The sequence below is a fragment of the Echeneis naucrates genome, chromosome 12 (genome assembly GCF_900963305.1).
Source record: "Echeneis naucrates chromosome 12, fEcheNa1.1, whole genome shotgun sequence".
In the NCBI taxonomy this organism is placed as follows: Eukaryota; Metazoa; Chordata; class Actinopteri; order Carangiformes; family Echeneidae; genus Echeneis; species Echeneis naucrates.
The window spans coordinates 16221515-16282462 of NC_042522.1; the positions used below are offsets into that span (position 1 = coordinate 16221515).

Below are 60948 nucleotides of genomic sequence, written 5' to 3' on the forward strand. Positions count from 1 at the left end.
ATCACATTAACCAGCTGGGGCAGTGCATATTCAATGGGCTCTGTATTATTAAGCAGGCTGGATGGTCTGGAAAGGAGCAGGATATGCTACATAGATCTTCCACTGTGGGATTGCCAGACCTCACAGTTCATGTAGACATCAGACATGTTCACGCTCTATTCCCACTTTGGAGTTGTAGTGTAAACCTGTGGCACACGATGGCCTTTACTTTGAAATAGTTCAAAACATGCTGGACTTTTATGGACATTTTTCATGATGTCATACTTTTGGCAGGTTAATTAACACCTTAATAAACTGCATCTTTTATCTGCAGATTTTGCATTTGAAAGGGACCGTTTCAGTCACTGCCTACCTGAGTATGAGCAGATTTTTGCCCACTCAGACATGCTTAAATTTTGTGTGGCCTTGTGTAGAGATCTGCAGCCAAATAAGTATAATTTCAACACAAGTCTCAGTCATGGCTCATTGAAAATACCCAGAATTATCCTAAATTATCATCAGCAGAATCTGCCTGAAACAAATGGTCATGTACATGAAAAAATATAGTCCACTTTGATTTTGACACACTGGTAATTAGTGTTGCAGAATTGATATGGATAATTAATTTTCATACCAAGCATGTGTCATAATGGCTTTCATATCTAGATATGAGTGCATGAGTTCCCCCATTGTGTTAAATGCGTTTCAGCTGTTTCTAATCTGCTTTTTTGTATCCAGGCAATGTGTGTGTTTGCTTTCCATTCAGTTTTATACAGTGTAAATGCTGCACAAATTCTGCATTGCTGATATATACTCAAATAAATTGTCAATTGGTTAGATAGAATAATTTATTAATCACAAAGGCTAACTTTTGCAATAAAAATATGTTCTTTTTAACATGGCTTTTTCTTTGTCTTTTGTTTTTCCATGTCATGCAGCCTGTGGCATCTCAGGAGTGTGGAACTGTGTCACAGTGAACCCTTTAAATATTGCTGCAGGAGTGTGGATGGTGTAAGTCTTTTTACACTTCAACGCACAAATGAGATCTTTCACATTCCCAAAGGGCCGATTCTATGCTGCAGCCACTACAAAGGAGTAAAACAAGAGACACACTATGCAACCTTTTTATTTAGAAAATGGAAGCTACTCTAGTTAATATCAGTGTTCATTCTTTTGTGTTTGGGTCAATATTGACTTCAGAATAGGGATTCACAGTGGGTGTTGTCTGAAGCAAACCGATGACTGTTTAATCTAATGAATTGACATCAAGACATACAAACAATCTTAAACATGAATGGCCCATCAAAGCTCTTAATGTCCAGATGTCCAGCATTTGTACTATATGTGTCAAGCCTCACGCTTGACTTAGTGTTACCTGTTCATTTCCATTCCTTCTTTTAATGGAGAGTATTAGTTTTCATCAATAGCTAACAGTAACCACACCTACAGCAATATCCGAACAACACCTTACCAAAGGCTGCAGGAATTTGTTCTTTAAATTCAAATATGACTTTTTAGAATTGACCATAAAAAAAAAATAGATTGTTTTTCCATACAGCACAGGGACATTGCCATTTTTACTTTCACAGATGCTTTTTACATAATCCAGTGATTTGAACATGATCATCAAATCGACTGAATGAAGAAAGTTAATGTTAGTGTCTTGCCATGAATTGATAATCAAATCAAAAGCAAATAAGACGGTAAATGTTAGAAACTTTCTTACTTTCAGCAAAATGAGCAGTAGCACTACGGCCCGAGTTGTTCCTCTGAGTAATGACAAAAACCGCATTGTGATTCTCTAACTGTCTGCGGTGGTGAAATTCCTCCACATCATTTTTGCCACAGGTGTGCAGTATTTCAGATGGAAGTGCCCAAAACGATTATTCACTCTGTGTCTGTCCTCTCCTCCTGTCTCAAGGTTGACTGCCTTCGTACTGTTCCTGTGCGAAGTCCCGTTCTGTTGCCAGTTTATAGAGTTTGCTAATGCAGTAGCAGCGCGTGCAGACAAACTCAAACCCTGGCAGAAAGCCCTCTTCTACTGCGGGTGAGAAAGACTGTGCATTGCATATAATATTTTGTAGAACTTGGAATTTCTGGTTTATTATCTTTTTTAAAAGCTGTTGGATACCTTTTTGGGAACATAATTGCACGTTCTTTATTTGATTTACTGACTTTTGTTTTTGTCTCTTCTTGGCTTCTCCCTCGGTTGCTAATTTTCAGAATGGCTCTGTTTCCCATATTCTTGAGTTTCTCCTTTACCACCTTGTTTGGAAATGCCATCGCCTTTGCAACAGGAGTTCTGTATGGACTTGCGTCTTTGGGCAAAAAGTAAGATGTCTAGTCGTATTTAGTAACATGCAATGACATATATAAAACCACTTAGAGAACAGCTATTTCATATAATTTATTTCCAGTGTCAATTTGAATAAAAGCTGTGCAGTACTTTCAATGATTAATTTTGTAATTACTCTTATCCTTTGATGTCTCACTCTAAAAACACTCAATTATAACAGGCTTTCATATTAAATGCAGTATGACACATTATAATCAGTTAATAAGATTTTTATTTAATGTGTGGAAGTTCTAACAATTCTAATGAGCCTTTTAATTCATGCTGATTAACTTTTGACAGTTCAGTTAACACGGTCACCCTTTCCTGTTGACACCTGCTTTTTCTGGGTTTGTACTCATCTCTTCCTCCCCATTACTTTTTATTGCCGTCCTCCCCTCGCACCCCGTCTCCCCTTTCTCTCTCTTTCGCTCTCTCTGTCTCTCTCAGGGGTGATGCAGTGACTTACGCCAGATTGCAGCACCAGAAAATGGGAGATGAAGAGAGAATGGCAGGAACGACAAATGGAGCTCCAGAGTGAGGCCTCTGCCGTTCAACCCCCCGCACTTCTCCTCCTCCTCTTCCTCCTCTTTGTTCAGATCCATCCATCCTACCTCTTCCTTCATTCTCTTTCCCTCACTGTAATTTATGTTACTACGTTACAATGGTAATGAATTTATTTATTTATTTGCCTCAATTACTGAATTGTTATCTTGACCTAATATTATCCAAACAGACTGATGCTGGATCAAGTCCATTATTTGGAACCCGGTGTGTAAACACAGCATCTCTTTCCCTTGGCACCTCAGATTTTATGTTTCTCCTGTTCTGTTTTTATTTGTTACTATGGGTTGTATTGATCATTTGTTTCTCCTCACTCTTTGTTGGGTGTGAACCCTTTTTTGACAGGCAAATGAGAAGTATTGTAGCCCAAGAGCCTTTCAGAAAATCTGAACAAAAATTTGAATGATTGTAAAATGTACATAATTGACTTCAGGTTATTGATTATGACTGTGAGAGCATGAGTTATTGGATTTATAGAGAACAGTAGGTTAGGGTTTAGCTTTGAGCTCCTGCTTTTGACAAAACATCCCAAATGATACGGATTAATAGGTTCAGGTACTCCAGTTCGTGTGTGGATTTTTTTGGTTGATACAAGTTCCTTAAAAGGTTTGTAGTTCCCTGGCACTGTTCCTTAGATGGAAACGATCAAACAGAAACAAATTGTCAGTCCTGAGGACCTTTTTAATCCTAATTAATGCAGATTAATAGCATCCCAGTGTGTTTGTAGTTATTCTTTTTGAAATTTTCAGTCTATTACAACACAAAAATGTAAATAACAGACCTAAAGTGCTACCTTAAGTGTTTGTTTCCCTGACAGCCACATACAGTTTCTTTTGATGATGATATCTGTGATAATATCTTTTTTAGGACGTACATCAGAAGGGAACTTTCATGTGAACAATGTCTAAGAGGGACTTCCCTCGATCAAGGCTTTAGTAGAAAAGGCGGCATATCTCACAAAATCAGCATTGGCTGATCTCAGAATTTCTTCCTGCGTTTTAATTATTCTGAGTCACAGTCACACCCACTCTCAAAGCTTCAGCTCACTTTGATCTAAAGAGCAGCGTTGAGCTTCCAGAAAGATCTTTGGAAAACTCCACCCTATGTGCCTGAGGTGCATCATACAAATGACAAGTCTGAAGTAAGGCCGATTTTGGATAATTACACGCACTGCACACATTCAATTCTGAAGTGCAGCCTAAACGAACGTTAGGGTTGTGTTTAACCTTGGGGAATGTATCCAGTATGTTCAAAGATCAAACAGGAGTTTTACTAATTTTGTTTTGTTTTTTACCTTTTGTTTTAAGCTCAGCTAAAGCTCCTGCACTAAACTTTTTTGTAGCATTGATAAAAGGGGGAATTTAATTAAAAGCTTTCAGTGCATGGGTGCGCTTGCTTAGGTACGGTTCTTCCTGTTTGAGCAGCTGGCAGCCAAGTCGGGGCTACAGATCTTTGGATTGTATGTGTATTTTTTATCCTCTCCTTTTTTCTTTCTTTCTTGTCTTTAAGTCAGTTACTGAGTATTTTCAGTGTTTATTATGAGTCTTAATTAGCACATTACTCTACCAAAACCCATTGAATTTTAACGAGTGGACGTGTCTTGTTTCAGGGACTAATTGGCTTGTATTCCACACTATCGTCAGAGCCACTGTGTGCCTTTGTCGCTCCAATGAGGTAGACAGTGGCCAGCAATATACTTTTTGTGTTTGTGTTGTTTTGTTGCCTTGCCTCTGTTGTGTCATCGGTAATGAGGATGCTTTGGGAATAACTGTTTACACATAGCTCTTACAGCTGTTTGTATCTTACATCTGTTACTGGGTGGCTTATTCACACATCACCACCAGCTCTCAGGTATCACACTCATCAATGCACAGTGCACCGATACAGCTAATAAAGGTGTGTATGCATAGATCATCGGTACAGGGCATCTGTTATAGGCATTACTTTATGAAATTACTACACCCGAGCCAGTGGAAAGGTTCATTCTACAAACACTGCACATCCACCAGCAATATGCTAATCTGTCACTAAACTGTTTTACTTGTCCAAACTACTCACCCACCCATGGGTTTTTATTCTATTGCAGCAGTATGCATTCTAAGCTCACGAATCCTTGGTGTCAAGTGTGTCCCCAGCTGTAAGGGTTATCTGTACAAAGAGTGTCGTGATGTGAATCCTGATCCTCCTGTTATGAACTAGTGAATTAAACAAACTTGCTCCTACGACCACAGCGTTGGGCCCCTGTGTTTTGAATATATGAATATGCCAAACATTGTTGTTGTCACCGCTGGACAAATATGTTCCCCGTGTCACTGAGTAGTTTTGGTTCTCAGTCTATAGAGTTTCAGGCAGGAAGCAACACTGCTTATAATATGACATGACAGGTCAATCATGGGTTTAAGGTGAGCACAGAAAAAGAAGATGAGAGGCAGCATCCCTCCTGGAGTCAAACTCTGCATGAGAAAACATTCTGCGCAAACATCAGTAAGCAAAGCACATTTGAATAATCTGGCTGTGGTTTGCTATGTGTTTTGTGTTGCTGTTAAAACACATCAAAGTGATGAGCTCTTTTTATACTTGACAGATTCTCCCTGTTGCTGTTCAGCCTAGTGACCCTCAGTGTTTGTTATTGTGATCAAGCTTCTTCTCAGTGGTGTTCTTTCATATATGCTGCACATGAAACAGTGTCTGTGACATGCACGGCACTTGAGACCAGACATATGATCACAAGAGCTGGATTTCTGTTGCAAAAAACATAATTTTCTTTCTTCTCCACCATGTATGGCTGCCCTGGAACCGTGACAAAAGAAAAAAGGACATGGAAGTAAACTCTACATTATTTTGTGCCTCACTTATGAAATACCTCCTTTTTTTTTCCTGGTGATGCCGGAATTTGGTGTGCTCATTTATTTCTAGGACGGCTTACCTGTGAGTCAGCCCCTTACATATACGATACGTACTGCATGTTGCCGGGAATGAATCACATAAACCGTGCCAGAATTTGAAGTGGAGTGGATCATTTCACAGGTCTGAGTACTTTCACAGTCATCTCACAGAGGATTTTAAAGTCATGAGAAATTACAAATTGTCAGCCTCATCACAGAAATACAGGCTTCAGATATTATTTATTTTTTTGTTATTGATCTTTGATTGAGTTTAAATTTAAAGTTAATGCTTAAAGATAGGAAATGTAGAATATATTGTCACATAGGAAGTCCATAGTTATGCAAATCTATCTGTCATGGTTTTATATATTCAACATTTTAATCACAAATCAACTGATTTTTTATTTTTCTTTTTTTTTAATGCAAATGTCTGAGTCAAGTAACAGTGTCTATTGTAACTCTGTCTGAATATTATCTCCTGTGTCAACACACAGATCCCAGACTTCAGGTGAGAGCCCCAGATATTTTCTCTGTAAATACTGGTGAACTTCCACTCCTCACAGACTGCAGTGTGTCTTGTTTTTCATCATAGCAGCTGTGAACCGTCTGATTTCAGATAAGTGTGCCGTAACACTGATACCACCAAACAGGAATGGCTTGCTCAGCATTGCTAATAGTTAAATGATTTCCTGTCTCTTATCATTAGCTGTATATTCCATGTCTGGCATCACTAGTCAAAGCTGCATTAGAAGTAAACCCTTATTGGTCATCAGTGATTTGGAAACAGAATAAATTAAATCTAAGTCGACACAATACTTAAACTAACTGTACTTACCATTGAAACATGTACATGTACATGTACTTACATCATTTGAAACAGGCAACTGTTGATACATAAAGTATTACCTATGTAAAACAGCAAACTATGGTTTTAAAGTTATGGCATTTGTATGGATTAAAAAAGTAAGACATGCTATTTTAAAAAAGCAGCTCTGGTGTTGGTGAGAAGGAGACTTTGTAACAGTTTGATGGAGGCAGATTAGCGGTGTCCTGTAATATCCTCATGGGAACCTAAACTAAACAGCTGCTTGCATTGGATTTTTATTTAAAGGGTACCCTTCCTACTAACTCTCCCAACAGAAAGCGAATAAGCATATTTCTCATCTTGGTAAACTCTTTTAAAATGTCTTATTAATGCTCAAAACACCCTGTGCTTGAAGAGGAAATATAATCCAGTTGACTAAAAAAAGATCAAATCCTTCATTGAACCCCACGAGGCTTTAAATATGCTATTTAGAAATCCAGAACACCTCCTACTTAAAGAGCATTAATCAAAGAGAGAGCGTGATTCATCTCCATGAAATGTGCTGTAACTGGATAAATACCTTATTCACACAGTTTTTCTATTCTGCTGCTCTTCGTAGTCCATTGATGGTTTTCTTACATATCGTTACACATGCACAGATTATCACATAAATCCCTGAGGTGTCTGCTATTGTACTGTTATATTCAACGCAAGTCAGATAGTCTATTTAAATCACTACAGGCTGTATTGAGCTCGTGTTTGTGTGTTGAGGTTGTTTAATCAGTTAAATTAATAATGGCCACCTCCCACAGTCTGATTAAAAAAATAAAATAAAATGAAATAAAAAACTATTATCTCTCCCAATAAAACATAATTTGTCATTCTTAGCATACACAAAAAGTTTTTAGGATTTCTAGCATGAAACCAACAGGGGGTGCCATGGCCTTATGTCAGTGACATCTTAGTTTGAATCAAGTTTATAACCTTGCATTTTATTTATTGTCTCAGCATTACTGCAACCGCAGTTTTAGCAAGAGGAGGAACTCTGTCTGTGGGTAACAAACCTGAGGTGCTCCACTTATTTCTGGCCTGCCGGTTGTTGTCATGTTAACATCATCAGCTGCATTTGCAGCCAGAATATGACAACAACCTGGCAGGAGGTTACATGAAGGCTGAGCATCAGAGGAGGCGACACGCCACCATCAGCTTTATCACCCACAAACAGCAACTCATTGTCTAAACAGAGACAGAGCTTTCTCATATGAGTAAAACTCCACAGAGCTTTTGTTTTGCTTCACTAACTTTGTCATTATGTTGTGCAAGTAAACACCAAGGATATGTTATATCATGGATCTTAGCCATTTGAATGTCTTGAATTTGTGATGCAGATACAGAGGGTTACAAATCTATATTTAAATGTTTTATATGCTGAGAAATTAAGCAGTTTATCAAAATTATACAGCACCAAACATTCATCTATCTTATTGTAGACATAGATACAATAGGTTGCTGTAGTTCTGCATAAAATAACACTTAAATCGATGGACAAACACAATATATTTAATGTATTAGGAGTACTCATTACACATTGCCATTATGCTATAGATCTAGCTCATTAAGGTAATTTCAACATGCAGTAATTCATTTATTGTAGAAGTCTTACATGTTTTTATATTTGTTACAATAATGGGGTGTTTCATATTTATAGATAAACACCCCATTATTTTAATAGTTAATTCTAATTATATATGCTGTTTTATTTCTCCCTCACAGATAATCCACCCTCAGGTTTCATCTCCAGGGGGACTAACTTGTCTGTTGGCCTTCCTCCCAGCTCCGGGTTGCATCATGCCTGAGAACTTTTGGTCCAATGAGGGACTCGCTTTGTGCTTTGTGGAAAGGGGGGAGTGACATAGAGAGACACAGAGAGGGAAAGAGAGAGAGAGAGGGAAGCGGCTGCAGCGTTTCCACGGACAGGAGTGGAATAAAATCGAAAAGGAGGCAGCATCACCTGCGCAGACGAGACGCCGCGTCTCGGAGAGCCTTGGAGCGTCCGGAGAGCAGGCTTCCTCCACGTTTTCACTGCCTGGGATCATTCATCGTCACCGGGGGAGGAGGAGGGGGGGGGGGGCAGATCTGTCCCCTCTGGAGGACGGGACCTCTGAAGCTCAAAGCAACAACAATGGACTGCGTCTCCTCAGAGGACTCAGTCCTGGAGCCGCCGCTTTGCGCACACGCACCGGGTTGTCGCGTTTCCAGCCCTCCCCGAATCTACCTGTGTACTTGTTGAATTGTTTTTGTTTTGTTTTTGTTTTTGTTTTTATTTTTTTTATTTCCGTGCCCCGGATCCCGCAATGCCTGCCAGGAACAGGTACAACCTGGTGGACGATGTGGCGGACTCGAGGGTGCCGCTGCACAACGAGGAGGCTTATCAACATGGGATTTATTTCCAAGCCAAGGTGAGATGGGAAATACTTTCTCTCCTCATTTATTTCAAACAAACAAAAAAAAAAAATCAAAAGCAGTCCGTCCGGAGTTGTGTTTGTGCTGTTGTGGAGCGGAATGGCAGGTGCACTGGCGCCCATTCAGCTGGGATCCACCATGAAGTTTGAACACATGGTCGTGTGTTCAACCACACACAGACACACACACACACACACACACACACACACGGTTAACTGCAGCTTAATGCAGCAACATATGGAAATATAAAATCCCTTAAAACTGATGTCTGCTGCTCAAAAGTGAGCTGAGTGATTTATTTATTTATTTATTTTGAATAATTTACTTAGAGAAGCAGCTGCAGAGTATCATCTTTTCGGTGCCCTTACTCAGGCTGCTGTTTATAAATGTTATCCTCCTCATCATAATATTGTTTTCCACAGCGGTAAGAAGCACATTAAAATGTATTTTTGGGAACAGCAACCTTGGGTTATTTCACACAAACAAGTAACTGAGCGTCAAGAATAGTTCACTGCTTGCCTTTTTTGTGGCTGGAGTTAGTCTCAGCTCTGACTCACATGCATCAGTGTGCACTTTTATTATGATTCATTCTTTTAGGGATTTGTTTGAAGAATTAGATAAAGTGGTATAAAAGGAGTGTCACCGGTCCAAAGTGCAGCCAGACGGCTGTTTGTATTTCAGATCCTGCAATGCTTCTCGTTTCAGTTTGTTGGTCTTTTGTTAAAAATCCCTACCTGACATATTTTCTTAGAGTGGCTATACAGCACATACCTACAGACCACATAACAACACGTACTTAATACATTTCAAATATATGCAAGCCTCATTCAAAGACTCTCGGTGGTACCTGGGAGCTTAGTGGCTCTCCAGTGAATGCTAAGGAGGCTTCACACTCGCACAGAGAGCTTAGGGAAAGTGGCTGAGGAGTACAAGCAGGAGTGATTGATTTGACTCATGATACTACTGAGTGTGTCACATTTGATTGTTTAAGATTGATTGACCAGCTGTTGCACGTTGGACCATAACAAATTTATGTCTCTGATTGCTGACCGCAGTACGTGGGGAGCCTTGACGTGCCCAGGCCCAACAGCCGGATGGAGATCGTGGCAGCCATGAGGAGAATCAGGGTAAGATGAAAACATAATGTCAGGAACAAACACGCACACACACTGGTATTTGGTCCAGCGGTGATTGTCTCATGATGGAGAAGAGAACGCCTCTTTACAATAACGCAATACACATAAATTTGCTGCTCTCAAATGAGATTTGTGCTGAAAATATAGTGACGCATGTACTGGCTGGACAGCAGATCACGACTTCTGTCGTGGGCAAGAGATGCAGGGAGGCATTTAGCAGAAAGGAATAAAAGCAAAAAAAAAAAAATAAAGGAGAGGTTGGATTGTGTGGCTTTCTTTGCTGAGTACTACATCGCCCTCCCTTTCTAAATGTGTTGAGTTGAAGGGCACATTGTATATGTGCACAATCATTGGCTGCCTTTCACGAAACTCAGTCTGTGGCTGATTATTGCTGTGCTCCGTTCTCCTGACCTCATAGTCAAATGATTTCGATTTCTCAGTTTTGCTTTCACTTCGTTATTCGTATCATAGTCATCCCTGGTGCCCCCCCCGCCCTCCCCCCAACGCTCTATCAGATATGTTTCTATGGGGATCATGCTATCATCCTTCCCTCTCATTGTCCCAGCAGGCCGAGTTTTTCCCTCCTGAAACGAAGACAGAGCCGGATCGCACAACCAGGGTGGTTCTGTAATCCAAGTGTGACTCACAAGACTAGCTTGGTTCAGACATGACAAAGCTCTTATCCCTGGCTGAGTGAAAACGCGGAGAGGAAACGTGTGATTTCATTTTTAGAGCCACTGAAAAGCCATAATGCGCTTTTATCTTCTGAAAAATGCAGGAGGTGTGAGGCACAACATTCAAACCCCCCCCCCCCCCCCCCCCAACACTTCTCACAGGACTCTTCGTTTAGTCTGGCCTCAGTTGTGTTGCAGAGTAGGTTTGTAGGTGAAAGCTATGCAGTTCACTGTGTGTTCAAGAATCTGAGGAACCCCAGGGGTGGAGATATTTTAGATATCTGAAGAAAACTAACCCCACTTGAAGAAGGTTGATAGAGGAAAGCCAGACAGTCTATCTGTCTGTCTGTGTGTGTGAACGCTGGGTGCATCGATAGTGATTCCCGAAATGACAAATCCATGAAGTTATAAACGTGATCAACAGACTGATACCCTGCAGGGCATGAAACAGGAGCTTGTAGAGGCAGGCAAGGGAAGTGCTTTTTATCCCTACAGGAAAAAACACATTATGTCTTTGAGGAAAAAAAAAAAAAAAAACTAAAGAAGAACCCAACAAAAAAAAAAAAAAAAGAACTCCTAGATGACCTAGTTGTTTTTACAGCAAAACCAAATCTAAGAGATTCTTATTTGAAAATATACACAATGCTTATTCGTATTTATGTTATTTGTAAATGTTGATGCGTACATGTCGGGTTCGTGTTTCTCTGTATGTTAAGTTCCCCGGAGGTCCAAAGCAAGCTGTGAGTCAATAATAAATGAGCTAGTCTATTGAAGTTGTACCTCTCAACCCATTGTATTCAATATCCGAGTTTTTGAACAGCTAATGAATAAAGCAGGATGCTGCTTCATAGTCTCCGGGAACAAATGTTGAAAAGAGAGGCTGGCTGCTAGGAAACACCAACACAGGGGGAAAAAAAAAACCCTCCGATTTATTAATTTATCATGTGTGTTGAATGTAATTTATTCCTACAGCGACTACAGAGATGATTGATAGCCTTGTTTTATTAGCATGACCTGTAGATGACTCTGGCTGAGTTTCTGCTGTGGACTTTGGCATCTTGCTGGTGAACCGAAAAGGACTTAAAAGTTTTGTTCTTGCTAAATAGCCAGCCGTCTGTTTACTTGTATCTCTCTTGAAGAAGGATTGCGTGTTCGGCATCAAACTTCTTTCCCTCCAAGCTGTCTTCAGCAGGAAGGTGATGCGAATGTCAACTCTTGACATCTTTCTTCTACTGAACCTAGCCCGCTAACCAGGCAGCACCAGCCTGTGTGATTTGGAGTTACTTTAACCTCCAATCTGCCCTGAAGGATCTAGTGCTGCCCACATGGTGTATCATTAATTCTTGTCTCGTAAGCACAACAATAGCTGATGCTCGAGCGGAAATTAGCACCAACCCGCTCCCGGCAAGGAAGCGCATTTGTGACGGCACAAAAACTCCCTCCAACAAAAAGGCACTTTAGAGCAAGAGAGTTCAGGTTTTGCTGAGCTGTGATCACGGTGAGCATTAGCTGTAAAAACAACAACAAACAAGTGAGCTGCAATAGTAGGTCTGCCCATTACATATTAACCAATACACAAGAGATGGCTTGTTCAGCTTCGGTTAACATTAAGAAAATAAAGAGTCCATCATTCCCACCTTCCCAGGTTTTTTGTTTCCGTTTTATATGGATTATATCTGTGCAGGCTCTATCTTCATCCAATCACAGCTACCTTTACCACTGTTCATATCTGAGTCCTTGTAGCCGTAAAACCACAAGTGGTTTGGACTGCCACTGTGGGGAGTTTTTAATTCATTTCAGAAGCTACATGTTCTTTATTTGAAATTATGCAGCGTTACCAATGGCCCTGCTGTCTCTGGTTTTAAACACGGTGGAAGGTAAAGACTGTTTTTGTGCCAGCTTCTTGGGTCAACCTTCTCACACTGTGTGAATACAAACACGAGTGCCTTAGAGGGCAGACGTGTCTGTTTGGGCCAGGTTGCCAAGTCAAATGTAATTACCTTGAGCAGATGAATATTGACTGGCCTTCCTGACTTCCTCCTCATCTCTTTTCACAAAAGCAAAGGCTTTGTCTTTAATTTAAAAGCACAAGCCTTTAGCAGGGGGACTTTGGGGAATTGAATGTGATTAAAGAGAGCGAGGAAGGAATTGATGGCAGTGGGAGAAAGACTGCAGTAGGAAGAAGTCCTGGAACTGGAGAAGGGTTGCGTTGAAGCTGGCAGAGACGTGGTTGTTTCATCTCCCTCGGCTAATCTCTTTAGTCTCAGTTGAAGTGAGAAAACAGGGGGGAGCGAGCAGAGAGGGCGAGCAGACAACACAGCCTGATCATCTCCGAGCAAACACTGAACCTGGGTTTGACAGAACCAAGGAGCCGTTCAGTCGAGCCGTCGGCTGTCTGACAAACACACACACCTGCCATTCCCACAGTGACGAAGTGAAAAGACACAATTTTGTATCCCGCAGATCTTTTCAGGCTGTTTTTCTTTTTTTGTGTTAAAACTTCTCCCTTTATGGCTGACTGGTCCTACTGTGTTGGTTTTTAAGAATTTGTTTCTTTCAGTTTGACCAGTGGCACAGAAACGTGTGTGCGTGTGCGTGTGCGTGTGTGTGTGTGTGTGTGTGTGTGTGTGCGTGCGTGTGTGTGTGCGAACCTTTTCATTTAACAGTCTCCTCATCGATTAATGGGGCTGAATAACGCAGGCTGGTTCTGCTGCATCCACGTGGAGAGATTTGGTGTAGTCATCTACAGTTCACTGCTTCAGAAAAGGATGTGTCTATTCACTGGAATTTCCTTGGGAAACAAACACGCTCTGTTTACAGGAGGCCACTGTCTCGCCACAAAAGGATACAAGTAGAAGGCTACAGTCTCCTCCTCACCCCTGTCTATGTTTCTGTCATCTCTCTCTCTGTTAATCCCACATTTCCACCACGCTTTACCCCCAATCCCTCCCTCCCTGCCTCCACTGCTGTTTTGTTTCCATCTCCTCACTCTCCTCCAACCAAAATAGACTGTCTCGATTTAGCCCGTGTCTGGCTAAATCTACTCAGCGCTGACAGAAATAATATATATATATATATATATATATATATGTTTTGTTTTTTTTTAGGCTGAGGGCAGGCCATGCATGCTTCTCTTTGAGTTTTGATTGGCTCTAATGGGGTGTTAAGCTTCTCTCAGATGTCCGTCAGGATGCCGCCTCCTCCATCAGACTTGCCAGGAATCTCCCTGGAAATGACATGCCTGCCTTCTCTCTGCATTTGTCCCCGCGTCTGTCTAGAACATCCGTTGAGCAGCTCTATGTCGCATGCCGTGTGAGCGAGAAGCAAACCTTATTCTTCCGTTCATTTTACTATGGGTCCGCTGAGTCTCCTGGGCTTCTGAGAGCTCACTGAACTCAGTCGGCAGCAGATGTTTGGATGTTGAGAGGGATGCAGTGAGATGGCAGGCACTCTGGACCGTTTGAGAGAGTGAGTTTCACTTTGCGTGCTTCTGGGCTGCTTTTATGCTTTCGACTCTATTCTAACTGGAGACTTAGTTTCCGAAGCAATGGGAGTTGCATAATTTTAAGAAAGAGGATACTGGCACAAAAATATTGGCATCACATCTATCAATATATAAAAAAAAAAACAAAAACACCCCAAACATACAAAAAAAACACCCCTGCCAAATCTTCAAGTACAATGAAGGCGGCAATGCTCCAAAGCATGTTTGTTCATTACCAACCATCCTGTTTCTGTTCTCCATGCTCATGTGGCCACCTGTCACTCATTTATACAATGCTGAATTAGACAGCTTCCCTTTGTTATCCATTCTCTATCTGTAGTCAGCTCATTCTTTACAGGCAGACTTTTCATCGACGACAAATTGTTACCCCAGGCCTGAAGATTTCAGTGCACACACAACGCGCAGACACTGACCAATGAAGATGTTATATTCATAACAAACACAGATATATATCTTTTTTTATAATACACACTTCATTTGAAGATTAAAGGCAAAGGGAAGGTAAACACTGGTGCTGATTCATTTTTACAAAATGAATGACCAGGAGACAATTTCTAAATGTCAGCGATTCACTTTTTTTAAACAATTACACATCCTGCATGTCCCAGAAAACCAGAGAAGAAATGAGAGCAAAGCTTAAGTCCAGCATCTATGGCAAAGTGGGGGCGGTTGTTGTTGTGTGCACAGCCCTAACTGAACATGTGTTAATGTGGGATATGCTGTATTTAGGGACACGTAATGGGGGGGTATTGTTTTCATTTTCTATTCATGCTCGCTTAATGGCAGATGTACAAGGGCGCAGTGCGTGACCTATATGTGTACTGGATTAGATGTGATGTCACTTTTGAAAGACTGCAGTCGGCCTTTGTTTATCCAGGCCCCTGAGTGAAACAGGGCTCCCACTTTCCTTGATGAGTACTCATTTCAAAATAAGCCCCGAACCATGATCTGTGTTTGAAAGGACATATCTTCATGGTCTGCTCTGTTAATGCAGGAAAATTCATCCCAAATCAGCTTCTGTGGTCACAGAAGCAAAGACATACAAGCAACAGTGAGTCAGAGTAGCTCCACAAGCACACTTTTTATTCTCTCTCAGGATTGTCCTTTATTTTATTCAAAGACTTTTATTATGGAGGTGAAAAAGGTTGCTGGTGAGCAAGCGAGAATTAGTGGCTCTTACCTTTAGTGTCAGATTAGTTCTTAAACTAAACCAAGAAAACCGTCTCTAAGAATCTGAAACATTTCCACGTGATCTCTAGCTTCCTCCATTTTTATTCGCTACGTTAATTAAAGGAATTTGGAGAATGTCCTGCTTGGACAACAAGGCAGACTACTGCAAACGTTTGACTTTCAGGTGGTGCTTGGGATGGAAAATACCTCATTTTTTCCCAGAGTTAATTTTTTCAAGTGACCTCCCGTCTGTGCGCTTGACTTCATGTCTGACTGTGTGCTGTGTGAGCGGGATAAATGTACTGGAGGGACAGCAGGTCTTTGCTCACATGGCTGGACGGACAGGTGGCGAGCATCATGTCGCACTCATACACAAACACACACCTGCCTTAAGGCTACACAATGTCTTTCAGCACCACAACTACTCAAATTTTGTAAACACACTCACCCAAAGCACCTGAAGCAACCCTCGTCTTAAGAAACAGATATTTTCTAAAGCCATAAACTCAATCCTGCCCAAGAGCTTGAGGGCACATTTTTTTTCCCTGACTGTTTGCTCTCAGCACGCAAATCTGGGATAGATGGAGCTTTTCACTTTCTATATTTACTTGATGGATAAAAATAAAGAGCAGGGTTTTTAGTGTTTTTACCAGATTCAAAAACTGTTGCTCTCTAAAAATGGCACAGACGCAAATTTGATGAAAAGTCAGATAGGGCCTTAAAATTGAAATGCCTTATGTGAGTTGTATTTCTGGTACTGCAGTATGTCAGCAAGTCCGAGCTTATAGCTCTTTTACAGTGCAGACATCCCTGTGGAGCTCATAGCCAGAAAGTCCTAACAGTCTGCCTGCCACCACTGCTGCCCTCCGCAAAGCCGTCTCTCAAGAACAAACACGGCTAAAGTCAACAGACCTCGAACTGGTTATGTGTGTGTGTGTGTGGCAGTACTGGGTGGATATTGTTTGAGAGTTCTGTAGGTTAAAACTTCCAACTTTCCAACTTACTTGGTTTGTTTAATTTACCCGTTCACGATGATATATTTACTCTCTTCGAGCTAATCATACAACTGAAGGAATAGAAATGAGGTCGGGAACAGCGCGGCAGCTATGAATCATGTCATTTGTACAGACATCCATGGTCCAAAGAGGATGAGTCAGACTGATTATTTCCTGTCTTTCCGTTACTTTGGCCACTATGGTGCCGAACCCAACAATGATCAGATTTATCTCAGCTGTACTTTGTTTTTGTGACTTTAAGTGAAAGTGAGCCCGCTACACGCTTAACTAAGGCGACTAACATAAGAAGCCCAAAGCTGAACAGAACTAGAGCTGCGGTATGTCTGTCTGTGCCCTGTTTTTTCTCCTTCTCTTTGCTCTCTGCCGTCTGTAAATTCACAGATTTGCTTTGTTTATCCTAAATGTCCTGACACTGTGATTTGATTTCTTTAGTTGCGTGGTTTTGCCTTGGCTTGTTCTTTGATTAAAATTGTGCCATTGTGCTCTCGCTCCCTCCTGCTATTATTCTGCAGGTCTGAGTTAAACACAAATGTCATGCTGTTCCTCATGTCTCCCTGGAAACTGCTTCTGCCACCGAAACATGTCGGTCTTAACTCATCTTTATGTTTGAAATGGGCTCAAAGTTTGCTATGGATGTAGAAACTTAGTCACAAGACTTCTATTAATATCTACGCAAATTAAATTCTGCATTGTCATCACAAACTCATTCAATATGACTTAGAATAAATGTGTCAGATTTTTCTGCTCCGCCTGAGAGTATTTTTCTCAGCATGAGTTGGCAGATAAACTGGGCCTATTGTATTACGGTATCATTTGTTGGATAATGATTGAGGAAAGCGCTGTAGGCTTCTGAGCTGGCAGATAGGCTGCCCTACTTCTAAATGTGATTCGGAGTCGTGGGTAAGTGCGTGTGTGCGTGCGTGCGTATACGTTTGCTTTCCACTTCTCATCACCTCGCTGCGTAAGAAAGCCTCGAGGTCTTGTTCTCCCGCTCCAGACGTTCAACCTCCACGCATTCCAACTATCTTTTCATTTCACTGCCTTGATGTCTGCGTCGTCGTAGCTATATCTACTCTCCCCAACTTGACTCAGGTCTGTTAGTCAAAACATGGACGAAAAAGTTGAGGTTTAAAATCTTACCTATCGGAACGATTTAATACTGCTCATGTTCAAATATTAAGACGGCAAAAAAGCATGACAGAAAATGAATACTGCCTACAGACCCAGGCTAGAAGCAGGCAACAAGAATGGAAATCAAATTTCAGATGTGGAAGAAAATAGTTTTTTCTGCAATGAATATCAAGTTAGTTCTTCAGTTCAGTGGATTTTTTTATTATTTTTTTTTTTCAGTTGATGTTTCATAATCTAAATTAGTCATTGACTAAGCAAACTAAGACAGATAATGAGTACAACTAACAGCTGCTGTACAGTGTAAAATGAATAAATACGATGAATTACTCACCGTTTTTATAACCTGAGATAGAAATACTGTTTTTAGTATAAGAGAAAAGAAAGCATGCTGTTATGTTTGCTCATTATTACAATTTCTTTTTATAATCTGCTTTCTGTAAATTCCTATGGTGAATACATGAATGTTTCTTTACACTGGGTATGTTTCCACTGCGCATTGTACACCTGCTTTTAGCCATTTTTCCCCCACTGTTGTCAATAATCCGTCATTTTGCTTGCTGAGTGGGACTGATGTGTGCCTCAGAGAAGCTGGCGGGATTGTGCTTGGTGTGGCACTGTGGTTTCTCCTTATTATACTCTAATTGGATAAATGATGTGAGCAAACTGCCGCTGCTCATCCTGACGACTTCAGCGCCGCCGTCCCCGCAGCCAAACATATTCTCTTCCTCCCAGCTGACGGGGCTAATGCGACTGTCAAACCCCGTCCGTTGTCTGTCTGTCACTGTCAGAATATGTTTTTTTTTTTTTTTTTTTTTTAAAGCCGTGTGCTCGGTTATCGATCAAATGGAAAAAGTGCTTCCATGCTGTGTGATTTTTGTGTTGTTTATATAACATGACGCTCTGCAGTGAAAGTTTGAGAAACTGTTTTGCAGCATTCATTGTTATCTCGACTTGCATCAGCCCAACAGGGCAGAAAAACTGAATAGATAATGAGGGAGGAGACGGCCCGAAAAGCATCTAATCATATGCACTGGAGGCATTTGCATGTTTTTGGAGCGAAATCTCACTTTCCCAAAGTTTTTGCTTTTTGATGTTTTCATGAGCTTGCTTTGAATAATTCCATCCCACTTGGATTTCAGTGTTCTTTCTCTCTTAGACTGGTGTCACAATTTCTGTCAGTGTGGGGCTCTGAAGCGCCTCAGATCTCTTTCTTATGTCTTTCTTATTGTCTCGCCTTCATCAAACAAGATGGAGACGGCTCCGTTATCCCAGATAAAAGTTTCTCTGAACTGACCTTCCGTCACAGGTTTTAGTCACAGACAGATCTTATAACGTTGGTTTTATACTGGCCAAATGTATGTGATAAATACAACAAGTCCCGGCCTTTTGTTGCTGTTTTTCCGAACACAGAATAAATAAATTTGACTCCAGCAGGATATTTTGTGGGTTATACCCTACATTTTTAATCATGCTGGCAGCGTGGCTCAAGGGAAGCCAAAGACTTCTGGGTGGTCCAATGTTTTTAGTCCAGACTGAAATATCAGCTTCCATTTAATGGATTGCCATGACAGTTTGATGTCAAGCTGCAAGATATTGAAAAAAGGGACTGTGCAAATATATGCATATATGTAAGGATAAGTTCAAATAGAGGCATTTCCACTCGATGACTTGAATACAAGAAGAATGATTGTATGGGTCAGTCAGCAGCTTTGTATCGGCCTTAAATTGGAGAATACTGTTGAGCACTTTTCACATCCTGCAGTGTAGCTAAAATGACTTCGTGCAGCCAATACAGACAATCAGCGGCAATCTTACTGATGTTTGTGATCCCTTGACTTTTTTTTTTTCTTTGATGCACTGAAATAGCTCAACCTCAGCTCGACGCCTTGGCACACAGGTGATGTATCCTGTTATCTCCTCCAGTTCCACCATGAAGTTTGTTTTTGGAGTTTTGAGTACAACGTCTGTATTGATTACCGTGAAGTTTTGTATTTAATTATCCAGTTTAGCCAAAATAAAGATATTCCCATCAGTCCCATGTTTACTTTGCACCGCTGATTTGCATGTAGCCCACTTTCACAGTGCTGCTAGCATGCCCATAGACTCTTAGTGTCTTGTTTCTGGGCAGTATCATGAAATATTACAGTGATCACTCTGGATACTAAACACTGCTTCTTCTTCAGTTCTGCACAAAAAGACCTTCAGTGTTTTTGAGCCATTTGATTACATCTAATTGGCCCTGCTGCTCTCACGGAGTCTCAATGAGGACCACAGATGATTGATTTGATTAAATGAATCCAGGCCAGGTCTACGCCACTTGATATGCTGCAGATACTGACATTTTGTGAGTCTTTCCATCATTTGAGCAATTCTCTGTGGTGACTCAGGGAAGAGAGAAGCTTCATATCCACAATGTATTTACAAGATGTTTCACAACTAATCACAGCTTCTTGCTTAGTTCATATGAGGAATGCAGCATGCACTGCTATTTATACACGAGCTGCTAAGTGTTTTGATATGAATGTGGAGCTGCTGCTGACCATCTCACTGCAGATTGTCACGCCGCGGGCAAACGGCTTAATATAATAACAGTTTTGCCTTTTAAATGTAAATGGATAAGAGCGGATAAGATCAGTAGATCGCTCACAAGTCGCCCACCTTCTGGTGGTTCACTATGCCCAACGTCCTGTTGTCGGACAGGTTGTCGTAGTCGGAGCTGTCAGACAGGGAATTAAGCTACTCATGATTGAGCTTCATGAAAGCTCTCACACACTCTTAAAGCCTCTTCTGAGGGGGCTTTTTGGGACATGTTTGCATGAAAAGCACAGATGGTGCCCTTGACCCACCCCCCCACACACAAACACACCACCTTAAAACTGCGTTAACGTGGTGGTTAAGCATTCAGCCTCAAACCTGATGATGTTTTTTTTTTTGGTTCCTCAACAACTTGATTGTTGCTGCCTTTGTGTTTTGCTGCTCTCCAGAGTCCCTTCTGTGCACATGGGTGTTTTTCTGTTTACCTTGCCAATATTTGCATAAATTAGACGCTTCAGTCCTAACGGATCCTCAATCTCTCTTTTTGCATTGGACAAATTGAGTAATTCATCTTCTGCTCTTGTTACCCAATTTAAGACATTCTGACAGTGTGATGTTGGAGTAGTGTGCAGTTGTAACAGTGCTCGTTGTTCAATCTGCTGGTTCTGTTCTTTTTTTTTTTTTTATTTTTATTTTTTGTTTTAGTGGGAAATGTCAGACCTTCTTCAACTTCACATTATGTTGACTATATACAGTTTCTACTGTATTTAGTATCCACTATATTCACTGCAGGCTCATGTTTTTGCATAAACCTGCAGCGGATGGAGGTCAGTGTGGGTGTGGATCTGTGCTGGCTGCCCCCCCCCCCATGCACTGTGTGCTAAGGGGATTTAGGACCTATGAACTGACAAAGTTTGTTCCACTAATCCTATTACTCTGACAGCTGCTTTTCCAGACTTCTGCCCCGGAAAGAACCAGAATCAGTGTCTTTATATCACTGTCCCTGCGTTGACCACTTGATGCTCTGATGGCCCGGTGCCCTCGGTCCAGCACCAGCCCGTCTACGTTTAGTATCAAAGGAAGAGTATCTTATGCTAATATTTAAGGAGCTGAAACCATCGTGTGTTTTTACTGAACGAATGGCTTTAACGATTCTTTGATTCCTTGATTGACACCAAACTGGATAAATAATTTTCGCTTTTGATCAGTTGACTAATTCCTGCAGCTCAAGTTAATTGTTTAAACTGACAAACAGTGTTGCTGAACGTAATCAGTGTCGTCTTTCTGACATGTGCTGGTTAAAAATTACAAAATGTATAGAATCAGACTTTGTGATTTACATAATCACCCCACCTTGTGTCAGTGTGAAGAATACGTAATGTACTGGAAGCTCATACATACAAGAGACAAGAAGCTAAATGTCTTTCGGAGCAGAAGCAGACTGGTGCCTGACTCCAGTGGGGCCGTGGCTGCATACTGCAGGATTGTCACACATTCGTGCCGTCCAGAAACCAGTCGCCCTAAACATAGCAATTTGACACCAATCCAAAATCCTTTTACGGTATTTCAGCACCACAAGTGTTCAAATGAACTCTTCTTGCCACAACCTCATCAACATCGACGTGTGAGTCCCATTTGAATTTAAAGGGGACACTGCTGTTGTCTGTTGATGCAGTAAGTTGGAGGATAACGCTGATGATTTCAGACAGTCTGAGGAGTGCAGGTGTGAGTATCGTCTCATCTCCCCAGAAGTCAGACGTGCTTCGATTCAGTCTTTAAAAAAAAAAAAAAAAACTTGCCGAAGCCCATTACAGTTGTTTGGCCAAAATAGAGCTGAGATCATAACTCAGTGTTGCATCATGTTAGATCTGGATATTAAGTCATTAAATAATGTTAAGTCCGGCTTCCTCCTGCTGCCGCCACCCACATGCTATTGAAAAGAAGTGTTGGCATGCTCAGGTTGTTGCTTTTGTATTTTCCCCCATGCGAATAACCTTGAGTAGCGGTCGTCAGCGCTCTGGGACTGGCTGTCCTTTCACTGCGCCTGTCAGCGAGTCACTCAGGCGTGGGCCTGCGCTTGCTGCAGAGGCGAAGATGCGTGAGTGCCAGGGCCTGCACCGGAGGCTTCGCCTTTTTCCTCTGATACGACTGTCATTGACTCCTCTCCAGAGGTACGGGGTTGACTCATCCTGCATCAGGCTCACCGTCGTCATCCGTGGCAGGTATTGTTTTTGACGTTTCTGCTTTCATTATAAGGTGGAAGGACATGATGATCAATCAAGTGCACCACGTGGTTCGCCCTTGTGGCTGCCTAAGAGTTTGATTTGGGAGATTGAATCTTTTCTCCGCTGCGCAGACATGCGATATTAACACGGGCCGCAAATGATCAATTCTGATCTGTCAGCCACTATAAACACACTTGCAGTGTAAGTAATGAAAGCCATTTATCTCGAAAAGTCACAGCTGTAGCTTCCAGATGGAGCTGGTGCAGTGTCGCCGCCAGCTGTGGTTGTTTATCACTGAAATCAGGAATTAAGATGCCGAAAGTGCAACAGACACAGCGAAACAGAAACAAATCAAAATTGTTCCAAACTCTCCTTTTGAAAAACAATGCTTACTTCATGATGAAAGACCCAGTAATTCTACTCCTGTGTGTGTGTGCGCGTGTGTGCGTGTGCGTGTGTGTGCGTCCCTGCTGTCATTGAAGAGCCCCATTTAAAGCGGGAGGTTTCCTGTTAGCACTGTGTCTCCCACAGGGCCAGACTGCTGCTGCTCATCGAAGGCTGCCAAAAGACTAGATCCCCAGAGTCCCATCCATGATCTCTGCACTCAGGCAGAAGCTGCTCACGTGGGCACACACAGGCACCAGCAAGCACACGCCCACACACAATAACAAACACTTTCATTTTAGCTCACTTGACTATGTAACTCCCATATTATTGCTCGTTTTTTTTTTGTTTTTTTCTCCACCAATGCAACAGCACAGTCAGCGTGCACAAACACAAACGCTCGCCCATGTCTAATCTAGGCCAAGGTCGTCGTCTGTGGTGACTGCCGCGGTAATTGCTTCCTCATACACACTCCTGCTGACTAATGATGAGACGTGTTAGTTCACTCCCAAGGTCTGGGCCTCTCCTCTGTAATGGGAGTCACTCGGTCCTCCCGGTTTGGCCGCGAGGCATGTCTGGCTGCTGCTCACAGGCTGGGAGACTAGTTGAGCAACAGTGATTAGAGCGCCATGACTTTGTGGGACTAATGGGACGTTGTTAAATGCAGCCGCTCGGTTGCCAAAATATGCCAGTTCCTTCTCTTCTCTTCCTTTTTTTTTTTTTTTTTTTTTACTAATTTCATCTCATATTGTTTCTGGGGGGGGGCAGGGTTTCCAAGAAGTCCTCCTTTGGCGTGAAATGCCAGACTGTTTGGCAGCTGTTGTGTTTTTCAGCTCAGCTCTGATCCCAACAGTCTTCTCTTTGTATCCCAAAAAATGGTGAAATTCCTCGGTACTCCCCAAATCCTGGGAATTGTAATGAAGCGGTTGCTAGGCTGCAATCTATAGGGCCTATTGTGGACTCCTGTATGGATTCAATGGTACTACAGGGAGCATCAATGACCCACAATGCACCCCACATTCCTCTGCTTTTCAGGATTGTTGAAGTGGATTTAGGTGCGGGGGGTCACCCGTAATTTCTTATTCCCATTTATTCACTCTAAAAATATCCACTGACAGTGAGGGGAGCCTTTTTTCCTTCTTTTTTTTTTTTTTTTTCCCTAACCAAGACAATCTCTAAATTTCCTGTCATTAAAAGGTTTTCTGACACAGGGAGGGAGATTTATTTATTTAAAAAAAGCTGGATCACCATTACTTTCAACAGGATATCTTCATCGCTCCAAATATTGACCTAGGCCCTTTATTTGATCAACTTTTAGACGGTTTCTGTTTTTGGAGCTACGTATTGACAGAATGTATTATGAACTGAATTTAGTTTTATGAGTGATGATTGATTATGAATGAACAGTGATGTCAGTAAATGCTTGCTTTGGGTTAGCAGCAGCTTTACTCCAGCACTGTGAAAATTAAGCCATTTCTATTCTTCTACACTATTTAGTACTTGCATATAAAGATGAATACACTCAGCTCAAAGCAGGTTAATTTTGACGCTGCTACCCTCTGCTCTGGATGACTTTCACTTAATTAAAAAATAATTTTAGTTGGCTTTGTCCATCGTTAGTTATTCATGCCACAAAAAGAAGCTGCTCTGACACAGTCACGGTAAATCCCTTTGTCCTGGCTTACAAAAGTGGATGACCACTTGACTCCTCTGGTTTTTGATCTTGTAATATATTAGTTTCCTTTCAAATTCTGGGATCAAATATTCTACAGAGAGCCGGCTTTCATCTTGTTCATTTTATGCACGGACCAACAGCCATCACTATTCTGCCTGGCGCTTTCATTATAGGTTGCAGAAAGGAACGTTGGCCGAAATTTGCGACACTGTCTGGGAAGACTGATGAGTCTGATCGCTGGATTGCAGAGATTTGCAATAAATGCTGTCAGTCTGTTTACTCGAAGCTTGAAAACTAATGTAGCACTGCAGCACTCGCAGACAACACGAGAGACTTAGTTTTAAGGTTTTAAGACAAATCTTTGAAGAGAGAATCTTAGAATTTAAATCCTGCATCCTTTTGCGCGTCTGTTCAGTCCACATATTAGTCATACAGTTTTCATTACAACTCATGCATTATTCCTTAAGTCTGTTCTCCTAAATTTCTCAAACATAATTCAAAGTCTGTAACAGCAGACTAAAGTAAACTAAGCTCCTCGGCTGGAATTTCTTCATTGCAGCTTGCTGGAAGTTTTCTAACCTGACAAACTCGAGGCTTAGGAGAACTTGTGTCTAGAGCTTTTAATTGTTTGTTCCACGGCTGGTTGCAGAAAACCCCTAACAATGCAAGTGCATTAAAAGCCTGAATATTTCAAAACACTTTGCACTTAAGGAGAGAAAATATAAAAATTTCATACTTTGGATGAAGTTGCAAAATCCCATTTTGCCTCAACAGAACCTGTGAATTATAGAAGAGCTGTGTGTGTTGGTGTTTTGATGCCGAAGAATTAGCAAAGGTAGCTAAAATTGTGACCAAATCACTGGAGATAAATATAGTTTGCATAATTAATGAATTTATAATGTTGATGTCATTCTATGGTCTTTTACTTTGGCAGCTTCGGGTTCATGTCTGACAAGTTGATGACCAGAAATCATTATTCTGCTCCGTTGCCTTCCTTTGAGTCGCCTCATCTCATTATTGGCACCAGATAAAATACTGCATTTTCCAAACGAGTAGATTTGGAGCACCTGGCTTTTGGTTTCACACTCAACAAACACACAGTAATACTTCACTTTGCAACACAAACATTTCTCCGTTGCTCCTCCTGAAACCCTCACTAGCGTTTTTTTTCTGCATCTGTGCGGTGTGTTTCCTCCTCCCCGTCCAAACCTATTCTCTTTTTTAATCAGCTCTCTGGGGATTCACTTCTGTATAATTAGACACCGAAACTTTAATCACCATGTATCCAGGGCAGGGAGAGTGGCAGAATTTCAAATAGACACAAGCAGAAAAAATTAGCATGAAAGAAAGTGTGGAAAACTCATGTGACACACACACACACTTAATTTAAATTGTGACATTTGTTTACTGTCAATGTGTGCACACACTCGTAGACGTATCATGTTCACACGCAGTCCAAATAAGAGGCATGCTAACTCTTAATCATGCCATCGGAAGCCGTGACTTTTTCGTAATGCTCAGCTAATTGTTCCATATCTGGATTCAAAGGTCACATTTCGCAGGAGGTCGTTACACAACAACAGCTGTCTCCTCACCTCCTCTCCTGTCGCCTCTCGTCTGTCTCACCCCTCCTCCCGTCTTACCCTTTCCCTTATCTTCACACTGGCATTCAGTTCGCTCTTAAACACGCCATTTTCACCTCCTCTCCCTTTTCTTAATGTGTGTGTGTGTGTAGATTAAGAAGTGCCAAACCTGTTCCAAATCACATTTTCAACTCAGTCATGTGAGGACAGTAACAACAATACCCGTTCACGATATTCTGATAGTGGAAATTTACAACGATTAAATAATTTCAGGCATTGATGGTGACCAAAAACAAAAGCCCTTAAATTCACTGAGAGGACAGAAACTTGACTCCAACGGAACAATGATGCTCCTGCGTAATATCCACGTGTATATAAGTCAGCCATGACTTGATCATCTGCCTCAAGAGGCCAACAAACAACTCGAACATGGGAAAACATGGTGCGTTTCCTCTGTCTTACCCGAGGAGGCAGATGAGGGGAGAGGTCCTGCTGGATAAGAAGCTGCAGTCACATTGTAGACCCTTGGTAGCAGTTGGCTTACGAGAGCTGAACCCCGTTTCAAGTTTGCAAGTGAGGCTGATGCGGGTGGACGGGTCAGACGTGCTAAGTTCATCAGCAGACAGCTTGGCCAGCTGACGGTGTGGAAACGTGTTTGTCACTCAGTGCAGACGCAGCTGTTGTGAACCACTCAGCCAACACAATGGAGTCCAGTATTGCCCATATGGGGCATTTTCCTCTAATGTTGTTGTTTAAGCTCGCTGGTGTAGTTTATGTTCTGGGCCAGTGAGCTGAGGCAGGGATGATGTTTGGCTGTGGGCTAAAACTATTGTGGAAAACTATTACAATTAAATCAGTCTCCACTGAAATCTCCCGGCATCTATACCCATAATCACAGAGCTGCATAAAACTTTTGATTTTGTTGGCTTCAAATATGTCACAAATGTGATCTGAACTCCTCCTGTGAGCTGCCAGCCATATAAAGACGGCGCTATAGTAAAGTGCACCGCAGATCCCGTTTTAATGCTGACAGATTGTTTCCACTTATGCTCTTTAATTCTGTCGGCGTGCCAACTGTGCTCAGAACAAACGCTCAGGTCAGTCCTACTGCCGTGAGAAGGTAGAAGATGCTGCGTGTGTGTGTGTGTGTTTCTTCACTACTGTGAAGTTAGTATTGTGTGTTTTTGTTCAGTGATGCGTGATCACACGCAACCATTGAAATTTACAGTCTAAAACTTTCACGCTTCGATATGCTGTTCATTGGCTACTTAAGACTGATGCCCAGGGCTTTTTGCTTTTAACCCATTCCTGATGGAAACAGAGAATACCGTTTGTTTTGTGTCTATAATATTTGCAATGTTTTGACCAATCCTTGTATACCCTTTGTTGTAGCTGGCTTAAAGCTCAACCAAATTGACTTGACCAGTCTTCGTATATTAATATTCTGCTTTTTTTTTTTGTTTTCTTAGTATGAATTCAAGGCCAAGAACATCAAGAAGAAGAAAGTCAGCATTGTGGTGTCTGTGGATGGGGTCAAGGTGATGCTGAGGAAGAAGCAGAAGGTATGCCATTAGTGGTCTAATTGAAATATCGCTTTTTTTTTCTCTCGAGTCAGTATTTCGTGAATATTTAACTACTTCGGTATAAGATGCTATATCAGTGTTTAATCATGAACATCTGTTTCATACACAGAGAAAAGAATGGACATGGGACGAGAGCAAGATGCTCATCATGCATGATCCCATATACAGGTCAGTCACATCTGTCGGACTCGCTTCTCAGATAAATGACTCTGTCTGTGCTGAATACAAAGATAACATCTCACAGTTTTTGCAGCTTCCTTTCTGCACCCAGAGGATTCAGTCCAGTCTGGTCTTTGCACTCAGTTTTAAATAGTGAGCGTGCAGATAATGTTACAGTGGAGACTCTGAGAGTTGCCTTATATTTCTAGGCCATGGCGTGTACTTTACCTCACAGAACTTGCATGTACTGTGCATGCCAAATGCAGTGACATTCATAAAATAGCATAATGAATAATCTATATCTTGTGCATGTAGTTGGAAGAGCATATGTATGTATTCTTTGAACTAGTAATTTCTTTTTTGTAGTCATTGTATTCTCAGATAATATTTATATTCTGTGTGCTGAGAGGAAGTGTGCGACAAAGCTTCAGTTGCTGTAACAAATATCGCACTATGCCAGCCCAAAGACTTCTCCATTATTGTTTCATTGGAGCCTGACAAGTCATCATCTACGAGCCAATGAAGCTGTCAGTCACTGCTTAACAACTCACAGCAATTAAACTGTGAAGCAGAAAGATTGTAGCAGTTGTCAGGCATCAAGAGGAGATGGAATAGTGAGTGTGAGCAGATATTAAAGTGCGATTTTGTGGTACAGATAAGTGTGAAATGTATTTTTCTACCATTATCAATGTTAGTGTTAATGTTTTTTTTTTTTTTTTTTTTTTACACTTATCAAGGCAACCTTAATGAAAATAAAAATCTCAGAGATGGGAAGCAGTTGGCAGCTACTTTAAAGTGTCTTAACATTAAACATCTTGGTGTGTGCACTTAGAGATTTCTGTGTGTGTACTTGTAAATTATGTATATATCTCTGGGAGGATCTCCAGCCACACTGCTTGACAGGACTGGAGTGTGTTAAATATAATAATCCGTGCATGTGTATGTATGTGGGGAGGGGGAGAGAAATACGGAGTATAGCTCTTTGTTCACCGTCTGACTTTCAGGTGGAAATGCCAATATGTTTGGCCAGCTAAAGGACAATACTGTATAATTTGTTTTGGACGTTGTATTTGAAGATATTATCGCTGGAGAAAATGGTGAAGTGTGTAATTTAAGAACATGTTGACACACCAAGAACATCTTGAAAACATACTTAAGTTTGTGTTACTCTTGTTCAGTATAGAAATGTGCTTTTTCCAGGATTTTCTACGTGTCTCATGACTCCCAGGACTTAAAGATCTTCAGCTACATCGCAAGAGACGGCTCCAGTAACTCCTTCAGATGTAACGTCTTTAAATCAAAGAAGAAGGTAAATCACACGTCCATCACACCTGCTGACTGTCCAGATGCACAGCTTCAGATTTACACTGACACAACTCAGCCAAGACCGTCAACATTTCACGAAATGCACTTATTTGGTCTCTTAAGGAGATTGTATTTGATTTGATTTGAAGTCAGTGGGGAGGTGGGAGGAAACAGGAATTGGCCCAGGACAGCGCGGTTTGATGTGAATTTATATTTTTAGCGACTTGGGGGGATAACAGAAGGAAGCAGAGTTTGTGCTTACACACACAGTCCCGTTCACGCCCCCCCCTTGACCCTGTAAAGGTATCAAAGTATGGATAGTGGCTGCAGTGCAAACTGTTATCAATGTTCTTATCTAACTCTGTTACTGATGTTAAAGTGGAAAAATCTGTGCTCTCTCTACCGAGTTTGTCGTGCCACATGAATCCCCCGTGACATACACACCGTTCAGATGAAAATCCAGCTACCTGTGACCGAGGGCTTTTTGTATGCTGCGTTTTCTGCTCTTATCTTCTTATTCACCAATTCATTTCCTGAATTTTATCAGCTGAATGAATCGATTTGGACTTTAAAGTTGGTCCTACTCAGATCTGGTGGCTTAGCACTGCAGAGCCACGGCCTGCACTGAATGCCAAGCAGATGCATTTGAAGACAAGTGCATTTGTATAGTCGTATATTTGAGACAAGCATCCTAAGTCCAGGCCAGGCTCATCTTCACTGCTACACTTGTCACAGGTTACTGCCGCCTTGGCTCCGAGGCGGGGTATTATCAGTCAGCTATAATGAGAATTGCCCTGCAGAGGTGTTATTATTAGTCACTGACCCCAAGGGGCATCCAACTGTGTCCCAAAGACGATTGAAAGCGTGAATTTTTATAGTCCATCCAAAGACGGTAGCAGGTGATTCCGCTGGCAGACAGCGGTGAAGTTACTGCATGTTTGGGCTCTTTTTAAACCTTCACTTTCCCTCTCCCTCTCCTGCTTTTACCCGCCAGACACAAGCCATGCGCATCGTGCGGACCGTCGGTCAGGCCTTTGAGGTGTGCCATAAACTCAGTCTGCAGCATGCTGAGCAGGATGCTGACGGACAGGCAGACGGAGAGAGTGACAAATCCACAGAGGAGGCCAGCAGTAGCGGTGAGACCCAACTAAAATGATTTACTGTTTGCTCTGCACAGGTTTGTCTTAAAGAGTTGCAGCTCAACGAATATGCCAGTGAAGAACCGCAAAGGTTTACTGCAGTGTGTTTACAAAAAGCACCGTTGAAAGCTTGCAATGAAATCCTGTGAACTTGTACCAGTGCGCTGATAAATTGAAGTTGTTTACAGCTACATTTGTTGTGTATTACAGTTTAATTTCTGTTAAGCTCGGTGCAAACACCTGCTGCTTGTCTGAGTCTCCCACCTGTTTGGGAATAAACCTCAGCATCCTAGTGTTGCATCAGAGGAAATGCAGCACAACTAAGATTCAATCCTTTGGCTTTAGTCGTTTCTGCATAAGATATCCTTTCCTTTTTCTTTAAGCCTAAGTTTAATTAGGCAATGTCTTAAAATATTCACCACCAGAGTTTAGTGACTCGATGCTGGCATTTGCTAATTACGCCACAAAGTTTAATTAGCATTTGGTCATAAATCAAAAATGGGCAAAGTCAAACCTTGCGACGGGACACCAAGTAAATGAAAGTCTTGAGATACATAGATGTGACGTGATTAATTTCCAACACAATCATGAAATCTATGCTTTGAATAACAAGTTGAATCGTATCAGGATTTTATCTGCCAAACACAAAATACAAGCAAACTTTGTGTTGTGTAAAAAAAAAAAAAGATATAAACTGGATTGTTGTGTTGTGTTTTTCATCAGATTAATAAATTGGAGGAGCAGCTTTTTAAATTTTACCTGCAGCATCTGGTCTAAATGGTGCTATTTTGGAAAACATGGTGTTCGTGAGCTTCAGCTGTTTATGTTCATCACATGAGGACTGTGTTTCTCCTGATTAAGCTTTAAAGTTTGACCTTTCCCACGTTCGCTTTGATTACATGCCCTTTTTACGGCCTTAATGGATCTCTGCAATCTCACCACCTCATTGAATTACCTCTGTGGCATTTGATTACATTGGATTGTTAAATCAAACTACCAGATTTGGTCTTTATATTACAGCAACGAGGACGATTGTCTTGATCACAGCTCTCACATCACTGGACAGCAGGAACGTGTTGCTGCCAGCGTTGGCTGTAATTATTGTAATGATTGTAATTAGCACAGCAAAGCGATTGAACAGTTGTCAGGCACTGAGCTGGAGTTGTGTGACAGGCAGAGAGGATCACAACGGGGTTAAGCTCTGTGTCTCCTCAGTAGCATTAATTCCAGGTTCAGTTATACGAATGAAGGGATCCGTGTTTGTAAGCCTTTTACAGACTCTAAAGACCAAGTTGGATTAAATAGTGTGTTCATAGCTGGTTTTTATGTCATATTTACACCGGTACAACCAAAGTTGAATGTGCAAAGCTTCTGAATATGGTTTATTTATTTCAGAATTATCTGTAAAGTACATTTTTGATAATGATTATAAACACATCTTTCTATCATGACCTGAACTTTGTTTAAAAAATTCAACCTCTTAAATGTCCAGAATCAAATATTCCTCATAGTACTGGCATATTGTGAGCACTTTTAACCAGAAGCATTAGATTGCAAAAGCACAGGATATGTTTGACATTATGGGGAAATGGATTATTCACATTCTTGCCAAGAGTTGTAAGATCAATAGCACTAAATATGAGACCATGGGAGGCTGGTTATTTAGCTTAGCCCTGCTAGCTGCTGGCCGTAGCATCGCAGTGTAGAGATGAGGGAGAAGTAAAACTAAATAAATTGTATAAAATGTTAAACTTTTGAGCCAAAAGTGAACTAAACAAAAACCTGCAGGTGATGAAAATGTTTTACTTCTTGCGGTTGTTGTCGTTCCTTCTACAGGCCGTAAACTGACAGGAGCCGAGCGGGGGGAGTCAGAGGAGGAAGGAAACCTTGGAGGAAGACGAGGAGGAGACGATCTGTCAGCTGGAACTTCACTGTGTGAAAAGGCAGTCAGTGAAATTCTGCAGAGTCTGGCTGAACTGAATGTGGTCAAACCAGGCCAGACCATCATGGTACACGCTTTTCTTTTAAATTTCAAAGCAAGTTCAGATTTATTGGAAACACATACGAGAAATGTTTCGATGCTGGAATTTGACTGACATTTGAACTGCTGGATGCTGTTGCCTGATACAATAGATATTGAATCCACATCACTTTGGATATGTTCAGTGCCTGCACTCAGCCGTCCAGTCACAGTGTGATGACAGTTTGTTTGGCAGTTTCAGGAAAATTGTCAGATGCTTCCCGTACACACAATGCAAGGTGCAGGGGATCTTCTGTCAGATTTTACAATCTCCTTTACTGTTACTGTATTTCTCTCCACGGTCATCGACCAAGCAAAGCCTTATGACAGCAAAATGCATTTTTGGGGAGAGCTGACATTCACAAACTGCCGCAATAACATTGCATACATGTGACGGTTTATTTTCTCTGCAGCTGTGGTAAAGGTTCCTGTTTATTCCTGCCCACAACACTGAGGATCAGCTAGCTGCAACATCACCATAATTACTTCTCTCTTTGCTTTTGTCTGCTTCTGTTTTTGTGGCTGCAGGACATCGGCCGCTCTCTTGATTCATTGCTTTGGCTCGATCGTGTGTTTTGATGCTATTATCTGGGAATAGCCCTGCCAAATGGCTCATTGAGCTATGAAAGTACTGTATAGTGCTTTGTCATCTACTGCAGTAGCTGACCAGATCATTGACTGCAGCGCTCCATGACTAATCATAGCTCCATGTTGGCAGCAGATACTGTAGGTGTGAAATGACCAGGTCACTTTTGCATGTAGGAGATAAAAAAGCTAAAACTTTGTTTCAGTGAGTTTGCGGTTTGCCAGACTCTGAGTCCTTTTTCAGATTGAAGCTGTCTAGTAGTTTGACAGTGACAGGATAAAAGGGGGCCAACGCGTCGGTTTTAGTGTGTCAAGATGGGCTCCTTTGGATTTGTCATTTGCGGTAGTCGTTCCTGTTATCATGCTGTGAAAAGAGAGCGGGATCGGAGAGGGAGGAACCCGAGTACTCCTGCTGGGCTTTAAAAAAAAAAAAAACGGGGTGCACCTAATCCCAAAAAGCTCAGTCTCCTCCCTTTGATTTCTGAGAAACACAGCCATAATCCCATGAGGGGTTGGCGAACATCTGCTCCATGGAGATAAAGAAGGAGTGAGACGAGGATGAGGAGAGAGGAGGGGAGAAAGAGGTAGAGGAAGGAAAAATGGCCAAATTATTACGTGCTACAAAAGATGCTGCTTGTATTAGTGGCTGCCATTATTCAACACGAGGGGAGATAAAATAACAAACACCCCAGACAGCATCTGAGGTCCTGATTGTTTTTTGTTCTTTTTTATTCTTTGCTGCTGGAGACATTAATCATGTTGTCGACAAATAACGCCTCATTCTGCCTATAACTTCATTACAGTGTGCTCTGAATTATACTGTTTAGAAATGCTTATCAGGGAGGATTCAGTTATGTGAAACAGACAGACAGGAAAAGAAATGATTTTCCCATTTTTTTTTTTTTCTGAAGGTAAAATGACTCATGTTTCCCCCTCTGTGATGAATGAACTGTACTTTACAGCGTGCTACTTCACCCTCTAGTGGCTTGCTGAAGGCATCACAGCACGGTTTGTCCTGTTGTACTGAGGAAATCAATTTTGCATAATAACAGCAACAATTTATGCGACTATTGATGCCTGAATTTCATTTGTTAATGTGGCTCATACATTCTGTCCCAGAAAACACACTTACTGTCATAGTAAGGTGATACTAACCTTTACCTCATCCAAACCGTCAGCACCGATGCAAAAAAGGACACTGTCTTCTGACTTCTGTCCTGAGTTGGACAAGCTGTCCCCAAAAGTAGCCTATGACAGACCCACAGATACACGCTTGTGCACATTCACAACCCTAACACTTGTGTTGATATCGCTGGAGGCAGAAAAGCACCACGCTCTACCCTACTGTGAGAGACAGAGAGAGAACAGTGGGGAAAAAAAAATAAGAGCTGCTGAGGGAACGTCCTATTTCTTCAGGACACAGTTGTGCTGCCAAAGATCATCTGGAGAATGATCTGAAAAATCCGCCACAGAGGAAGATCATCTGCGTGAGAGATTATTCCAGTTCTGCTGAGGAGCCACAGTCTCGGATTCAGATCAGCGAGTCGAAGTCCTGGTGTCAGGAACTCAGAGGACTGGGTGGTTTCTACCCTACTATTTGTTTGTTTGTTTGTTTTTGTTTCATTTTTTCTCATGTCCAAGCAAGGCATTTAAAGAAAAAATCTCCTTTCACATTTATTTATACAGTATATATTCTAATGTCGTACTGCAGGTTCCCACAGTGAGATGATGTTTTTACTGCTGTTATCCCTCCATCAGTGTTTTCTGGGCGTGTCTTTCAGGATTTTGATCGACGGTCCCTCTTTACCGTGACGTCCCAAGGCGTTACTCCCAGCAGCCCTTGCTCTCCGTCCCTCACTCCGCTGGCGTCACAGCACTACCTGCAGCTTCTCCAGCAGCAGCTGCAGCAGCAGCAACAGCACACACAGGTGGCCGTCGCACAGGTGAGGAGGAGACACACAACCACACACAGCGCTGCACAATGAACTGAGAAATTATTATGCTTTATATTGAAAATTAGTTTTAGCTGATTTCTCTTTTTGTCTTCCTCAAGCACCTTCTTTTTTTCTTTTATTCTTGTATGACCTTATTAAATAAGGGCAGTGATGAGCCACTCCACATTACTGTGCTCTCATCTGACTAACATGTCTCCTCATCTTGGCCATTTTAGTTTCGAATCAATACTCTCTCCAGAGATGGGATCAACAGGATGAAGCTCAAATAATTAAAAACATGTTAATACACTCTCATGTCTTCAATAAGGGCCTTTTTTTTTTTTTCTCGTTCTTTCTAATTTATCCAGTTTATTTAATTCAATCTATTATGGCAATGTTATTTGTTATATATCACAATCACAACAATCACTGAGCAGCATTTGGCTGGCACAGTCACACGGCTGACATTTTGCTGTTTCACTTGGGAAGCTGGAATTAATGAATCCCCTGGACTTGTAATATTTTCTCCCATCAGTGCCACACACACACACACACACACACACACACAGCTTTTTACAGTTTTGCCACAATACTGATGTTTATTAAATAAATGTATGTCCCCAGAATGCAAAATACCCACAATGCACTTTTACTTTGCTTGAGGCCAACATGCACTCAGGGTCAGTAGGTTAATGCATCATCTTAATTAAGCAGGACAGTAGAGCTGCTCTTTATTTTGGCCAAATGTACACAACAACATGAAGATATAAGTCGGAGGTTCACAACATTCAAACAAGCTGTGAGACTCTTAAGAGCCACACTAGGTGGCAGCACCAACACAGACAGTGGTGCAGGGATGGTTGGTGCAGCATGAGGAAACAAAACATGGGCTGAAATTTAATCTGCAAATGTTTGTTATGGAGGAACTCAAGCAATTCGTCTACTGTCCTCCTATTTGCATTATCCGAGGAACTGCAACAAAGATTCATATTTTCTTTATTATTTCACATCCGACACTGCTGATTTCATCAGCCTCTGTCAGAAATGAACTTGAATATCCATCCTCAGTTAATATAAGAATCATAAGTATGGGCTGGATTATTGAGCTTGATTTAATACGATATTATGAATCAACTCAGTTTTTATAGATAATCCATTTAGGCTCCCGAATCAATTCAGTAATGTTCAAACAAAAATACCTTCCCCTTTGTTTTCCATGGCAGGTGCAGTTGTTGAAGGATCAGATGGCAGCAGAGACCGCTGCCCGGATGGAGGCCCAGGCCCGCGTCCACCAGCTCCTGCTGCAGAACCGGGACTTGCTGCAGCACTTGGCCCTGCTTGTTCGGCAGCTGAAAGAGCTGGAGGCCCGTTCCCCAAAAACAGCTCAACCAGGGCAGCCACAACAGGAACCTCAAGTTAACGGACACAGTAAGTTGCAGGAGACGTGACCATAGTTTGAACTGTGAGATATTCTCAGACAAACCTGCGTTTAGGTCAGGTTCCTCTGGTGCTGCAGTCCTCATTGTACTCTCCCCTGATGGACTGAGGAGGGTGTGGGCATTTACAGCACAAACCTGAAAACACTGAACGCTGAAGGCTTTCCCTTCTTACCCACCTGCACGTTCTTTAGTCCTTTCTTCACCAAGGAGAAAAAAAAAAAGTCCACCTGGTGTGAGCTTCATCATCAAAGGAGAAACACAGGGAGGACAGATGCAAAGCCTCGGTTACTTTTAATGATCATGTGTGTGTGGATGAGAGGAAAATGCAGCGTTAGGGCTTAAATATGGTTTTAGGTCAACTTTGAGATGGCCTTTACATTTCCTTTAAAAAATGACAGCTTTCTGTTTTCATCATGCAAATTTAATTCTTAATATAAACGTGATGGTTTGCCTGCTCTTTTAACTGAGAAACTACAGGAATTTTGGTGAACCTGCAGATGATAAATCCTGTCACCACAGTAAACAAACAAATAAATGTACATAAAAATCTGTTTGCAGCTGCAGTTGTCAGTTATAGAAAGCTGGATTGTTGATCTCACTTTGTAATGTTTATTGAGATTTTACATAAGCTTGAAAATTACTGGTTGAATGCGACTGTGTTATACACTATTACACTACTGAAGACAGGGAAACCCATTGAGAGCAAGCTGTTTGTTCCAGGATGTCGTGATTTATCACACAATAAATACAAAAATGTATAAAATCATAAAAGCCATATAACAAGCAATTAAATGTGTGTGTGACAATACATATCTTTACGAACAATAGCGTCTCTTAGCTAAACTAAGAGCGCATTATATCCTATAATAACAGTGGATTTAAAACCCCATTTTGTCAGCATTATCTCACAGTCACAGACTTTGTTCTCAGCGAGAGTTTTGGTTTTGTGGAGCATGATTTTGGTACACACACTCACAAAGACACAATCTTTGTCCCAAAGAAGGATTTTATGGAGGAGGGATGTATTCACACCAGCTAAAAGAACGGCCTGTCCTGCCAAGAGGATAATGAATAACTGAGCGCGCGCGCGCACACACACACACACACTCACATGGATTGGAGTTGTGTGTGAGTTTATGTACACATCACACAATAAATGTGTTTTTCATACATGCGTGTTTATGTGTTTCATTTTAAAACGATATAATCGCTCATGCCTGATGGTCAAAGAAGTAGCTGCAAGATAATAAGAATCTTTACAAAGACACCAAGTGGTGGCTTCGTTATCTCGTGCTCTGTTCAGAAATTTTATTGGTTTTATTGATCTCTTCCAGGTGGTGAGCAGTCATTCGCTTCCACATTAGCCAAGCCTTTATCACTAAACCTGAAGAACCACTACAGTCAGAGTCTGGACCAGCACCTCACCTCCACGCCTGCGTGGCCACTCCAGAACTCCACCCTCGCCCCCGCCCAGGTGGACTGCGTCGAGTCTTACCTCAACCTGCTCAACCTGGAGAACAGCACCAAGCCAGCCGCGTCAGTGAACGAGGACCCGGACTCTTTCATCAGGGCCAATGAGACCACGGACAACAAGGAAGGGTCCTGCAATGAGATCGTCCCATTTACGTCGAGAAACTCTGCCAGCATGGACGAAAAGTAAGACGGCTGCCCTCATGTTGATTCCAGAGAGAGAAAATCATTTGTTTCAGTGCTGTATTAACACAAAAATCAGAATCAGTCCTCTCACAGTGTGTTGTGTAAGGAGGTCATTTTACACAAGTATAGTAGTTTGACATTTTTAGAAATGAGAAGTTTCTTTTTCTGATTCTGAGTCCAAATACTGTAAATGAAATGATGCTTGTACAACATGAAAATGTTTTTATTAGAGTATTGTGTCAGTCATGCTATTATGTTTGTCTTAATCCTTCTTGTCAGGGTAGCCATGTTTTAAGTTTGGTATTGCATTAACGTCTAACAGCAGATATACCTGCAACAATCACTGGATTCCTGATGCTGATACTGAAGGAAACTTAAAAAACTGGTTGGTCTCAAGCAACTTCTGAAGCTTTAAAGCGGTCTTCAAGCACATTTCTGTATTTATTTATAAGGGACTTTGGAGGTGGTGTGCTTGAAACGCATCAGCCACACATAGTCATAAAAATGCGTGTTAAATTATGTTTGTGTTGAGATTTGGACACAGAAGGTCTGCATGCACCTTTCTGTCTGGCCGTTTAACTCTCCTTCGGTGGTACAACAACAATTTGTGTTGGAGTTTAACTCGACTACACAGTGACACATGCAGCCTGTAGCTTTTAGTGTTACTAGTGGCGAAACAGCTCAACTCAGCAGAAACAGCCTCCAGCTAATGAAAGTGTGACTGTAATCAGGGGGTTATAGGAACGGGGCAGAAAAAGGGCCGGAGTCGGACCAACAAAGAGCGGCTCAGGTTTGACGCTGAAAGAGGGAATGGAAGAATGAGATTAATCATCAGCTCCAACTGTGTTTCTATTCCATGAAATAACTAACTCTAAGAAGCTGTTAAAGCAGACACTGTAAATGGCATTGCTTTCTTTTGAGCACTTTAAAATTAATGTGTTTTGCTTTTCAAAGATGTTTTTTGGAGTTCCTTTTCCTCGCTGTCACACTGATTATGTCAGAGCGTTTTCCACACTGTACTTCTGACTTTATGTGTGAAAGCTCAGTGACACACAAGCAAACCTCACCTTGAATGTGTATATGTTGCCATAGCATGTTATGGCATTTTAATGAGCTTTTAATCTCCTTAAAACCATCACAAAGACTAGCAATGGTAAAACACCACATGTGGGATAAACTCTTTAGTTCTTTGCTTTTTTTTTTTTTATCTCCCTCCTTCCCTCGCTCGTTCTCACACTAAATTTGTCTCTTGTCTTGCTGTTTTCTCTCTCTGAAAAGCTATCCGCAGTCAAATCTCCAAGGAGAGCTGATTTCAAAACAGACAAGGAGAAAAATAAGGAGTTGGAATTGACTTAGTGGTGTAGTGTGTACTTGGTGTGCTTGTATTTTTCGTCTGCTCTGTTTGTGGGGTTTGCCTGTGTGCGCGTGTGTGTGTGTGTGTGTGTGTGTGTGTGTGTGTGTGTGTGTGTGTGTGTGTGTGTGTGTGTGTGTGTGTGTGTGTGTGTGTGTGTGTGTGTGTGTGTGTGTGTGTGTGTGTGTGTGTGTGTGCGTCAGGCTGCATCCCAGCCAGCTTCACATCCTGTGGTTTCCTGCGCCCAGACTCCCAGCCAATCCCAGCTTCAATCTCTTCACAACCTGAAACCCAAACCCAGCTACATATGTTAGAATACAGTTTTTTGTACAGTGGAGGGGTGAGGGGGTTAGAGACGAGAGACAAAAGGGGAACTTCAGATTCCGAAGAGGGACGTCTTGTTGCTGTACATTTCCATTTGAACAATAGTTTTATATGGGAATGTGTCATGTGCCAAACCTGCCACCACCCCCACTTTCCCTTCATTTGTAATTATGTAACAGCCAGCATCTTTTTTCTGTCTCCCACTTTTCCTCCCGAGCTCCTTTGTCCCACAACGTTTTCTATTTTCTATCTCAGTAGCTTAAAAATATAGCAGCAGGAAATTTTACGCCTGGATCTTTCCCCTCCCTGCCATCCGTCTCCTCACTTATTGGCTTTTATTTGCCTCATCTCCTGCCTCATCTCCTGAGTGACATGATCTGTGAATTGTCACTGTTTACGGCTTGATGTCACTGGTGTGAATAAAAAAGAGAGACTGACAGGTCAGGTCATGCTGCACCAAAAATAAACACAGATAATCATCCTCTAGCCGTTTATCAAATGAAAACACCTTGACTGTGTATTGAATTGGTGCTTTATGCTGTATGTGGAACCAACTCAACTACGAAGACTCTTTTAATGGCACTAAAGCAGAGGAAAAAATGTGAGTTGGAGAAGTGGAAACTTCAGCTCCATTGTGTTATTGTGTATGCCTCGTCAGACTTCTTTTCGTTACCTTTGGCACAGTCAGATCCCTGCGCCCACTCTCCCTCCCTCCACCGCATGGCAAATTTTATTGCTTCCATTTGCTTTTTCCTTCTGGATCTCCCTGGCGAATCATTGTTTTTCAACCTGAGTGGCCGTGTTTTATGTCCTGCGAAGGGGCAGACCGATAGCCGACAGCACTGCCATCCCATGTCGCCGTCTCTCGTCATTGTCTTCCCCCATTTTCTTCATCCTGCCTCGACCGGACCCCGACCACCCTCCTTCCCTGCTTCCGCACCAGACTCCATCTGCAGTGCTGGTCATGCAGAGCGATGGAATCCGTTTGCTCCTCGTTATTAGTGCAATTTAAATTTATAGCTTTGCATCACGCAGGCGTTATTGCCCAGTGTGGACCGAAAGCCTGTGCGCTCGCCAGCTGGCCCTCTGACCCCAGCGCCTATATCATTACTACATATGGTGGGTTGGCATGGTACACACATCTAACCGCCTAGTGAGTCACACTTTACACAACGAGCTGGAAAACCAGGAACAAAAGCAGGATGTTATAATACACAAACCTAAACTGAGGCTGAGGCTGATGAGGGTGTCATGATTACGTGATTATAAATCAAAGTATCAGACAAATAGCAATTTTGTCCTGAAGAAGGCGCAAAACCAAAATAAATGTTAATGGCTCACCAAAGATGTCACAGTTACAGAAAAAGGAAAACGTAAGCAAGTCAATTCAATACAGACACGGTGTGATCCTCGTGATGATGCTGGATTAGAAAGTCAGGAATGATTCATTATCCGGGAAAAACTTCCCCCGCGAGTCACTCGGTGGCTGCTGAGATGTTTCATTCGGGCCTACAGTGCCACTCCACCCAGCAGACCAACGGCAGCGTGCCCGCACACAGCAGGAACACAAACACACAGTGGCCAGCTCATATCAACGCCCAACTATGTATTATTACTATAAGTGAGTCATATTCGCCTCAGGCTTGGCGTAGCCTGGACTCTCTGACTCTGACCGTATTGTATCTTGCATAATCACATTTCCTGACCTATCTTGCGATCTTCTCTTCCTCTTTTATCTTCCCCCCCCCCCCCCCCAGCTTCCTCTCCCTCTTCATCATTAACATCAGATTGCACCAGCAGTATTGCCGGCCAGTAATTTGCAGAATTTGTGATGGGACTGTAATGGATGATGTTGCCGAGCGCTCGGGAGGAGCTGGCTATGGCAGCCGGATTTACACACCGTTGCACGCCGTTGTTCAGAGATAGGCGCTGACATTTTTAAGAGGTTTGCTGCAGGATTTATCTGCACTCAGACTCGTATCTGGCTGAATGTGATACCTGGTGCCACGTTTGACTGTCACTCACTGAAAAATGCTTGACAGGCACGGTTGCTCTTTAAAATACAGTTGATTGAATTGACCTGAAGTACTAACCTCTGAAACTTTTTTTTATTGCTTTGGTCTCTGTATCGATTTTCATCTTCACGTTCAATTATCTGAGGAATAAAAAAAAAAACTACAGCCAGGTAATTTAATTTAATATTTTTTGATTCACAATGCGCAACAGACAGAACGGCAGGACGATTTATGATTTAATTCATTACCTTCCTGCCATTTTTATCTACGCAGCCAAAAATTGTCTTTAAGAGCATCCACAGCTGTTGCTCTTCCATGTCAACATAAAAATACTCTATCCTTAATCTTTCAGTTTTTTTGAAGCAAACAGGTCACATGACAAACACCCTTTAGATAGGAGACAGGCAGCGATGGTAGTTACAAAATGGGGAAATAGAATTAAATTATTAGGTAGAAATAAAACCTACAACATTAAGTATTTATCGAGTTTGGAAGATTTAAAGGAAGTCCTCTTACCATAAGCATTTAGATTTCAACATGATAAACTTCTCCTGTTAATGTTGCTGCTGAAAGCAGAGATTAGTGTTTAAAAAAAAAAAAAGGGTTAGGGTTTAATTGGGTGTCTAGCTTTTTTTTTTTTTTTTTTTTTTTTTTTTTGTTTTTTTGTTTTTTTGCAATCTCCAACATTTGAGATTTGAGAATGAGCAGTGAACACGTGTACTTTAATTTGCAACTGCATGTTGTCAGAATTGAAAACCTGGAAGACGAGAAAAACCAAAGCGTTGTTTCATCAGGTAAAGATTCACGTTCCTAGTGAGTCTCCTAAAAGGTTTTTTTTTTTTTTTTTTTTTAAAACCACTGAGATTTTAACACTAACTGGTGTTGCTCTTCTAGTCTAAGATGTGAGCCTTTCCTGTAAGAACCAACCGAATTGGAGATTGAGAGTTTGCAGCTGAGATAGATTTCTGTCTCAGGAGGTTTAGGGTTTCTACAAATAGCTGCCCTAAATGTGGTATATCATTTTAAACCTAACCCTAACCCTTCATGCTGTAGGCTTTGCACAACGGTCAGCAGTTGCCTTAAGAGTACACTTGCAGACTTGGACTCGTCATTAAAGTGAATTTTGTATTTTTGTCATTTTTCTAATGGTGGTAAAGTTCGTAGAAATATTGGTGCAGTCAATGCGCTGCCTTTAGCCTGAGGTTTGGTCTGTCTCGTTGGATTCTACCGAAAGGGATGACCGCTGGCGTGAGATTTTAAACTCTATTCATGCTCCCTCTGCTTCGCTCTGTAGCACCCTTCCCGTCTGTAGTCTAACTGTCGCCTCTCTTTGGTACAGGTGTGAGGACCCGCTCCTGCTCATCCTCTTCCTCATCTAACCATCCCTCATTTTACTGTCAGCCTGCCCAAACAAACAAACACCCACCCAACCAGCAGCAGCTGCCTCAAACCCACAGCTCATGCCTTCCATCGCCCCCGTCCCCCATATCCCCGTCCCCCATATCCCCGTCCCTCTCATCGTTTTGCTGCACCAACCCGCCTCTCCCTAGGAGCCTGGGGAGCTCTCTGCCACTGCCTAAGCCCCCTTCCTCTCCTCCTCCTCTTCCTCTTCTCTCTGCCCCTTCTCCTCCCTCTATGTGAGTATTACTCATGACAACCAGCATGCGGAACCGAGTGTCTGTGGCACAAGCATGGGACTCGGCATGCGGTGGATGAACACTGTTGGTGTTGGCTGGCTCATGTGTGGGTCTCACCAGTGATTTCTCTGCTAATGACTGCTTAGTAACATTTACATGCGGATGTGGTTTTGCAAATTCGTAACCACATTAGCACTGAGGTAATCGGTGAGTCACGCATGTCTTGTGCACGGTAGTGCTGTTTTTTGTTTTTTTTTTTGTTGTAGTTCTTGTCTTTTTTCTTTTTTTTTTTTTTTTTAATGCCTCACTTTCCTTGACTTTGAGAAATTGATTTGTCTCTCGAGCTTTTGCAAGAGAAACAGAAATGCTCTTGTCAAAACTTGGTGTTATGTCAGTGGGAGTTCATTTTGAAAAATGAACCCGTCAAAGCAGAGACAGGAGAGAAGTACTCTGAGACTCAATTTGTTTCATGGAGTTTGTGTTATACTTTAGTGTTTTTTTTCTTTTGACATGTGCATGTTTAACTAAATCTTACCAAATCATCATCTTCCAGATGGAAGATTTAATAAGGCAAACCTCAAGCATACGGCGTCAGAGCTCTCACTCATTCATGTTTAACCAGCAGCCAGTAGAAGGAAATGAAGCTATTTAATTTTGTGGTTGAGAATGACAGACAAAAATAGCATTTGAATAACGCAGTATTAGAAACTATGTTATTCATAATAAACCAAGAAGAGGACAAACTAAATTGAGATCATGTAAGTCAGATAATCAGAATTCTGTGGCTTTGCACAAGAAATATCTGCAGCAGCATTTTCTCTGTTTTTCTGTCTGTCTGAGTTTTCCACCCACGCTTAATTTTGCCACTTTAGAAGACATTTATTTTTTATTTTTTTGGATTTGCACAAAATAATAATCGTTAAAAAATAAAACCCAATGAAGTGTTCACTGTGATGGATTAACTAAATTCTCCGTCCATTTTCATTACACACAGAACTGAAATAACTTTCCAAATGGGGGGAATATTGTAGATATTCTTCTTGAGCTACTGTGTGCAATAATGTAAGTAAATGAGAGCTGCTGTAAATGGTCGGCCTTGAACAAGCTCCTAATAACCTCCTTTAGTTGGACAGCTTAAGTCCTAAACTGACATATAATAAGCCCTGAGAGATTTGAGAACTGTGGGTCCATATCATTGTCAAAGGGCTGATCCAGGCCTCAGCTGGTTGTATGTTTAAAGTAAATCCACCGATGGGGGTTTTAAATATTTTGAGGTCTACAAGCTACATAAAATTTAATTTTTTTTTGAAACACGCACAGTTCATACAGAAACAAAACCAGGTTTAGCATTTAAAGCTCAAAGTATCATTGCTGGTCTTGGCCTTTGCCACAGAGAGGCCAAGATTGCACAAGTACGACATGAATTATTCAGCTACGGAGAATTGACCTTTATAGCAACTCATCTGTCCTTGCTTGTTTTATAGTTGGGTGGAACTGAATTTCCAAAGCCACTACTTAAAAACAAAGGCTAAAGCATAAAAGCCCAGCTGCTGATGTGCCTGGCAGGTAGGCAGACTGAGACTAGAGCAAGCTGATTGGAGAGACAAAGACAGAATAATCAACAAAGAGGCAGAAAATGGAAAGGAAAGAGGGAGATGGCGAGGCAGAGAGTGGCGTCAGTGTGACAGACACGAGCTTTGCTGACTCAAACTTATGATAATGAGTCTGGGAAGGAAAGAAAGCAGCAGGCTCTTGATCTTGATGCAAATTAATCTCCACATCCTGGCAACACACAAATGCAAAAACAACTGAGTCAAAACTGTAAACAGCACTGTTTGTGTGTATAAACGACAAAGAAAATGTGACCTCAGGGGAGGAAAAACAACAGTAAAGGATCACGAGACATAACTCAGCTGTTGCATCACTCAGTGTCAAGTTAATAATCATTCCTTCTTTCTACCTTTTAAGTAACTTTTACTTTTATATTCTCTCCCAAGCAAAACCCAGACACTCATATCCGCATTATATGTCTCTGAATGTGCTCAGTCCAGCTGTTGTCTCGACTTTTGATGATCCAGGTGGCCTTGAATCGTCACACAGGCCGTGGCTAGATGCAAAGCAGCATCAGCTGGCCTTATCTGCATTGTACTGTATTGGATCAGGTTTAGCAACAGCCAGCTAAGGTCCAGCTACTTTTTAAGAAATTATTTGGACAGCTGAATGCACAGTAAATCTAATAATATTGAAAAGCGATGGCATTATTATCAAGGTTTCATAATTAGGTATTTAAAAGCACAAGATAACTATCAGCAATAGTTGGCACATTATTCAGATGTGACAGTTCTGGGACTGAGCGCTTCCTGGCTGCTGTGACAAAGTTTGAATTCTGATGTCGGCATGCTCACGATAACGATATTGTTAAAGTGTAGCATGCTCACCGTCTTGGTTTATAGTTTTAGCATGCTAACATTTGCTAACTATAAACAATTTTGCGTGACAATTTCACGGCAAGCTTTAATCAATAGTTGTTTGGATGTTCTACTCAAAGTGTGAACGCCATTTGAACCATAAAGTCAAGGAGTCACCAAGTCAGTCCTCTAGGCAACGTAGGAGTCAAAAAGTCCACCGTAGATCCACCGTTGTTAAAACTAATGATGCTGCTTTGACCCCGGGGCCAGAGGCGTTCTTGGCTTTACGGTTAACCCGAAGTCTTCTGTGTGAGTAGGACGCAGCAGATAATAACGGAGTCCCTGCTCCATTATGGCGAGTTTGTCATTTCTACAGTTAACACCATCCTCACAAAGGTGCAGAGCCAGTAAATACATCAACAAGTTACATAAGTTCATTACTGCGGCCACAGGCGGACCTTATATCACAGGGGAACAAAGTGAGTGGCCAACAGTAATCTAGATTTGAGGAGTCAGGAAGGAAGCAAGGCTTGTTAGCAAGTGTGTGTCAGGATTCATTTTCCAGAAGAATGGTTCTGACTGTGTGCGGTTGTGTGCACTGGCGCTCGTCATGACGTTGTTGTGGTGCCATCAGGGAGACTGCAGTGTTGCTATTTCTGGTGTGTGTGTTTGAGGAGGGGGAAAGCCTGCAGCTCTTTCCTTGCTTCCCTACCCCTCAACTCTTTTTTTTTTTTTTTGCTTTGGCTTTCTTTCTACCTCTGTCCCTCTGTTTTCTCAGTATGAGAGCTGTGGGATGCAGATAAGTCCCCAGACAGCTGAAACAACAGGGGAACTGGAGAGAAAGAGAGAGTTACTGCCGTGTCTAGCAACAGCCTACGTCACAGTAAGCTCAGGTTAATGGGGTATAATGTGACTGATGAAGAGGAAAACTGGCTTGAAGCTTATTTCAGTACTCCCGCAGAATAATAATGAATCTAATTTAGCAAATGGATCCACTAAGAAATTCCCAGCATGTGAAACAGTACAGGCTTTTTGCCAGACTTCCCTAACTGGTCCATATGTTCTCTCGCCTGCAGGTATAAACAGACAATCCCCAAACTTGACCCTCCTCCGCCCTCCTTGAACCGTAAGCGGGCCAGCAGGACCTTGTCTCCAGGGTCAGAGGTCACGCCCGGGCCCACGCCTGGAGAAGTCATCGCGAATGATGTGGCCCCCAGCCGCAGCAGCAGTGTCTCATTCCCAGACATCACCCCCAGCTCCCTGTCATCGGCCGACTTCCACTCCCTCAGCAACGGTGAGAGCAGCTCCTGTTCAGCCAGCGAGGACTCGGGGGTCCGCTCCGAGACCAAGTCCCTGCTGTCGCCCCTGCGCGACGACGACGACCTGTTCGGCGAGCGCGGGACCTTTTTAACAGCCTCCAGTGGCTGCGACAGTCCCCTGGAGGAGGGAAGCGACGCAGTCATCTCCCCCTTTGAGTCGTATCCTGCCGAGCCCCCCACACTCACTTCACACGCGAACACTAACGAGCACCCACTGCCATTTTCATCTCCTGGGAATGATACCTGCCTTCACATCAGTTTTTCTGAGGATGAGCTGCTGGAAAGCAGCCAGGAAGACCCTAATATCCCACAGAGGAGTTAGGAAAATGGGCTCCTATTCCCACTGGAGATCTTTCACGATGCTCCTCAATCAGCTTGTAACGCAACACTTAATATCAGACCCTTCTCTGCTTGCACTGGGCTCCATTTCAGGACCTCTAATTATTTCCGTCCACTTGTGACATAGTCCAGACGTAGCATTGCTGGTAACTGAGAAATAATCATTGTAAAAACTATTAGCCAATGGACAGATTTAGTATTTTTGTAATGAAATTAATGATCTAACTTACTTTGTAGTGACTAGAAAGTTAAGCAGAATACATGTAGCAGCTATTGCACTGTCGAGATCCACATCATTTACTCTTAAGTCGGTGAGAGAACACATTTTATTTTTGCTAGTGGTTGACATTAAAACATGTTTTTTTTTTTGTATGATGCTTCACTGTGTTGCAAACTGATGTGGAAATACCTTCTTGTTTTTCCCAGATTTCACAGCGTGATGCTAATGTATGATGATGACGATGATCACATGAATGTTGGTGATGTTGGGAAGAGCCTCGTCTTCTGAAAAGCCCCGGAGTGGATGACTGGTGGAATGCAAAGAACAAGAAAGTCAGGAAAAAGGGTAAAAGGACAGGATAGAAGTGAGCAGCTGTAGTTGCGTTTTGGTTTACGCACACTCACATGTGGTTGTGTTGTCGGTTTTTGTAGTATCAGAGTTGAGCGGGCAATAGAATGTGTTGTGCTCCTTGTATAGTCGTTTTTGTTTTGTTTTTTTTAAGATTTGAAAAGGTCTTAAGGCAGCACTGGAGAAAAATGCCAAATAGCCAAAGGGAATACATGGTCTGCATTGTACTGAATGCGTACATCGTATAATTCCACAACAATCCCTCTAAAAGTTGGTTTCATTGCATTGAATGAAGATTATTTTAGTTTAGAGAAACAGCACATGAAGAAAGAATACCCTGAGTGTGCTATGATGGAAACCTTGGATTGAACCTGTCTGAGGAGGGCGTGTTTGATAAAATGAAGACTTGGGCTTGTACTCAGGCTGCAGAGATAATTGGGGGGAATCACATAAGACCTTGGAGAAAGACAGTTTGACAGATTTTTGTTTCTCTGCTGCTCTCTTTGAGATCCTGAGTGACTATAAAATCTCTTACAGCTCTTAGGGCCAATCAAGCTGACGTTGTTGGCGCACAATGTGCATTGCCGTTTTGTGTGTGTTGCTTAATTGTCACCAAGGGCTGGGAAATGTAATGGACATTATTCACTACATGCAGATTTTGGAGACCAAACTAAATTAAGTTAGTCGATTGATGGAAACATTTCTGATAATTTTAAAGTTTAGGTCAAATGTAAATATTTGCTGAGAATGTAATGGTTTCATTTAGATATTTAGTATCTTAATGTGTTTAGATTTTGGTTTGGACTGATATTTAATATATCAGGTGATGAGTCATTGGGGAAAATGTGCTGATGCCTAAGAGCTGATAACGCGTCTCTTTATATTCCCATTTTATTTTACATTAACGTGGCAAGATTCTGCAGCGTTGTTAATAGTAGTTTTATGCAATTGTTGTAACCTATGACTGAGAGAAGTGACGATGAATGGGCGCGAGAGGAAAAGCACTTGAGGTGTGAAGTGGGGGGGGGCAGGTGTAAAGATCCAGTCTTTTCGCACCAAGAAATGGGGCTTTTCTCAACATCACATGCGACAGGGAGCTATTAACAGCAATAACACTTGGGAGAAAAAAATAATAAAGAGGAATAATTGGAGAACTTATTCACCTGTGTTTTTTTTTTTATGCAAACTGTTTTTGTGTAATCTCTTAAAAATACGCATTATTGCATGTATATGCCAGAAGAAGACTGGACCGTAGGGAGATCAGGTCTGAAACTATGAATCGTTCACACAGTACTGAGGAGCGACAAAATCAGAAGCAGCTCACTGAACACTGTTTGAATCGTAAGAAGTCATTCATGCTCTCCTCCTTCGGCCCTTTTACTCACTGCATTAATTATGTCTCACATTTTGCTTTAACAATTCATGTCTGTCAAGCGCTTTCCCACATGTGTAACAATTTCAGGGCCGGAGACCTTCTGCTTCCTCGCTGGAGGTGTTGGCCACCCACGGAGCCTTTTGACAGTGAGCTGTTTCTTCTCTGATGTCCTCAAGCCAACAAAGCTCATCTCCGCAGTGTCTCTGTGAGGCAGGAGCGGGTGACTGACAGGTTTAATGTGCTCACGGGCCTCAGAGCAGCAACGAGAATGGAGGTGAATAAGGAAAACCCCCGAAGGTGTTAGGACTCCATGTGGCACAGTTTAAACAACAGAATCGGTGAAGTGTGTGGTTTGTTTTATTTGTGGCGCAGGAGCTTCTATCTCCCTGAGCGCCTTCATGTCCTCCCTCCACTTGGAATTCCCCAAATGAATAATCAATAATGCAGGATGTCTGTGCAGCTAAGAATAGCCGAAGCTTCTCCATCCTCTTTTCCTCATCGAAGGAGGTCTTCTCTCCGAGGTGGCCTCCGTTCAATACCAGACTGCATCTGATCTGTGATCAATCTGACATACTTGCACATAGTCAGACCTCAGCTTGATGCTGAACGTTAACCTCTGTGGCTTTACTTGACTGGGCTGTCGTCCTTTACGTGCCCATTGATGCTGCTGAGAAGTTGTTGTGTGTGTAGTTGTGTGAAGTTAAGTTAAGTGAAGGAGGCAAAGTTTTTATATAATATCATAAATGCACTGAAGGGGGATGCAGTATTAACATACATACTGACGTGAAATGTTTAAAGCAACGTAATTATGATATAGTACTTTTAATTAACATTTATTTGACTTGAGGCCAAAGATGAAGGGAAGGCTACTGTCGTTACTTTTTGGATAGTTTAGCTGTTTTGCTGCTTCATTTTGGGTTTTTGTTTCTGTTTTTGTTTTTTTTCTTCTGGTTGTATTCGTTTTTAGGGAAAACTGTTTGTGAATTTTTCAGATTCACCACACACTTTTCTTAGCAAAAAAAAAAAAAAAGGCTTGGTCTCATACTTTTCATTCTTTTTGAAGCCCAACACCGCAGCAAATAAACAGTGTAGTACTGATCCTGGACTGACTTCAGTCCACAGGGAGCTTTCTGCTGGTCTGTGGTACAGCATGAATTAAAGTGCCCACAATCAGTCCAGCAGAGACGTGGCCCATTTTTCTGGACTTCCTCCAGATTCTTTTTCAGTCTCCAGAGGTGAGTAAAATGAAAAGAAAGCTAAGACCATGAATAGAATGAGATGTATTCCAGTTACACTCATGCATCTGTTTTACTACTATAGTAAACCCAACAGAAATGGTTCAATGCTTCACACATAGTGGAACTTATCTCTCCAACACTGCTCTCTCCCTCGGCTTTATTTGGAGGACTGACATTTCAGATATGTAAACTCCGGCACTAGGCAGACGGATAGAGTTGGGAATAAGAGGAAACAGCGATGGGATTGGAGAGGCTGTCTAGAGCAGGGCTGTCACAGAGCTTTTTAAAACTCTTAGTAAACAACCTCTCATAGCTTCACTGAGCTGTTTGGATGGTTTCAAACATTTGTGCTTTTAGCTGTTATGAAAGGAGAATTGTGCTTTTGGGCCAAATATTGCTGCACTCAGTCTTTTTTCGCCTTTTCTTACCCGCGATATTGTCACTGAAAGGCGCACGCAAGCAAGAGCAGCTAACTCAGGTGAGAGAGGTATGAAGTTCTCCTCTGAGGGGCTGTGTGCCTCGTGGAGCCTGTGAAGGTTTTAGCTGAGGGGAGTCGGGCCCCTGAGGAGAAACAGTCCACCCCCAGGTTCCACAAAAATATTTTCCTGTTGGGTCAAATGGAGAAGTAATGCCCTGGGTGCCCACCCACTACCATTAGGACCTGCCCAAATAGGTCAGCAGCAGTCTGAAAGCCAAACAGCTCTTGTTTTCACTTGGCCCTTTTGCAAAGCTAAATATAGCTCAGGACCAAGGCTGAAATGTGACTTTTTTATTTATTTTTTTTCTTTTAGCCAGTGGGGGTTGTCCAAAGAAATAAACACCAGCTCAATATATTCAGCTAGCTGACGAGAGCTCTGTATGAAATATCACTCCACAGCTGCTCTTTGGGCAGTTCAGTTCATTGTTTGGCTTTTGATGGTTTGAAGTCAAGGCCAGAGAGAGACAGGAGTTCACAGAAATCCAAGCCTCAGTATGCCAAAGTGAATGGCATCAGACGTTATATCGAAGAGTCCAGCCTGCTTAATTAATCTCATTCTTCAAACTATTATTTGACACACCGGGAAATATGCTCTGTCTCGCCAACAGTTAGATGAGAAGATCAATAATGATCAATAATTCCGTCACTCTGCCTGCCGGCAGCAGCCATACGTTCACACTCAAGTGTAGAAAATGCCGCCAAATGTATTGCAAGACAGAATCACAACGTAGAATAGTGTGACAGAGATATGGAAGTGGAGTAATTCTGGGAAAAGAGTTGACAGGATACGAGGACAAAACTTCACTGAGAGTTATTGTACTAATATTTTGCAAATGATGATGTAAACATCGCTTTTCATGAGAGCTAAACATACAGAAGTATTCAACAAATTTGATGGCTTTGCAGAGAAAGTAAGGAATATATATATATATTTTTTTTTTATGTTTTTTTCCCCTCTGACAGAAGTGGCTGAAAAAGCACAGCGGTTCCCCGAGTGGGCTGCAAGCCTCAGAAGATCAGAGGAGAAGGAGCGAAGATTACTGCATGTTATGGTGGAGTTCACAGTGGGGGGGGTCAGAGGTTTGGCACCCTTTGGTCTCTGTGAGCACAGATGTGGTGTGGCGCATAATAGTAATGTTAGTGATTTTTGTTTTTTTTTTTTTCCATTCGTGTTTGAAAGGCTTTAGCTGTCGAGGGGGATTTAACATCTGTGTCATTAGAGATCACATACTGTACTGTACTGTCGTTCAGAGGGAGTTTCTATCAATTAGTGTGTCTGTGTGTGTGTTCCCCTCTTCACCAGGGCATAGGATGAAGATGAGAGGGAGAAACTTTTGGACTTTAATTAATTCTCTCACTTCAGAACATTAGAGGAGGAAAAAAAAACCTATAAATATTAAACTTGACTGCCACCAAATATTCATACATCTCATTATACAGTCCTAATGTGAGAATGTGCAGAATTTAGCTTTCTGTATTTCCACAGAGATGGACTTTGTTCATCATTAAGAACTGCAAATAGCCTTTTCTGCGTGTCAGCCAGCACATTTATCCATTTCAAAATACATGGGCTTTTATTCATGTAGAAAACAGAACAGTCTTTCCAATACAATACACATGAAGTCTTTTGTGACCAGCTGATATTTCCCCTAATATTTTGGATATTCGGTGATTATTTCCAAGGCCTAGTCGTGTTTCACCAGAAGTATTGGAAGGTCCTCACGGTGGCGTACCAAACCACGCCATCTCAGCTGTCACGTGAATGCTGCTCATACTACTTCAGACTCTCCTGCAGTGTTTTCGTACCAAACCTGGTTTCTGCATCCATTTCCAATATTTCATCACAAAGTAACCCTCCAACCTGGTTTTGTCAGGACAGTTTCTTCTTTCTCAGTCCTGCTGATTTAGAGCCAAAAGTAAAGCTTTTTTTTTTTTTTTTTTAATGTGCATTCAGCTGCGTTCAAAGGTAAATCCACAAATATCTATCTCCTGGTGGAGGAAGTCAGCAGTCAGTCAGAAATCTGATGTGTGACGTTTCTGTCCAGGTGAATGTGTTGGACGTAAATCGAGCCGCTCTACTCCGCCAGCAGGGGTAATAAAATGTGGGTAACATTTTTCCTTTGCTAGCGTGAACCTGTCTTCACTTTCAGAGCTCTTATGACTTAAATAACTACCACCCAGCCAATTGCACTGCCAAGATTCATGTTCTATTCTTATCACCTGCAGGCCTTATTATGATTATTATTATTATTATTATTATTATTATAATATCACAAAGCCCTCTCCAAGAATTTAGACAATCACAGAAGCTGAAGAGATGCCCATTCCTCTTATTTCAGAAACCTCTGCTACATGAGGCCGATGTCTCTACATCTCTGCGGCCGAAGAAGAGTTACTTAGTTTTACATTTGTATTGGTGTAAATGATGTAATATGTTGCTGCTGACAGACAATTCTCTTCTTCTTATCTTTGTTAATCTAAGTTGTTTAACGTGCCTCCTCGCACATTGTCAGCGACTTTAATTCATCTTAAATTTCTTTTGTTTGGCCTATCAAACTTTGAAACCAGCTTTAAACGAACACATGCTAAATGCCATAAACTGACCAGGTGCTCTGAAGATTGGGTTTATTTAAATTGTTTGTGTTTTTGTTGTCACTTTTCTTAAATATACATCAGTTAGCACAACACTTGCGCGCCCAAAATGACTCCAGCCCGATCCACTTCAGAGGAAAACGGTTTCAGCACACATGGAGAGTCTCATCCAGCTTTTAAGAGTATCATTCACCTGTGGAGGACTTTTGTAAATTCCCTGGGTAAGCTGACATGCCGCTCAATATTATCACAGGCTTGTTGGCAAAAACAACAAAAAATGTTTTTATATATTTTGTTTGTAATAATCCCTTAAGCTTGTTCTGTAAAAATGTCATCTAATTACACCACAAAATGCACCACAACTACAAAAGAAAAGGGAGCTCAGGCTGACCTGAATGTGTGACAGCTTACACACTGTTGTAAATGATTCAGGAACCTCCTCCTGAAAATTTGTTCTTGTTCCTTAAATTAGATTCTGTTTTTGTAGATCCAGTGCTCCTGTTTATCATTGATTGGAGACCTGAAGCAGCACATGAGAGTGATGAATGAAATCAGACGTGTGTCTTTGAGTAGGGAGAGAAGGATGTGCAGGAGAACTGCTGCTTGCTCTGTTTTTTGGTTTTTGGTTCTTTGGCATGGGCTAGACGAGTGGCTGACTGATTTCTTTGACGGGAAGAGAAAAGCATTTGTTAGGACTGCTGCTTTGACTTGTTGGAGACGTCCAGGACGTCTGCGGCTTGTCAGTGGCCTCCCGTCATGGACGTGTTATATTTAATTCTGGTGGTCACTAAAACAGTAAAACACAAATAAATACTATAACTATCAGAGGAACAATCACATCATTGATTCCTACTGTGTGTGTGACCTTGTTTGTAATGTGCCATCTGGGCAAACAGCTGAGCATTGCCGGCTTACAAATGGAGAGTGGGAGAAAAAAATACTCATTCTTCCACAGAACGAAAAATTGTGTGCCGATAAACCACTTCACATTTATTCACTAGCTTCTCCTTCCCTTCGACAGCTGACCTTGATTCCTGGACTGTGTTTGCACTTCATGAAGAGGTGTTTTCTGCATTTGTTTGAGAGAAATGTATTTGCTGTGGCTGCTTGAGTGGTTTTTACGCTGTGTGGAGCTAAATGGCGATAAATAATTTTTCATGGTGTTCAAAAGGCCAAGTTTATGCATCCAAATGTGTTACATTTTATTAGATCCCACTAAGTCTTTGCAAGTCTCTTTCGAGTCCACACATACAAACAAAAGACAAAAAGACACACAAAAAAAGAAAGACATTGTCCACATCAAAACAAATTCAATATAACACTGAGTTAAAGTATCCAACAGTGGTGTGTGTGTGTGTGTGTGTGTGTGTGTGTGTGTGTGTGTGTGTGTGTGTGTGTCCTTTCTTGTAGGGTGCCTGATCTTTTTAAGTTTTGTTTTTTTTGGTGCTGTGGAGAACCAGCCCAACACCAAACAGATACACACAGATAATGTCGTCCATCTTTTTTTTTTTTTTTTTTTTTTTCCTGATATTTTCCTCAGAGGCTGGTGGCAGCCAAAGACAGAGCTAATAGGAAGTAAATATTTGGCTAACATTTATGGCCAGAGACATAAGTGCACTTGAACAATAAAGTCGTGTGTGATGATGCAAGCTTTGTCTTTTTAAAATATACTAAGTACTTATATTTACATTTAGAGTCCCAAGCTTTTACTTGCAATGTTTTTTAGATTATACTATTGGTATTTTTGCTTGATGAAATAATCAGAAATATGTTTCCATCACTATATCAAAGATTGAAGAATCAAGATTTTCCAGTTATTTAGATTATCTTCATTTTGCAGACAGACTTCTAGACAGCCTTTCACATTAAGACGGTTCTAAAAACGACAGTCTTTAAGGGCTGCAAGTTTTGCCATCTTTATTACGTTATGCCAGCATTTTTAAAGCTGCCCCTCTGCCTCCCTGTTCATTAAATAGGATCCCCGTCATCTCCTATCGGCGCTCCTGTGCTGGGCTTTTTAATGTGTGTGTGACAGAGCGGCGAGTCAGGCAGTATAAGCTCAGCCGGCTGTGCTATTTTAGCTCTCTCCAAATCTGATACGTTCTCACACTCAATTTAGTTCATCACTTCCTAAGAAGAGATCAGACTTGACTGCAGCGCAAGGGGCATCCATGGAGGGGGAGGGGAAGATTTGAACACCACGAAAATACACCCAAAGCTGCTGATTTCTCTGTAAATAGCTCCCATTTAAGGTTGAACCTTTTGTTTACCCCTGAATTTCTGCCCTTTGATCAGCAGGAGTCACTGAACACACATAAAGCGGTGAAAAGGCACCATGAGCAATATTAATAATATCAATTCTACTTTTCCAGTGAAATACCTGAAAACCCTTAAAAAAACAAAACATATGACATGACCCAGACACACAACAGATGAGACACATAGCGGTCTGCGTCATTTTACTTTGCTGTGTGTGTTCTCTGCCTTTTTTGATGCTGCTTTGCTTCTTTCTATATCTGATTTGTACTCATTTGTCACCATTTTGCGTATTTTGTTTCTCTCTCTGTAGTTGTTCTGCAACTTTGCTTCATCTTCTGTTGATTTTATACCATCTGTAGTCGCTCTGTCTCCTTTGGGTCGTTTGCATGGCTTCATGGAAATTCAGCATACTTTTGAAGCTGTTTGAAGTGTCCTTTGTGGTTATTTTGCATCCCCTTATGTTTGTCATGTCATTTAGTTGTTTTTTCTCTCATTACAGTCACTTTACATCTATTTTGTGTCACTTGGCTACAGTTAGCGTTGTTTTGCATCTCAGTAATTGTGTCTTTTTGTTGTAGGTTTGCAACTCATAGTCGCGTAGTATCTCTTCCTTCCTTTGGCGTCTTTTAAATTTGACTTTTCAAGAACAAATGCCTCCAGTGAATTCATACAGAGTTTCTGAACGAGTCAACAGCGATATGGACACATAATTTACACTTATTGTGTCAGATTCCTGTTTCCCCATCATTTAAACTGGAGCCAACGCTCATCTCTTTAAGCTTTTGAGCTTATTACTCTGCTGTCCAACTGAAATTCCTCTCTTTTTGAGCCTTTCAGAGGATATATAAGGCCTCATCTCTCTCCAGCACCTCCTTTTTAAATTAAATCCTTCCTCATGGACATGAATCTGATTACTCGCACTATAGTGACAAATTGATTGGGACGATGCTGAAGCAGCAGGTGCATCGCTCTCTGGAGGGACACACAACGGGGAAAACATCCTGTCTCATTTGCATCACTTGATCTGGTACTTGTCACACAAGAAAGTGTGTACAAGCAAAGATACAGACACACACATGGAGATACACTAGCACATGCACCAGGCCACAAAGACAGACACATATCTGAGCCAAGAAACATTTCTGCCCTTTCAAACTGATTTATGTCTTTCAATTTGCACTGTCCCATTTTTATAGAGGGCAGTTCTGTATCCTTGAAAGGACTGCGTTGTGTTGCTGTGCTGCATCGACGAAACACTTTTCATTCACTGTCTCCACAGCAGCAGATAATGTTCTCATGGCGTTGTTGGAAAAAAGATTAACCTCAAATCTGCACTGCAGCTGTAACTTGCCCTCCGCAGCATCACCAGCGCATGAGGCTCATTTACACAGATGACTGTGCATTGATTGGTCTGCATCCCTTTCTCTTTCCCTCATTTACCTTTACTCCTTTTTGTCTCATTTCCTCTTCTCTACATTCTATCCCTTTGTTTTCCTGTCCCAGTTTTTCCCATCCTCCTATTGTCCACATTTTTTCTAGTTTTTCCCTCCGATTGTCTAACTTCTTACTCCCTCCCTTTGCTTTGAATGCGTCTCTAACGCACCTGTTTGCACGTCCCCACTTGGGATTTCTTCATTAGATTTTGCTGTAACTGGCAGAGGCAGATGCAACCTGAGAGGCAGAACATGAGGATTTAATCTGTTTACTCAAATCAACTCGCCGAGCCATTTCACTTGACAGTGCAGCTGCCAGGAGCTGAGGTGCAGACACAGATCTCACCAGATCTTACAATGTCATATCAGGAATGTCTGATGTGGATTTAGCTCCAGGAAAATCAGCATGGCAAAGATGTTCACTTGAAGACTGAATCTTTCTCATATAGTTGCAGATAAAATGACAATTTTTTTTTCCTACAGTCACACGCTTTGAAAACTTTATCTGTAAGCTGCTAAAATCTTAAAGTAGTGTTAAAGTTACACAAGACGTGAACACCTTGTGCCTCTGGTACCAGTCCTTTAGTTCTTTTCATTGTTTCATGCATAGTTTCCATCAATTAAATGGTAAAAAAATTACTGCGAGTAAATAATGGGACCACAGAAGTTGTTGGCTTTACAGAGAGACATGGAGATATATATAGATATAGATATGATATATCTATATATACACATATAGATATATATAAATAAAATGTATGGCTATTTTCAAATGACTAGGATATTGCACACAATTGAAAGAAACTGTTCCTCAGAAGAGAAGGCATGATCCAGGAAACATACCCCTCCAACTGAGTTACAGATCAGTGAGAGCCAAATAGACACGTACGATTTGTTTTTGGTCTTGTCATCCAGGTGTGGTTACCTAAAGGCATGTGACGCTTTAAGAACAAAACAGTGTTATCATGATAGAAATGTATAATTAATACAAAATAATTTCAGTAAAGAAATTTTTTATCAGTGCAGAATCGTTAACCATATTTGCAGGGACAGGTCAGTGATATAAAGCGTTCCCTAGCCCCTTTCCCTCATCTTTAGCAATCACAGTTGAATACATATAGCCCCAAACCTGACTCTAATCCTAGCCCTAAAACCAAGTCTTCATTTTTAACATCTTGGTCCTCACAAAGCTGCTGGACTCGGTTTTCAGATCCAACAAACGGGGGAAAAAAACAAACCAAAAAACAAAACAAGGCCACACACTTATTCCAAAACACACAGGAGGGGGGCAAGTAAATGACAAGCAATTCATTTGACAGCAGGTGGAGCCGTCTCTGATGAAAGGATAATAGATTAAAAGTCTGCTGCTGGTCGTTCTGTTTCTCCTATTGTCTTATCTCTGTGGATACCGTCACATCTCTCAGCGTCTGAGGAAAATGTGCTTACAGAGACTTACTCTTGTCCTCCTCCTCATCCTCCATTATCTGAATTAGAAAAGAAAGGGACACCACTGCGTTGGCATATTTTGTTTGAGACAAAAAAAAACGGGAAATAAGGAGGATGATGAGTGACTCACAAAGACATTTTTATAATGACAAAAAATTTAATGTCACTCCTCCCTTTTCTTCGATCAAAGGACACCTTGCAATTCTAAGCTTTCACCTGTGTCGGACTATTAAGAACATTTTCATCATTTGAAAGACATTTTAAGAGAGATCATACCTTAGTTTAATCTTCAGAGACTGAGAAGAAGAGGCTGGTCTAAGGGATGTGTGATAAATAGGTATGGGATCAGGTTCTGTGTGGCTGAGAGGGCAGAGTGAACATGTGGGCAAGTTGCATCTTCAGGTATGCTAATGAATAGCAGGATAATAAAGTTCTGGCTTCTCACACGGACATTGATATGGAGGGCAGGGTTGCTGTAAACAGCTTGTGATTGTTGATCGAGGGAACGAGTCTGCAGCCTTCACTACAGCAGTGAAAGTCCTACAGTCTGCACTCCATCGTGCATCATATTGACATAATAAAGACAAAGACCATTAGCAAAACACATCATGTAGAAGACCGTGAAGATCGTGGTAATGTACAAAACACATGGCATACCAAAGATTTTTGTCTTCTCATGTATGCAAATGAATGCTAATAAAACACACACAGCAGCACTGAAACAGACTGAGGTTAATAACAAGGTCAACATGTTTGTCTCTACGTGTCTGCTTTTTGCCAGAGTCAGGAAACGGAGACTTTAGTTTATTCTGTTTCCCTTTAAGTGATTCTGTTGAGTCACAAAATGTCCTCATTATCATAGAGAACATTTAATTATTTTTTTCCATTTAAGCAGAGTAGTGTTTTTTTTTTTAATCACCGGAAGCTAGACGGGGGCCATCTGGGATGGCCGAGGAGAGGAACAGAGGTAACCAAAGAAAATTAGTATTTTCCCTCATCAGCAAAGATTGGGGAGCCTCAGACATTTATTGCATTCTCTAACATTTAGTATTACATCTTGTTCCTGTGTCCACTGACTGATAAGAGGAAGCCCTCCGGCTACAGCTTCACACAGGTGATTGACAGCTGCAGAGACCGGCAAACCTTCCCCGAAGGAGAGAGCCGCACAAAGTGGTTAGTGTGCCAAAAAAAAAAGGTCCCATCTGGCAAAACAGATTAGTGCCACAAAACGTTAAAATCTCAGAGCAACTAAATGATAAAAATGGCATTTAAGAGGAAGTCTGTGGTTCCAACATGGAGGCAACAGACAATCTTAATCCTATTGCTGAGAACCATTGTGAAACAGACCTAATGAATAACTAACATCTGTTCCTCTGATCCTCCCACAGCCCCAGGAAGCTTCGAACAGCGAGAGAGGAAGGGAAGCAAATGACTTGGATAGCTGCTGCTCAAACGACTTGTTCTCCAGATGAGAGTAATTACGTTGAATCATTCCATGTAAGTGTACATTGTGTGAGCCGGGACCAAGGCTTATGTAGGCAGTCAGAGGAGAGACGGATGGTGAGCTGAGAAGATATCGACCGGTTAATGTTAGCAAAGTGAAAGCTGATGGTATCGTGTGCTGATGACGCATTCATTTATTCAGCTAGCCATCCATATTTCCATCCAGAGGATTTCCTCTTTAGAAACAACACCTCTGATCAGCTTCTTATTCAAATTTTCCTTATTGTCAACCAGCGTTGTTTAAAATCCTACATCAGTGATGAATTTATTCTACTAAGTGTAGCCAAAGGTTGATATAAATTATTAAAGACACATCTGACGGTTAAATTGTGTTGAGCAGATAAACAGTAGCAGCTAGTTAGCATGTTAATTGTATTGACACAAAACACTACTGAGATTTATCTAATTGTCATTACACATGCGGAAGTTTGGTCATAAACCAGTAAATGGCCCAAATAAAATTTTTAGCATGGAGGTGCTGAAAAGAAAACGACATTTAATCCTAATGAAAATGAGTTATTGAGATATTTTAGTTGGGACTACAGCCATGCTGCTAGCTTTGCTGGAAAAACCATTTTTTAAAGATGTCTAATGAAATCGTTTGGGGTTGGAAAGGACCACATTGTTCTTTTAATCGTTTCCCAGGATCGTAAATAACACAATAATAAAATATTATGACCCTAATTATTGTATGTCACCCGTGAATCTTTTGCCTGCCTACCTACAGCTTCCTCCAGCATCTTCCTCTGTGTAATCTCTGAAGAGTTCAAATTCCAGTCTG

At 41.6% G+C, this 60948-nt stretch overlaps 2 protein-coding genes across 4 annotated transcripts in view; both read left to right on the forward strand.

Annotated features, from left to right (window-relative positions):
* cacfd1 (calcium channel flower domain containing 1) overlaps nucleotides 1–5094 on the forward strand; it is a 6248-nt gene extending 1154 nt beyond the window's left edge. Inside the window, exons 2-5 of one of the 2 annotated variants that reach the window (XM_029515960.1) lie at nucleotides 918–990; nucleotides 1901–2026; nucleotides 2203–2310; nucleotides 2762–5094. In XM_029515960.1, the coding sequence (XP_029371820.1) occupies nucleotides 918–990; nucleotides 1901–2026; nucleotides 2203–2310; nucleotides 2762–2852 (398 nt within the window). In that variant the 3' untranslated portion in view covers nucleotides 2853–5094. The remainder of the gene's footprint in view (nucleotides 1–917; nucleotides 991–1900; nucleotides 2027–2202; nucleotides 2311–2761) is intronic. The other variant, XM_029515961.1, reaches the window with a different exon arrangement.
* Nucleotides 5095–8513: 3419 nt separating this feature from the next.
* LOC115052012 (carboxyl-terminal PDZ ligand of neuronal nitric oxide synthase protein) lies at nucleotides 8514–48994 on the forward strand. 2 transcript variants are annotated; one of them, XM_029515881.1, is made up of 11 exons: nucleotides 8514–9024; nucleotides 10084–10155; nucleotides 27532–27624; nucleotides 27755–27813; nucleotides 29005–29113; nucleotides 30104–30245; nucleotides 32085–32257; nucleotides 34635–34796; nucleotides 36011–36215; nucleotides 37561–37882; nucleotides 46694–48994. In XM_029515881.1, the coding sequence occupies exons 1-11, from the start codon at nucleotides 8920–8922 to the stop codon at nucleotides 47256–47258; spliced, it is 2007 nt and encodes a 668-aa protein (XP_029371741.1). In that variant the 5' UTR covers nucleotides 8514–8919; the 3' UTR covers nucleotides 47259–48994. The 2 variants fall into 2 exon arrangements, with proteins under 2 accessions (XP_029371741.1, XP_029371742.1); XM_029515882.1 differs by lacking the exons at nucleotides 8514–9024; nucleotides 10084–10155 and adding an exon at nucleotides 22296–22417.
* The last annotated feature ends 11954 nt before the right edge of the window (nucleotides 48995–60948 follow it).

Excerpts from the sequence above, each read along its gene's own strand:
- LOC115052012 (XM_029515881.1), top strand. The coding sequence starts at position 8,920 with ATGCCTGCCAGGAACAGGTACAACCTGGTGGACGATGTGGCGGACTCG. Across the intron at positions 32,258-34,634 it reads AACCAGGCCAGACCATCATG|GATTTTGATCGACGGTCCCT; the intron begins GTACACGCTTTT and ends CGTGTCTTTCAG. Across the intron at positions 37,883-46,693 it reads TCTGCCAGCATGGACGAAAA|GTATAAACAGACAATCCCCA; the intron begins GTAAGACGGCTG and ends TCTCGCCTGCAG.